Source organism: Phoca vitulina, unplaced genomic scaffold (assembly GCF_004348235.1).
Source record: "Phoca vitulina isolate PV1807 unplaced genomic scaffold, GSC_HSeal_1.0 scaffold2, whole genome shotgun sequence".
NCBI lineage: Eukaryota > Metazoa > Chordata > Mammalia > Carnivora > Phocidae > Phoca > Phoca vitulina.
In genome coordinates this window covers 16,341,649-16,413,737 of record NW_022589705.1, presented here as the reverse complement: position 1 = coordinate 16,413,737, position 72,089 = coordinate 16,341,649, and positions in this window count along the sequence as shown.

Here is a 72,089-nt window from a genome sequence, read left to right as displayed (position 1 = left end):
ACTCTATGGTCAACTAATCTTTGACAAATCAGAAAAAAAATATCCAATGGAAAAAAGACAGTCTCTTCAATAAATGGTGCTGGGAAAATTGGACAGCTACATACAGAAGAATGAAACTGGACATTCTCTTACACCATACACAAAGATAAACTCAAAATGGATGAAAGGCCTCAATGTGAGACAGGAATCCGTCAAAATCCTAGAGGAGAACATAGGCAGTAACCTCTTTGACATCGGCCACAGCAACTTCCTTCAAGACACGTCTCCAAAGGCAAGGGAAACAAAAGCAAAAATGAACTTTTGGGACTTCATAAAGATAAATACTTTTAAACTGACTGATATCCTTCCTTCACACTGTTGAAGTACCCAAAGGGGTAGCCCACTTTTAGTTATTTGTTTTAATTTGAGCTTGACTATTAAGCTATATGGAATTATGTCAGTTCTGACCTCCCTGAGGGGACTGTTATTTCCCATCACAAAATATCTTTTTTATTCAAAGCTTAGTGAGTGATTCCCCTACAAATTCACTGTTTATCTTGTGGTTTTAAAGCTTTTAAATGCAAATATTTCTCACAAAGTTAAGATAGTAAGCTTATATTAGTCATTTCTATTGTCTGATATTGATTTTTAATTCTTGAATTGAGAATATGGTTGGACAAAAAGAAAGGACAAGAACTAAACCACAACACAAGTTGCTTAGGTATAAATCAGGGATCACTAATGGATAGGAACGGGAAGTAAATTAGAAGCTAGAGACTTTATAAGAAAACAGAAAACTCCCTTATCTAATGATTTTGCTCAAGGCTTACCCAGTTTAAGATTCTGTAAAGATGACTCATAGGAACATCTGAAACAGCTGCACAGATTCTCAAGCAGAGAAAATAGAGATAAAGGTGTGTGTGTGTGTGTGTGTGTGTGTGTGTGTGTGTGTGTGTATTTGGCACTGTGGAGATTTACTAGCATACCCTTAGCTGTTCTTTTATGAAAGATAGAGAATTGGTTTGGGAATTAGTTCTGAATTCCATTTTTGCCATTTACTTTCTTTGTGACCTTGGATGAGTAACTTAAGCCTTGGTTTCCATCTTTTTTTTTAATGTTCAATTATCTAGCATATAGTACATCATTAGTTTTTGATGTAGTGTTCAACGATTCATTAGTTGTGTATAATACCCAGTGCTCATCACCACACGTGCCCTCCTTAATACCCATCACCAGATCACCCCATCCCCCTACCCCCCTCCCTTTTGTAACTCTCAGTTTGGTTCAGTTTGGTTCCAGAGTCTCTCATGGTTTGTCTCCCTCTCTGATTTCTTCCCATTCAGTTTTAGGTGAATACCCACCATTTGCATTGACATGGATGGAACTGGAGGAGATTATGCTAAGTGAAATAAGTCAAGCAGAGAAAGACAGTTATCATATGGTTTCACTCATATGTGGAACATAAGGAATAGTGAGGAGAACCACAGGGGAAGGGAGGGAAAAAGGAATGGTTTCCATCTTTATAAAATAGGAGAATAATACTTATAAAATAGGATTGTCTTGTGAGAATGTAAGTAAAGAGCCTGGAACATGCCTGGGGGAGAACAAACCTAAAGGACATGGAAGCAGGTGGCAAGACAAGGCATAGATTCTTTGCTCCAGCTTTGGGGTTGGATATACTAGGATGAAGTGCAGCTTAGTGGAACACCTGAGTGAGTGCTCTTTTCCTGTTGCTTATGTATATAGCAGAGTCCCATATGGGACACTGGCTTGATGGAATAGATTCTTCTGGCAATACTGGCTCTAGAACAAGATCTCTGCCTCTTTGCCTCACATTATTCTCAGATATGGGCATTTGGACACATGCCTAGACTTTCTTTTATATCAACAATTTAACTCTTTCTACATAACAATTTATCTTTGTCATATTGTCTTCTGAAGGGGTGTTAGAAGCCCAATAAATTTGCTGTCCAAATATCAAGTAATATATTATGCTATTTCCTACAAACTTAATGAAAAACAAGCTTAAAAACATTACATGAAATTTAATTCATATCATTTTCAAAATCTAAGTTGGTTCCACTTTTGACTTTTTATTTAAGACATAAATATTACATATGATATAGATATAAATATTACATATTTAAAGCTTTAGCATAAAAATTATACCCTGCAATAATTTTTAAAGTATGATTCTGGGACTCAGTTGACAAAATAACTTTTAATCTTATAAAATGACCACTTTCGCCATCTTCTTTCCTAGTGTTAACTTACATAACTGGCTTTAGTTCTAAAGCCAGTTCACTAATCTCTGTTAGGATCGTATTCAAGTCCTCTGCTTATTGTTTTTGAATTCCAAGTGTAATTCTTTTAAGATATTATTACCAAGTGCAGTATCTAATAGAAACACATACACACGTGCTGAGAGTTTAGCAGAAATACTGCATAATAGTGCTGCCTTGGCATTCGTTTTGTGTGGCCAAGCAGTCTGCAGGGGCCTTGACTGGACATGAGCCCCCACCATGCACTCAGGCTCTAGATAACATCTCCCAGAGCCATAAATTTAAGTTCCTAATTGCTCCTGTCATAACATTGTCCCCTTGCTCCCAGGGCCTTCCCCCATACCTTCCTTAGATAAGACCGTCTCAGAACTTACAAAACCCTGCTTTTTGTGGTTTGAATTGACCAACTCAGCCTTAGCCTGAGAACCCCAAAGCACTCTACCCACGGACCCTAATAAAAGCACGTGATCCAGGTCCTGCTCTGTTTCTGCCTTCATCCTGCCTTGACCTCCCCAAGTGGCCCTTTGAGACCTTCTATGTACTTCCTCCAGCACCTTCTCTATTTCAATTCCCTGTGTTCTTTTGTTGAACCAAGGCTCACCATCCCACACCCCAGGGCTCTACTTAACAAATATTTTAGCAGTCACAACAACACAGAATTACTAAGTGATAAAATAATTGTTAGTTGTAATCCAATGATATGTTATCAAAATTAAGTAAACACATTCAAATAAGGTTTTAAAAGTTTTTTTTTTAATTAATAGTATTGATAATACATTTCTCTTTCCTAATATCTTTTTACTTTTGTTTTTTAATATGCTTTCCAAACTAAAAACTAGAATGCATGGTCTCAGCTCTCATGGTTCTGGAGAAGGGAGGTAACCTACTTCCTGGCTCTAAATTCCCTGATTTATTCATGACCATTGCTAAGCTACCAATGAACCTGAAAATCCACTTTTAAATGTGTGGGAATTAACTGGCATCTTATTCTTACTGAGAGCCAATTTTATTCAAAACTTGATCTCCACAAACTTGACTGAGTGTCTTAAACAACAGAATTTTTTTCTCTTACATCCAGTCCATAAATTTCAGCTCAAAACAACATTTGGTCTGTAACAATAGTTCCTAAATGTCAGTTAGTAATAGTAGTCATGATATTTTAAAGGTAGTTTTCCATAAACTATTTAGTTGGTATAAGAAGCTTTTTTATAGAAACTGATTTATTGGCGAACTGAAAATTAATTTTAAATAAATGAAAGTTTGCATGGCATTCTTGTAAAATATGAATGAATGAAGTCCAGGGTTTGCTAAAGTTCACTCATATCAAAACAACCTTTATGAATTTGTCACATTTACATATTTCATTTACCATTTTATGCTTCACATTTTCTTTATATAAACTTTTACTGAAGTTTGACTTAGGTTCGTTCTAAACGATAATATACATGATATCAAGAATTTGTTTTGATGTATATATATTTTGTACTTTAAAGTTAAACTTCTCAGTTACTAAAATTAAACAACAACAACAACAAAACCTATGAATGTATCAGTCAGGGTCCAGTCAGGAAAGAGAAATCATAGCAGTAATAGGAACTGAAAATATTTAGTATGAAGAACTGTAAATTAGTACATTTGGTTAACTTCTAAAGGGAGTAAAAGTGCTCTAGGGTATGAAGAAATAGCAAATGCAAAAATTGGGCCAATGAAAAGGAAATAAAGACAGAAGAATGAACTTAGAAGAGGAATTTTCCACTAAGGCTGAGCTTCCAACTTCGTTGAAGAGGGTGTGACTGCGTAGAAACAGGCACCAGCTATTAGCAAAGAAAATTGACCAATGCCTGGGTGATAATCAGTAGGCAGTAATGTCCCACTTGGCAATCGAGAAACACACAGGAGGACGCAAGCAGACTGATCCATTGGCAGCTGTGCCAAAAAAATGAAAGCAACAAAAGATGGCTGAATCAGGACATGAAGTCCTTTCCTCCTGGTCTGGCCTTAGTGTCCCTCCATCACCCTCTATGAAAAAACCAAACATTAAACCAGCTGACAGAGGAAAAAATACAAATATAATATAAACATAAATACAAACAAGTGTAAGATGTGTGACACATTAACACAGCTTTTTAATACAGCTCTTACTTACAGCTCTAGATTACCACAAGGTGACTGTATTTTTCTTTTTTTCTCCGCTTCCAACTTTGTATTCCTATAGTGAGCTTTGTCACTGATACCTGCAGATGCCAAGAACCCTTGTAAAGTTGTTTTATTGTTGCTACAGATAATAGGCTAGGCTCTGGCATCAGATCCTCCATATTTATATTAATGTTTCAGTGAGGTGAGCTACTAATATTGGTAGTACTAATAATGAGTCATTAGATACTCTTCTGAGATCAATGGAGGAAATCCATTTACTCTCTCTTGTAGTTTATTCTAGTGTATATATTGCATGTAGACTATTTAAATATACTTATAGCTTTAATTTTCCTTGCCATCACGCAAAAACCTGGGGCTGGCCAGACAAGTGAACTGTTGGGTGCAAATTCAACACATAATCTACTAACTAGAGCTTAGTTTTTAGATACATCTCATTTTCTTCAACTCTTTCATGTGTCACCTTAAGCACTAAGCCAGGAATCATTTTCTTCTACATTAGAATAGACTCCTGAATGGTGTGCCCCAATCAGTTGTTGAGAATTGTCTAGAAATATCTTAATCTTATAGAGAATATAGCTTTGGCTTCAACTCAAAACACAGTTACATTAATAATTTAGTGCACACCTATTATATACCAAGCACCAAAGTTGTAAAGATAACATCAGATAATACCTCCTTTCTAAAGTCTTAAGATCCGGTAATGAAGAAGTCATATAAATAAGCACATACAATAAAACAGCATGTGATATGATTGAGATACTATAGAGTATAGCAAAAACACAAAAGAATCACTGGTCATTTCTTTTTGGTGAGAAAGGGATCCAGAAAGTTTAATAAATATAGTGATTGGATAAGATAGGAAAGGAAGGAAGGAGATTCCACACACGAGGAGCAGATGAGCAATTTATGAAGGTGCAAAACAGCTGATTGCCTTTAATAGAAGCCTAGGTAACATGTTTGATTTGGGGGATTTGAGGCAAGCGAAATGAGGAATGAATGCAATGATACAGGTAAGGGTTGGATAAGGAAGATCATTTGAGCAGAATTACTTTAAAACTAGCTTGTGTAATTATATATATATTTTTAATTTTCTTTTGTCTACTCAAATGTTGTAACTGAATAAAGCACGAAAAAAACAGTACTCATAAATGAAAAAAAAGCCCTATATATTTAGATATGTAGACTCTAAAGAAAATTTTAAAATTGCCTTTGCCCCAAGATTTTATTGCTGGTCTAATATAAGTTAATGTCACAATCTTGATTTTCATCCCTAGGATATAAATAGATGGCAGTGGATTTGTCTCAGTGATCACATTGTGGCCTCGTTTGGGTTTCCTGACTTGCTCGTATATGAACATTTCTTGAAGAGGGACCCTAATTTTTATTTGTTTTTGGCAGGTCCATTCAATTGCCCAGGTTCAGGCCTATTAAATTATTATTTTCTCCCCGGTCTCTTTGTATTAAAAGCACACTTGCATGTGGCTGATAATTCCCCAAGTATGGAACATTCAAAGCAGGAATTTATCTTTCAAATATTGTCTGTTAATATACTTTTAGAGAGCTGTGAAAATATTTAAAAAGTTGACAGATCCAAGGATTCTCCTCACAAGCTTATGTTGATCAATACAAAGCTCTTTTGATCCACCTTGAGCAAAAATATTATCATTGTATAAACCCTAAACATTAATAGGGGGCATTTTTGATAGCATGTCAAAAATAGATTGGCCTATAACTGAGAGATGCTCAAGTAAGTTCAGGCAATCTGGTCTTTAATGTGAGAACAGTTTATTTTGATACATCTATCTAATAAGGGGAAGATTATTCAGAACACATAAATACCTCACATATCAGTAAGAAAAAGACAGACAACCCAATAGAAATATAAAGTTTTAATAGGCACTTCTCCAGAAAGGAAACAAAAATGTCCATTATATATCTGAGAAAGTGTTTTTCCTTATTAATTATCAAAAAATACAGATTAAAACCACATAAGATAATCATCAGAATGGCTAAAATGGAGACAGTAGACAATACCAAGTGTGGATGATGATGTAAAGCAGCTGGTACTTTCAGCACCATTAGTAGGGGTATAAACTGTTATAACCACTTTTTTTTTTAATAATTTCAATCTTTTTAAAATTTTTTAATTTTATTTATTATTTTTTAAAATTTAATTTAATTTTATTATGTTATGTTAATCACCATACAATACATCATTAGTTTTTGATGTAGTCATCCATGACTCATTGTTTTTATATAACACCCAGTGCTCCATGCAATCTTTTTTTAAAAGATTTATTTATTTATTTTAGAGAGAGAGAGTCGAAGGAGGGGCACAGGGAGAGAATCTTCAAGCAGACTTCACACTGAGCATGGACACCAGTTTAGGGTTCAATCCCATGACCCATGAGATCATGACCTGAGCTGAAACCAAGAGTCAGATGCTCAACCGACTGAGCCACCCAGGCACCCCTGTTATAACCACTTTCAAAAACAGTTGAGCATTCTTCACTCTTACTTGCATAGTCACAGAATTTCATACATGTGTTCCCCAAAATAAATGTGCAGTAGTATTCACAAAAACTATTTATATAGGCCAAATATCAAATCACACCCAGTGTCCATCAGCAGATTTTTAAAATTGTAGTATATTCATGTAATAGAATATTTTATAGCAATGTGAAAGATAGAATATAGCACCAAAAGAATGTTGAGCAAAAGAAACCAGGCACAGAAGTAAATATGCTGTATAATTCTATCCTATAGAGAATACAAAAATATGCAAAACTGATCTATACTATTAAAATTCAGGGTGAAGGTTACCTTTAACAGTGATAATGTGGGGTCTCCTGGGGTAATGTATTATTTTATATCTTGGTGTGCTACAATGAGTGTATTTACATTGTGAAAATTCATCAAACAACAGATTTACGTGAACCTTTATTATTTTATACTTCAATAAAAGTTTTACAAAGAATATAGAATTTTTCTTAGAAATTGGTAGGCAGATACTAAAACTTACATAGAAGAATACAAAGCCCAGGAAGACATTCCTCAAGGAGTACTGACACAAGATAGTTGTTGTCGTCTTAGACTCTGCCCATGATTATTATCTAGTTGTTATTACTTAACCAGCTATTAGTAAAAAGAGTTGCAAAATACGAAAATAAAAATAATATTAAATTCTGGATTCACCTCCTATCCCAGATCAAGTCCAGGCTGATTAAGGTTTAATCAATAAAGCAAAACTTAAAATATTCTAAGAAAATATTTGAGAAAATCTCTGTTAAATTAGAATAGGGAAGAATTTCCTAAACAAGATGAAAAAACCTGAATTAAAAGGGAAATCACTGATATTTTCCACAACATTAAAACTAATAATTTATTTTTGCTTATCAAAAGATACATTAAAAACACTCATAAAAGTGTCAAATTTGACAAGATATCCCAATAAAACAAGCAACAAAATTTAGTGTTCTGCATACATAAAGAACTCCTCTAATTCTGTAGGTAAAAAGCCATAAGCCATGATAAATGATAGAAAATACATGCAGAGTACTTTCACAAAAAATGAAATGTAATTGTCTACTTTTACATAAAAAAATGTACAGTTTCATTTGTAATTTGACATTATATGTTGGCTAACTGGGGAAATTAAAACAATGCTATTTTTTTAGGATAAAACATTGCTATTGAAATCAAATTAATACACATATATTCAACATAATTTGATATTATCTAATAGGCCCATGACATAAAATTATATCCCCTCTAAAGTCAAGGAATGTTTTTCTGGACCTGCATAATTTCATGAGCTTCTCCTCCTACTCTTTGACATGCTTTTATCTGACCAGTAGATATGAGGTACCTGATATCATTACTATGTCATTCTTCTTGTGGACTAGCATGATGAACTCTGAGGTGGTGAAAAAAACCAAAGTCCCTATGGACTCAATTTTGGCACAGGACCAGCAAGCTGACTCAACTCTATGGCAAGAAGGTTAAAAAGTACAGTGTCTTTGCTTGGTGGACAAAGTACTCACCTTCCTTGTTTATTGACTTACAGAAAAATAACATTTAGCAGTTATACTTAACTGCAGTTATATTCCTCGTGCCAGGGATTGATTGAGCTGACTTGCTTTCCTAAAAATGACCAAACCTAGAAGAGCAGCTGTAATTGGAGTCACCACTTGATTAAGGTTTCAATAATTCATTATCATTGTGCTACATCAATCTGTCTTTAATAATTGCAAAACTGGCAAGTTAATGGAGATTTGATAAGAATCATCAACCTTGATTCTCTGAAGTCTTTGATGGTGGTAGTTAACTTCATAATTTTTTTCAGAGATGTGGTGTTGTTTTTTGTTTCTTTCTTTGACAGGGAAAAATAATTCTATGACCTTCTACTTAGACTTTGTTGCAAAAATATAGTCCTTACTTTAGGGGCCCAGTTACTGCTGTAATTATTCTGCCATTACACTCTGGAACTGAAGAAACTTTTCTTCCCATGGACCTACCATGAAGCAAATTTGGGGTAAAATAAACATCTCCATTTATTTCTTGGCTACTCTATTTCTTATTTTGATCAGTGGGGGGGATGTCATATTTTCTCAGGAAACAATATAAACATAGAGCCAGTGCATGTTAACCTCTATGTTGTCTGAAGCTTTTCCTTTTCTATTGCACAGTTATCTTGGCGAATGATACCAAGAAGAAACATTTAGAAAAAGCTAGAATGGAAATTTACACTGTGCACTTACAATGTTTGTAGGACTTTTCTTCAAGAGAAAAATCTCTTTCCTTGAAGGGTTTTGATGTATGAACTGACTCTGGTCAGATTGAATGACTGGCATTGGCCCTGTATCCTGGGACTCACATCAGACTTCTCTTTCCCTAGAAATTTTTTTTAACTTTAGTGTGCTGCTTATCTGGCATTTCATGAATATTTAGCTGCAACCAATCTTCCTGCTGATGAGCCCATTGATTGTTGTATCTCCTACCCAAGGTAATAATATCAAACTTGACTTTAGAATAGTTCTGCCCCTTTGCCCATCACAACATTCAGATGTGTATTTTGGAACCTTGGGTCCATTTCAATTGCAACACCCTACTAGCATTCTCAGACTACCAAGAACATCCAGTGCAAGGCTTTTCAAAACACAAGTGCTCACTTCAGTGATTTATTTTTCAAGCCCTTGATAATAGAAATATCTCCTGTGTCCTTCCAGGGAAAATAGGAGCAAGAATTATTTGAATTACATCTGATAATATCAGTCCATATTCTTATCTCCCTATATTAGACTTTTTCCCATGTATTACAACAAATTATTTCTGATCTCTTACCTTCATTTATTATGGGCCATATTAAGTGCAGATATCTATCAACCAACTAGGCAAGCAATTACAACTTCTCCCAGCTACTCAACCTGGTAAATTGAGTTGAGAGTCTCTGATATCTTGCATCTATATTTAGAACTTGAGTCCAGTTAAACTTTTGTTCTTCTTTCACTTATCTATTAAGGACATCTTTTCTCCATATATGTTCACCAATTTTTTTTTTAAGATATAAATTGCTACTTCTATCATTCATTTTTTTTGTTGGTTGTTTTCCCTCCTGGGGTTTGCTAATGTAATTTTATAATAAAACAGATTTGGACTCTAGATAAATTTCTGGGGAAAAGGAGGAGTATCAGGGTGGACAATAGGATGACATGATTTTCCTCACAAAGTGACTCTCTCAGATGAGTATTTAGGGAGTCTTTAAACAATGAAGGATAGACATACATGGAAAGGACTCCTTCAACCTCAAAGAGTCATTCAGTGGTTGGGACTTCAGTAGATTCTGATTCATCTTCCACATTTTCTCATAAATACCATCCAAATTGTCAGTATTCCACTCTCCCAGTTGCTACCTAAACACTCATATAAAAGGCATGGCAGGGCAATCAGTTCAATAGACTTTGTAATTCGGCCACCTAAAAGAATAAAAATTACGATTGGTTTTGAAAACAAAGTTTTTGTGTTTTTTTTTTTTTTTAATTTAGCAGAAGACCCAGAATTTTAGTCTATACCTTGAGTTGTTAAGCTACTTATGTTCCCCATTTCATCTCTTCTACAATCTTTGAGTTATTCATGCAAACCTTTCTTGGGTCTTTTATGTTTCCAGTATAAACTTAGGCTTCATAAATGACCACAAGAACAGTAGAATATTTGATTCTTACAATTATACTTTAAGTAAAGAGGCTTACTCCTCTTTTCTCAAATTGACTTTTTGATCAATCAATAATTATGTAAATAAATGCAATGTTTTATTTTAGAAACAATGAGAATTTTTTCTTTCCATTTTTTTCTTTATAAGTCTGAGCAAGAAAGACATAGAGAAGACAGTGTCGTTTTTGACTTATATAAAGGGTGTAGGGTATTTCTATTTATGATATTCATGCCTAAGCATATCTGGAAAACCAATAGGATGGATCATACAGAAACCTATTTCTATTTATGGAGAAATGGGCATGGGAGGGTAGTGTGAAGTTCTCTGTATATGAGACTCTTAAGATAAAAAGTAAGCTATACTGAGTTTGAAAAAACATAAAATATAATCAAAAAGCAAGGGTAAATCTGAGTAAAATATAAGAGCCATCCCCTTGACTAGTGTTTTTATCTAGCTTTAATTTCAGAGTTCAATTGAGAGGCATATGATTAAAATTTAAAAGGCAAAAATTTAAAGAGTTACTTCAATAAAGAGCTAGTTCAAGAATTTAGGGCAAAAGGACTATACTTTTGAAAACCCTGTAAGAGCATTTTTATTTTATTTTATGTTATTTTATGTATTTTATTTTATTTTATATTTTTTGGTGACATATGTTGGATGCAATAGAATTGATTCTTCTTGGATCTTTTGTTTCCACTATTTGGTAGTTCTCAGAGCACAGCAACAAACTCCAGGGCTCAATCACCTTCTAGTGTCTTTATCATGTCACCATCAGCCAGTCAAAGTTCTTGTCCCTTCCTAACTCATCTCACCCAAGTTTGCCATATCAGAAATTTGTCATTGTGTATGGGTGTATGTGCACATGGAGGTGCTTATTTTTAAAGCTTTTTCTTTATTTCTTATTATATAAATATAATATCCCAGGAGATTGCAAAAAAATACTTGAGCACTTGAAGAGGGGTTGATACCAGGATCAATAGTGAGGGGAACAGCTAGTGGAGGTTCCCTCCCACCAGCTGAGGTCTGGGACATTTAGATTACGTCTATGTATATTTCCATCTCTGCCACAAGCTCACATAACACCGTTGTGCAGATTAGAAAAAGATGCCCTTTATATGAGTGAAAGCATATGGTATTTATCTTTCTGAATCTTATTTATTTTATTTAGCATAATAATCTCTAGCCCCATTCATGTCATCACAAATAGCATGATCTCATCTTTTTTATGGCTGTGTAATATTATGTTATATATAGTATATATTATATATACCAATATATTATAGATATGCCAATTATATAATATATATCAATTATTACATATGCCAGTATTTTATATATATACACCACATTTTCTTTATCCATTCATCTATCAATGGACCCATAGGTTTCTTCCATATCTTGGCTATTATAAATAATGCTGCAATAAACATAGGGGTGCATATATCTTTTAGAATTAGTGTTTTTGTTTTCTTTGGGTAAATATCCAGAAACGGAATTATTGGATCATATGATGTTTCTGTTTTTAATTTTTTGAGGACTCTCCATGCTGTTTTCCATGGTGGCTGTACGAATGTATGTTCCCACCAACAGTACACAAAGGATCTTTTTTCCTCCATATCCTTGTCCATATGTGAAATCTAAAGAACAAAACATCTCATGTACAATTGCACCAAAAATAATAAGATACCTAGGAATAAACCTAATCAAAGAGGTGAAAGACCTGTACTCTGAAAATTATAAAACACTGATGAAAGAAATTGAAGATGACACAAAGAAATGGAAAGACACTCCATTCTAATGGGTTGGAAGAAAAAATATTTTTAAAAAGTCTATACTACCCAAAGCAATCCACAGATTTAATGCAATCCCTATCAAAATACCAATAACGTTTTTCACAGAACTATAACAAACAATTCTAAAATTTGTATGGAACTACAAAAGACCTTGAATAGCCAAAGCAAACTTGAAAAAGAAAGGCAAAGCTGGGGGCATCACAATTCCAGACTTCAAGTTACATTACAAAACTGTAGTGATCAAAAGAGTATGGTACTGGAACAAAAAGAGACACATAGATCAATGGGACGGAATAAAAACCCAGAAGTAAACTCACAACTATATGGTCAATTAATCTTTGAAAAAGCAGAAAAAAACATCCAATGGGAAAAAGACAGTCTCTTCAACCAATAGTGTTGGGAAAACTGGACAGCAACATGCAAAAGAATGAAACTGGACCACTTTATTACACCAAACACAAAAATAAATTCAAAATGGATGAAAGACCTAAATGTGATACCTGAAACCATAAAAATCCTAGAGGAGAACACAGGCAGTAACCTCTTTGACATCAGCTGTAGCCAACTTTTTTCTAGATATGTCTCCTGGGGCAAAGGAAACAAAAGCAAAAATAAACTATAGGAACACATCAAAATAAAAAGTTCTGCACTGCAAAGGAAACAATCATAAAACTAAAAGGTAAACAACAAAACAGGAGAAAATATTTGCAAATGACATATCTGATAAAGGATTACTATCCAAAATCTATAAGGAACTTATCAAACTCAACATCCAAAAAACAAGTAATCTAGTTAAGAAATGGACAGAAGACATGAATAGACATTTTTCCAAAGAAGACATCCAGATGGCTAACAGACACATGAAAAGATGGTCAATATCACTCATCATCAGGGAACTACAAATCAAAACCATGATAAGATACCACCTCACACCTGTCAGGATGACAGGAATAACACGGGAAACAACAGATTTTGGTGAGGATGTGGAGAAAGAGGAACCCTCTTACACTGTTGGTAGGAATGCAAACTGGTGCAACCACTGTGGGAAACAGTATGGAGGTTCCTAAGAAAGTTAAAAATAGAACTACTCTAGGAAGTTACACTACTAGGTATTTACCCAAAGGATACAAAAATACTAATTTAAAGGGATACATGCACCCTGATGTTTATAGCAGCATTACCAACAATAGCCAAACTATGGAAAGAGCCCAAATGTCCATCGACTAATGAATGGATAAAGAAGAAATATATATATAATGGAATATTACTCAGTTATCAAAAAGAAAGAAATATATATATAAGAAATTATATTATTCTGTTCCATTGATCTATGTGTTTCATTTTGTGTCCTGATATAACATACCTGTATTATATAACATATATATAATATATATATCTGAATGAAACCTTGCCATTCTCAATGACCTGGATAGAACTAGAGAGTATAATGCTAAATGAAGTAAGTCAGCCAGAGAAACACAAATACCATATGGTTTTACTTGTATGTGGAATTTAAGAAACAAAGCAAATGAGTAAAGGGAAAAAAAAGAGAGAGAGAGAGAAGCTAAGAAAGAGACTCTTAATTATAGAGAACAAATTGATGGTTGCCAGAGAGAAGGGAAGTGGAGGAATGGACAAAATGGGTGAAGGGGAGTGGGAGATACAGGCTTCCAGTTATGGAATGAGTAAGTCAGAGGAATAAAAGGTACAACATAGGGAATATAGTCAGTGATATTCAATAGTGTCACATGGTGACAGGTTGTAGCTATACCGTGAGCATAGCATAACATATAGAGAAGTCGAATCACTATGTTGTACACCTGAAAATAATGTAATATAGTTTGTCAATGATACTCAAAAATATAATAAATAAAAAATAATAAAAAATGAACTAAAATTTTGATTAAAAAAAGAAAATACCCTTCCTCAAGCAACAATTTTGAAGCTAGAAATTCCTCATTTTCTCTATAATAATTAAAATAAGCATAAAGTTATTATGTATAGATTATAAAATCTATTAAACATAAGATAATAAAAAATTAAATTTTAACTGCGATATTTAAGAATTCATTTTTAATAATAATTTGTTATAAAAAAGTTTTACATCTTACTTGCATCATAAAATAAAATTTTATGACTGTTTCAATGTTACTTAATGAATATATCATTTTCTATAGGACTAGTTTCTGTATTTAATACAATATCTCATATACCTAACTCACCAAAAATTAGAATAATGGATATTGTACATTTGACATTACTATAATAACTGTTTTCTCAATTTCATATGCACTCTGTTCTGCAGCACCATTAGTCATACATAATTTAAATTTGTATTTCAATTTTAAATTAAAACGTTATTGTTGATATGCTAAGCATTTACTTTCTTTGTGCTTGCTATGGATATGTGATAAATGTTGCCAAACTTTGTAACTTCTTTTTTTTTTTTTTTTTTAAAGATTTTATTTATTTTTTTGACAGAGAGAGACATAGCGAGAGCAGGAACACAAGCAGGGGGAGTGGGAGAGGGAGAAGCAGGCTTCCGCAGAGCAGGGAGCCCGATGCGGGACTCGATCCCAGGACCCTGGGATCATGACCTGAGCCGAAGGCAGACGCTTAACGACTGAGCCACCCAGGCGCCCAAAACTTTGTAACTTCTGATACTTCTTCATTTTTACTTTCCATCCCCAGTAAATTTATGATCTAGAAATAAAGCCAAATTACTAAAGTTAGAATAAATAATTAACATCTACCTTTTTTCACCATTTCAAATAATTGGTGAACTAAATAAGTGTTAGACCACCTCCTACTTGTACTGTTCTTTGGAAAGTTAAAATGTCTTGATGGAAAATTTCCAACAAGAGTGTATAGTGTTCAATATTCAAATTATAAGGCAAAGTATCGAAATTGCCATAAAATTCACTTGATTAAACTAATTCCTCCAGGTTTCTTTCTTATGTGTGCTTTTTAAACAAATTTAGGCTGACCTGAAAGTAGAACTGAAGTTCATATTCAGCACCACAAGTGCTTCCTTCCACTGAAACAAATAGAACTGAAACATTTTTCTTTATTTATGGTTTTTCTGGTGACTTTTTCATTTTCTAAAAGAATATGCAATGACAAAATATTTTTCTCTTATTTTTCTCTATTTTCCAATTTTCTATTTTCTAATATTGGTAATCTTTTTTTAAAAGATTTTATTTATTTATTTGAGAGAGAGAGTGCAGAGCAAAAGAGAGTGCACGAGGGTGGGGTGGGGGGAAGGGACCAAAGGAGTGTGAGAAACAGGCTCCCCCCTGAGCAGGGAACCCTACGCAAGACTCCATCCCAGGATGCTAGGATCATGACCTGAGCTGAAGGCAGATGCTTAACCGACTGAGCCACCCCAGGCATGCCCCTATTGATAATCTTTTTTAAACGTTTTTCTAACACTTGGGAGAGCTCTATAAAACACTATATTAGAATCTGTAACATTTTAACTAATATGTAATAAGCCTTTGAAATGTAAAGAATGAATACATTTAATCACAAAATCCATTAAAAAATGAAATAATCATGGTATAATTGGCAGATAATAACATGGAAATCTCAATTTCTGTTTTTAAAATTGTTTATGGTAAATGTCTATTAGCCACTGTGTTTTGTGTCATAATGAAACTTTTGGTACATTGAAATAGGAAGTAAACCATATTATTTTGGTATATAAACATCAAAACAAAATAAATTATAAATGTGATATAGCAAAATAATTCAGTAACTAATGTACTCAGTGATCTGCATGGTTAGGAAAGTAGCTCCTTGTGTATTTTATTTTTGATGGTGCTTAATCAATATTGGAATTTTGATTATTAAGCTCACTCTTTCAATGATCTTGAACTACAATAACAACACTTTCCAATTTCATAAAATTATTTCAATATATTGATTTCATTGATACAAGACAGCTCATTCCCATCTGCTGAAAGTTTTTGTTATAAATTTATAAATTGCTCATGCCTGGGCATAATTTTTTACTGAAACATAAGAACATTTAAACAATACAAATCTGTATTATGAGAATTGTGCCTCTTTGGGTGCAGCACTCTTTGTAGTGCACAGTATGAAAAATTATCAGCCACATCTTTAATACATTAATCATCACAAAAATTCATTTAAATAATTATTAAATAGAGACACAGAGAGGGTAGATATTCCAACTTAGAATTAATAAGAAACAAATATAAAGGACTTTTTAAAAATTTTAATTCCAGTTTTAAAGGACTTTTAATCTAAAGAAAAAATTGAAATGTTAGCTATCAAACTAAGAGAAAAACAGTAATATAATTTTTAGTGGAAGTTTCATAAAAATTAAATTATAAGTATATTCTGTCTAATTAATTATCCTAATATATTTTGGTAATTTTTTTTAAACACACACATACATACACAGCGTAGACCTATATTATGGCCCACAAGGAACAATAATCCCTGGCATTCACTCCTTCCACACTGATTCTGGGCTTGACCAAGAGACCTGTTTGGCTAATGAGGGATGAGCAAGTGTGATGAAAGCAACATATAATGTAAACATACATGGAAGCTTACCCTCTTGGAAAACTGTCCTTGGAGTTCAGTTGCCATGCTATAAAGAAGTTCAGATGCAATTACTAAATGTGGGAGGCTCTGTGGAGGAAGAGGGCTCATCTTGGATGCCCCAGCCCTCAATGAGCTCCCATCTGAGTGCAGCTGCACAAGTGACCTCAGATGGGACATGTGGAGGAGAACTGCCCAACTGACTGATCAGCCACAGCACTGTGAGAAATAATAAATCATCCCTGTCTTAAGCCACTAAATTTTTGAGTGCTTTGTTACCCAGCAATAGATAACTGAAATACATATATGGAAAAATATTTTTCCCAGTCAAATTCTGCATGTGCTTATTTTAGGGCATTTTCTTGCGCAAACTTGTTCCATGGAAGATGCGAAAATGTGTTGTTCTTCTACAATATTCATCTAGTATGCCTCATAATGGATTTTGTATCTAATATATAACATTTTATTGCTCCTTGGAGACTTGTTTAGAAATGAGAAGTCCTGCAGGGGTTCCATAGTTAATTTTTTTAAAGCATGTGGCTATAAATAGCAGGGATGAGTGTGATGAGACTCCTAAGGCAATTTTAAACAATCCTTAAGTAATTTCCCACAGAGACACAACTGAAATCCAGGTTTTCAGAGATGTTAAACTGATTAAAACTTCATCAAATTCTTAAAGGAATAAACAGACTATAGATCTAAAGAAATTGAGAGTTTATTCATGGATCAAATGTACTTATTGACTTAAGTAGGTTGAAAGTTATTTTCTTTTTAAGAAAGAAAACCACATTTTTGGAGTTTTGGTCTATGAAGACATAGATTTATATTTTATGAAATTCACAACAAATGTAGGAATTGTATTTGTGTGCATTCATGCAATTTATACATATTTTTTAAAGCCTTAGAAATCTGCATTGATTCACATATCTTTGAATGGAATATAAAAAACAAATGAATGTGAACTAAGCATACAGAAAACACCATAGCTTATTTCTAGGAATCTTGCATGTGATATCTTAATATTTGTGATATGCTTGTTTTCTATATGAGGCCACAGTGTGATGTTTTCATCTCACAAGGTAGAATCCCCTGTGACCAATTCCTAAAGGTTGCTATTTTCTTCCCTTTGGGAAAGAGGAGAATCTTTTTCCTAATTTGAAACACGTTATTCTGCAATCAATGGAATTTAGGTAAAACTTCAGAGACTAGAAATTGCTTGAAGACTAGGAAGTTGTTTAAAAAGTCTTTGGCCTCTTTCTGAAGGATCTAACCTACTTCTTTCAAAGAATTTCTCTACTAATCTGAGGGACACTGAAACAAATCCACACTAATGCAAGACCCACTACTCCAATCTATAATGTTATTATGATTTAGGTATGGTATATATTGAGTGCTCTGTATTGATCAAAGAGAGAATATGTGGTTTAAAGAAATAGCAAATGGCTAAAATCTAGTAGAAATAGAAACACACAATTAGTAAATCTAGGAAAAACTATGAAGGAATAAGAAAAAGGCACTTTAGATGGAAAGAAACAAAGCACTAAATGTAAGCATAACTGAATTTGCTTGAATTATATAAACCTAAAGAGTGATGATAGTCAATAGCACAGGATGTCAGAATCATATGCTTAATATTGCACTCCTATTGACCCAGCAATAATGTTTTGTTACAGAGATAATGACATTGAAATGAAAAATTCTACATGTAAACAAAATATAACAATATTGTCTAATTAGGTCCATTTGTCTATGGAAATGCTTAAAATAGGTTAATGCTACAGACAGAGAATAGGTTACCAGAAGGTATATGATATGTATAAAATAATTAACTTGAGGTTTTGAGTACTTCTGGTGTATGTGTTCTCCCACAAAATTGGTTAAATTCAGTAATAAATACTAAAATAGGTATTAGTGTAGCTATAATAAATTGCCTGATCTTACATTATCATTGATGTTTGGAAGGAAACACCATATATTGGGATATCCAATTTGGAAAGAAAAAAAAAAGGTTACTCACCAGATGTCCTGTGCAAGGATATAAGATTTATAGTAATCTAGGCACTCTGCTCTTACCATTACTTCCAAAATTGAAGTTTTCCAGAGATAATTTGGAGTAATAGAAGAGGGAAGTCAATATTATGTTTTAAAGAACAATAGTTTTATAATGACACAACTTCATGATTATAAGATATTGGATGCATGAAATTTTCCATCCCAAAGAAAGAGGATAAAAATACCTAATTTAAACAGATGTTTAAAAAATAAATGAAAGGGTTCTGGAAGGATGGCTGTGGGGACAGCATTGTTTACCTGTCTCTCTAAAACCCACCACAAAAATGGACAGAACCTCTAGAAAGCAAAACCAAGAAGCCCATGGAACGCATTTACAAAAAAAACTAAGTAACAAGATATCCCCATAAAACCCCAAATATAAGAAGGTAAGGACAGACTTCCAACAGCTACAAGACTACATGATGTCATTTTCTATATGGAAGAATGAAAGAAGCAATATGGTGGCATGTGTTGGGCTGAGAAAAGGAAATCTTCAAAATAGCCAACAAGTATTCACTCGGAAAGCATAGGAGGCCAATTTGAGAAAAGAACCTGAAATCAGGAAGCATTTCCCCCCACGTTCCCTAATATGGACAAGGCAAGAAGCCTATCATAAGGAAAAATGAGCAGTCTAGCCCCATATGCTTACAATTTTGACCCACCAGAATTCTTTCTAAGATAGAGACACACACTGGCAACAACCTTTAACAGTGAAAAGAATCTGCTGGAAGTGAAATTAAAATGAACTAGGGGCACCTGGGTGGCTCAGTTGGTTAAGCGACTGCCTTCGGCTCAGGTCATGATCCTGGAGTCCCAGGATCAAGTCCCGCATCGGGCTCCCTGCTCGGCAGGGAGTCTGCTTCTCCCTCTGACCCTCCCCCCTCTCATGTGCTCTCTCTCATTCTCTCTCTCTCAAATAAATAAATAAAAATCTTTAAAAAAAAAAAAAAAAAAAAAAAAAAAAAAAGAAATTAAAATGAACTGGCAGAGACCACAGAGGCAAGGAAAGAGAACATCTAGACCAAAGTGGTGGAGGTGAATACTGCCAGAGAAATCTCAAGCAGTTATATTTTTGAGCACTACACAAAACACAAAAGAAAGAGTTCTGTGAAGTTGAAAATGCTAGCCTAAAAAATCACTGAAACCAACTTCACATAATAAATAAGCAAAAAAAATCAAGACCAAGTCCCATATAAAATTATTATAAGAACAAGAAAAAACAATAAGAGAACAGAATAATATCCATTCAGACTAAAATTTTGCCATCAAAAGTGTTAGATCAAAACTGTAACTATTTCAAAATAAGCTAAAAGACATTATCAAAATGATATAAGACATGAAAATACAGTATCGATCAGAATTAGATAAACTCAGAAGTAAAGTGACAGAACTGAGGAAAAAAATAGAAATAAAAACAAAAACATTTGAGAATGATTAAAATAGAAGAAACACTGAAACACATAAATGCTGTACTTAATACAATAAAAGAAGCAGAAAGTACAAAGAAAAATACAAGGAAAAATTTGAAAAGCAAAAAGAAATGAAAAAAAAGATGGATTAGAAAGAAAGTGGCATGGAGTACCTGGCTGGCTCAGTTGGTGGAGTGCATGACTCTTGACCTTGGGCTCATGAGTTTGAGCCCCATGTTGACTGTAGAGATTACTTAAAATCTTTTAAAAAATAAAATAAAAGGGAAAGTGGCATGTATTGAAGATAGGCAAAGAAGACTCACAGATAATAGGAAATATCACTGGTGACATAGATAACACTGAAATAATACAATACAGATAACACTGAAAAAGAAAATCAAAGCAAGAGAACAAAACAAATATTAAAAACTACAATTAAAATATACTTGTCTAAAAACAAAAACTTACATTAAGAGAGCACACTGAAGTTTTGATACTGACCCTTAACAACCAATATCAGAATATATTCTAATAAAATTCCTTGACCTTGGAGGAAAAAAAATCTTTAGGGCACCTAGAAATAAAAAAGCATAAAACTTATAAGGAAATAAAATTATCAGTAGACTTTTTGACAGCAATGCTTCACGACAGAAAAAAATGTAATAATATATTCACAATACCAAAGAAAAGTGAGATCCAAGTATTTTTTATTCAGAAAAACAAACATTTAGCAAATAGCCACCCACAAGGCAGAACTCAGGACATATTGTTCTCATGGACATTTTTTGAGGAAACTATTAGAGTACAATATTAAGATTCCTACTGGACCAAAAAGGGACACATTGAACTGTAATAATACTAATAATTGCAATAGACTGAAACCTATTAAACATGTATATATCTATGGGTTCACAATGATATTAGTATAAGATTGACATTCTAATTCACAATCACTATGGAATGGCTTTGTTGTGGTTATTGAATTGATTTTGAGAAGGAAGCATTCTAAGATTGGGAAACACCCATAAATAACTTTCCCAGGTAAAAATTAAAAATAAAATATCCATAGAACTAGCTACTATAGATTATATACTTAATTTAGCAAACTGTATTAAATCATATGACTCAGATACTTTTAAGGGCCCAATAATTGGTGATTTTGTCATATTTAATAATAGCAGCAATAATTACAACTCTTTGTGAAGATATAAATAATTTCTTCTCTTGGATCTGTTTGGGTTCTTATTTATTTATTTATTTATTTATTTTATTTTTAAAGATTTTATTTATTTGAGAGAAAGAGTACAAGAGCAGGGGACAGGGAAAGGTCAGCAGGAGAGGGAGAGAGAGAATCTCAAGCAGAACCCTGCTGAGCATGGAGCCTGATGTGGAGCTCAATCCTATGACCCTGAAATCCTGACCTGAGCTGAAATCAAGAGTCAGATGCTTAACCAACTGAGCAACCCAGGCGCCCCTCGGCTGGGGTTTTTAGAAAAGTCATGAATGCCTTCCACTGCACTAGACTACAGTTGGGAGAAAGTCCACAAAATAGCAAAGTAACTATGAAAATTAGACAATTAAAATTCTAAGGTGTATTTATTAACTAATAAATCATGAAACTTTTCCTTCCATACAGAGCTTTCTGGGTATAAATGGCCATAAGGCTATTTTGAAATATATATGTATATTTCAAAATAACATATATATATTTTATATATATATATATGTGTGTTTTTCACTTTATACTTGTATTTTCAATAGTAGTTTCTGAAAGCTAAAGTCTTCAGATTGAAGAGCCTCTAATAATCGATAATGTCAATAGCAATTGTGAAAACTGATAAGTAGTAAAAAGTATAAATTGCAGAAGCATTAATTTCCTTGTTTGTTTTGTTTTTTTGTGGATGAGGACTATAGATTCTCAAGAAATTGCTTGATTGTCATTCAAATATATGATATAGGGGAATCAATGGCCTCTGCTTTTAACTTAGCTAACTTCATGAAAATAGACCAAACTATATTATTCTACTTGGGTTGATTGAATTATTTGGATAGAGTCTAGGAAGAGACTCATACAAGACAATGACATAAAGAAGTAGCTTGCAAAGCTATCTTCTAATTTAATTACAGATGAAAAATAAGAAATCATTAAATGGTGTTTTCAAATTAACAGATACAAATTAATGCCAAATAAGACACCAAAATTATCTGCATGTGTAAATAATGCTATATTAAATCAAAAGATAATTTAAGTATGTACCAAAAGAAGTAAGAAACTCCCACTCTGTAACCTCCCAAGATAGAGCAACAATCCAATGACTAATATGCTCCTTTACTGTGTATATTTGGCCCAACTAATTCAGCAAAGCTTCAGAATATATTATTCAACATGTTAAAGAAAAAACTGACTCACTCTTCTAAGCCATTCAGTTAGAAATAACAGAACTGTACACCTCTCATTTTTTGAGAATTCCCCTAATGGAAGAGTTATAACAACAAACAAAATTAAAGAGGATCATAAAATCATATAAAGTGCCCTTATTTCCTCTCTCATATTAATGATTTGGATTGGTGCTAGTACTGGAGAAGGCAAGACCTGGAGATAATTGAAAATGTGTTATACCTTTCATACGTTCTTAAAAAATGTGGTAAAAAATTGATTTTGGCTAAGCAGAGCCCTTATGATATGGCCTCATAAAATGCCCTCTCTCTAGTCATATATATACTAAAGAATCTGTAAAAGGTAATGAGGTTTGCTGAATAAATGAAAATATGAGGTAGATGTTATTATTGATAAGAAATTGGGATATATTCAACAAGAGTGGCATAAACAATGGTAAATCAGAAATATACATTAAATGTAAGCCAAATAGATAAGAAATACAAATAAAATTTGATGTTAAAATATGAAAATATAAAGCCAATAGAATAAAGGGTAGAAAAATAAGATAAGTGGCTTAAAAACATTAGCTTAATTAATATTTATTTATGTCAAGCACTATTCTAAGCACTATTCTAAACACTGAAGATAGAGTGGTAGTCAAAGAAACCTCTGCTCTTTTAGAGCTCACATTCAATTGGATGAGATAGACAATATAAACATACATAGTTGGCTGGGGAAAATTTCTCTGAAAGGTGATATTTCAACAGAATGTTGAGTAAAATAAAGAGGAAAGTTTCACAAGTACTTGGAGAAAGAACACTTTAGATGGAGGGAATGTAAAAGCCAATTATTTAATCAGTTTCATGACTGGCATTTTCCAGTATTTGCAAGAAGGCCAGTGTGGCTGGAGTACAGTGAGCAAAGGAAACCCGAATGGTAGCAGAAGCCAGATCACATATGGCTTGGTAAGCTTTGGTTAAATATTTTGGTTTATATTCTTAAAAGCCATTTCATCAGGGAACATTTAACATTTAAGCAAGGAGTAACACAACTTGGTGTATATATATTTATTAATATAGAAATATTTAAGATTTATTTATTTATTTTAGAGAGAGAAAGAGAGAGTACAAGCAGGGGGGAAGGGCAGAGAGAAAGAATCTCAAGCAGATTCCTCGCTGAGCGCAGAGCCTGATGCAGAGCTTGATCTCACAACCCTGAGATCATGACCTGAGCCGAAATCAAGAGTCAAAGGCTTAACTGACTCAGTCACCCAGGCGCCCCACAACCTGGTTTATATTTTTTAAATGTCTCTTTGTTATGTGAAAAATTGATGTTGGGAGAAAAGGCAAGTTTAGAAACAAAGGAACTGATTATTGGACTACTGCAATGGTCTGGATGAGAGGAGCTGGTGGCTTAAACTAGGCAGATAAAATGGACGTAGTGAAAAGTCGAAAAGATTCTGGATTTATCTTGAAAGCAGACTCCACAGCATTTGCTATTGAACTGGCTGTGCAATATGAGAGAAAGAAGAGCCACACACAGTTCTGAAGACTTTTGCCCTGAATAATTCTATAAATGGCAGTGTAATGTACTGAGTTGAAAAATGCTAGAGTAAGGAGCACATTTTGGGGGAGAAATGAAAATGTCAGTTTAGGGTTGATTTTCTTCGAGGTGCCTGTTTGATATTCAAGTAGAATATGCGAAGAGCATATCTTCAGAAATTCAGAAATAAATGATAGTTGTAGATATGCTTTGAGGAATCATCAGTATATATTAACATTCAGAGACATGAGATGAGAACGTACGATCTAAACATTTAGAGAAGTGAAGTTGAGGAGTGAGCTAGTGGCAGAGGGACAAGTGGAGATCCAGAAGAAACAGGACAGCAGAAAAGACAGAAAACTTCGGAGTATAGAATACTGGGAATAAATGCTATCCAGGAAGCCAAGTGAAGAAAGTGTTTCACAAAAGGAATGACCATTGTTTCAAATGCAGCTGAGAAACCAGCAAGATAAGGCTAAGAAATAACCACTGGATTTTGAGGCCTGGAGGTTTCTGGTGACCCTCATGAGAACTTTTGTTAGAATAGTAGGAACAAAAGCCTACCAAGCATAGGTTTGAAAGACCAAGGAAACAAGGACATAGAGCAGCATAAAAATTCTCTTTGAGAAGGTAATTGCAAGGTGTTATGTCACAACAAAAAACACTTTTTTGAAGAAGTATTCTATGGCATGCTTTATGCTGATGTGGATGAAAAAGAGGAGAAAAATTGTGTGGCAGGAGCAGAGGCAGTTGTAAAAACAAAGCGCTTCACTAGGTGATAGTGGGTGGCCTGCTAAGCTGTTCCTTTATGACTTTTTTCTCATTCCTCTAACTTCTAAATATTCCAGGGCTTCAGGATTATATCCCTGGACTTCTCTAACCCACATCGTTAGCCAATTTATTTAATCTCATGATCTATAAGTATCACCTATGATAAGAACTCCAAGTTTATATATTTAAGTGGCCATGCAACATTGACACTTGGGTATTTACTGTGTGTGTTTAATGTAAATGTCTCAACGCTAACTGATGATTTTCTTAGAAGCCTGCTTGCTCCCCAGGCTTTCTCACCTCAGTCAAATGCAATTCTATCCTTCTAGTTTCTCAGATCTAAAACATTTACTATTCTCTCCCTTAAACATTTTAATTGCAGCTTTTCAACATGTGTTGATTCTACCATTAAAATATATTCAGATTCTGACAACTTATCACCAATTGTACAATATTTGATTCTCATGATTTGCAGTAGTTATGTTCTATAAAGTCACTGTGAACACTGAATTAGAGAATGCTGAACCATGGCTCCTAGGGAAAAAACAGTGTTAGGTCCCTTAGAACCTCTTCTGACAACATATCCATCAATTGATCAACGCATAATTTTGTTTTATGTGAGTTTCTGTTTAAAGACAACTCATTTACGATATATTACTGATTAATTAACCCTGAACCAGCAGTCACTAGCACTATAACTTAGCTTGAACAAGCTTATCTAACACTTGTATTTTCTCAGCCTTCCTGTTCTTAGAACACTAAACAGTACTTCAAGACTACATTTGGGGACCATTTTAAACAGTGAAATCACAAAAACGCACAAAATGTGAAAAATATGGCACTAAATAAACCATGAAAAGACTCTTGTTTACAATATGAAAGCTGAAACAAGAAGATATAACACTACCTTATTGACTTCAACTGGGAATGTGTATGTCGGGGGGTTCCAGTTTTTTGCCACTCTACACATGCCTGAGAATGACCTTGAAAACATTGTGAGTATTGATTTTGGCCCTACAAATAAATTTTAGCAAGTAGGCAAACTTGCAAATATGGAATCTGCAAATAACGAGGATCTATCTATTATCATTTCCTATGCTCTTTCTCTACTTGAATTTTCTCCATAGCAATTATCACTACCAGGCATACTATATATTTTCCTTATTTTTTTGTATATTGTTTGTCTCACCATGAGGAAACAGAGCTTTAAAAATTCTGTTCATGCTGAATCCTGATGCCTTATAATAGGACTGGGCACATAATAGCCACTTAATAAATATTTATCAAATAAAAAGAATTAAATAGTCATAGACAGATGGTTTTAAAAGTGAGACAGTGATATACATATTTTTTGAAATTTAGTTGATTTTTTGATGAGTTAATAAATTCATATGACTTAAAATTTTTAAAATATAAAGGGGTCATGCCATGAAAAGTCTCCCTATACTATAAACGAAATTCCAAATTTACCATGTTTTACATTTCCACATAAAATAGAACCTATAAAAAGTAGATTAGAATATATGACCAAAAAAAAAGAATCTGAGGAAACCATATAAACTTGAAAATCAAAGTTACTTGTGAAAAATGTCCCCCCCAAAAATGAAAAATATCAATGAGATTCGAAGTGAGAATATCTTTGCAGTAGTCAGAAAAGGAGTGCAGGAGAAAAACAGAATAATTACAAAAAACTAAAAGCAACACAGTTCTGGAGGTAGCTAGTAAGAGCTGATGTTTAGATTTATAGGAATTATGTGAGCTAGTTTTTAAACACAGACTGTATTAAAAATTAAACCACATACTTACAATTAAATGAATTCTATTAAAATTACATGAAAACAAAGATAAGTACCTAAAATTCATCACTTGGTAATTGTTTTACTATACTATTTCTGTTATCTTGAGGTTATTTAAATTTATTGTATTTGCATGGTAATACCATGCAAATCACAGCGATGTCGATGAAGGATAGTTGGAAGGCAGGCAAGCAGGGACAAGGGGCCCCCACCCTAAGAGGAAACCACCCTTAAGACGATCTTACAGCACCCTGGAAGGAGCCCTCCACCCTTTCCCATGTAATAGGTAGATGACAAAAACCTGACTGGGTGACAGACACAGGGAGATTAATCATATTAAAACAGCCCACCAACAAGTCCATAAAAACCCCTAGACTTAGAAACTCTGTTGGCAACCCTCTTGGGTCCCCTCCGTCTTCGGGAGCTTTGTACTATCACTTTACCATCACTCAGTAAACTTTGTTTTGCTGCCACCACTGTCTGGTCTGCCTCTTCATTCTTCGAAGTGGTGTGACCAAGAACCATGGGCACCGAAGGAAAAAAAAATCTTGCAACAATGCAATACCACTTATCTCTCCCAAACTACACACTCAGTGATATCAGGTAATGGCTTCAGACAGGCATGGTGCAAGTATTTATATCACATAATTGGCAAATGCAATAAATCAGATTAATTTATTATTTTGTTCATTATCGTATCTAAATTTAAGAAAGTAATAGAAAGATACTGTTGATGCAATTAAGTTTAAAAAGTATATCATGCCTGTATCCATTATATTATGAAGAGCACCAAAAAATTCTCCCAATATTTGAAAATTATGATCTGATTCAGCAAAGAACTGCTAATGTCATTGACAAATAAATCAAGTTCTGAAATACATTTTTTTGTTCACTTTTGTCTTTCTTATCAACAAAACTGAAATATCATCCAATGTTCATGTCAGAATTCAACTTAGAGAGTCAGTTGTTGAACTTTACCAGCAGTCACTGACTAAAACCCACACTATTTGAAATTAAAGCTGAATAAACATGTCTGAAGACAGGAAGGTATATAAGTTTGAGACTGAGAAAAATCATGCTAAATTAAATGGAATAATTCCACAATATAAAAGTGATTAGATGGAAGTGATATTTATGGAAAGCAGAAGATGAAGATCTAGTAGATGAGGAACATGAATGGTGTTCCTCAAAAAGAGAACAAATAACACAAGTGAAAATATTATCTTTCTCAGGAATGATTTTTGAGGTACTTGACATCCTGTAAGCTGCTGACAGTCACTACTTCTGCTAACATTAGCTCTCAGGATCCCACATTGGACCAGGTGCTGATCATGGAAGCTGTGGGATCTGTAGGCTAGAGCACAGGGGCTGTGGAGGAAGGGGACACCGTGAGGCCACAGTTCATCAATGCTGTTCAGACATCACAACTGCATGCACAATGGCCTTGTCTTTATTTAGTATGTCTTAGAAAGTCTCAGATCTTAGCTTTGCTGCCATTTTCTTAACCACTCAAACAATTTCAATTGCTCTTACCATACACTAAAATAAACCCATGTATCTTGTTTAAAGGGCCCTTACCTCAGGTCTAATTTTACATTTATTTGCCTGACTAGAAAATAGGTTTTATTTTATCTCCTGCTGAGGTAGAGTGAAGGGAAGTAAAGTGTATCCTCAGAGACATCAATTTGACAATTGTCTCAAATATCCTTTTGTGTTTTCTAACATGAGGCACCTTTTATCTCAGGTTTTATTGTTCCTTTCTGGGTAGAAGATGATCAATATCCTGTACAAGGAACCCCGTTAAGGTAGAAGTACTCAATCTGATGATCTGCCGATTGCCTCTTCTTCTTCCTTCACCTGCCTTATGTCAGAGTTTTCTACCAGGGGAAAATAGGACTTATAAAAAAATGGGATCATTTTGTATTATTTATTAAGGTTCTGGGCAGGAAAGGGTTAAGTAGACAGGCCTGGATTACTCAAACCCTACCCATAGCAAAGAAATGTCTGTCTTCAGGATTGGCTGCTGAGTGGTCCCTGAGATTAAATCTCTGAACTCTTGAAATATTCCACCTAAGAAGAGTGTCTTTGTATGCCTAAAGTCTTGGAACAGGAGATACTGTACCAGTTTGGACTGCTGAGTTACCTTTCTTTAGACTAAGGAACACATTCTACAGTCCACAGTGTGGGACTTTAGTAAAGTGGGTCAGGCAGTTTCAACCAATATTGAGGGATAATGCTAGAGTGGAGCTTTGGGACAGGGCTTCGGGACAGGACCTCTTGACTATTTTAGTATAGACAGAGGCGCAGTATCCAAAGAAAACTAGTCTCAGTATAAGCTTGTAAACTAACACAGGGTGTCTGACTTTGTCCTTACCTTATTTGGAGTCAGAAATAACCAGATCGTGGTCATCTGTAATGATTCTTATCCTCAATATTTTATGGTATATGGACAAGGTCCAATTCTTTGGGAAGGCATAGCGAATATCTCTGTGATTCTTACTGATTTGTTCTGTCTCAAAACTGAATTGTACCATGACAATGCTGTAATATGGTATCACATTGGCACTGTTGGTAAGATTCAACTACCTTATGTAATTAAGTCATATGGTAATACTGATACTGCAATCAAATGTATTGGAAGATCAAGTTAAAGCCTCTTCAGGACATATTACCAATAGAGATATCTGGCCTGAGGAAAAACTGTGTTTTTCTAGCTATCAGCCAAATTCTGTGCTGAAAACTTTGGCCAAATTTATCATAAGGTAAATGTAACACTAGACTAGACCAAGTGAGGAAATGAGTGATCAAGTTAGTGCAAAATGTGAAAATGTATATAATGACTTTTCAGGATGCATTAGTTGTTTCTCTAAATCTATCTGGACCCTGCAGTGACTTCTCTCAATTTTAGGCTATTTATGCATATAATATTGATATATTTATTATATAAATGCTAAATTAAATGTACATGCTGAGAAAAATATGATCTTTTTTCTGTGAGAGCCTGGGCCAAGTCGGGGTAGAGTGAGCAGGAAAGGGTGAATTCAGCAGGCCAGGGCTGCACAAGTCCTACCCATTCCAAAGAAATGTCGGACTTTTAAGTACTGGATCTTCACTGGCTCACTGGATATAGCCTCTGAACCCTTGGAATACTCTGCCTGATACAGCATTTTTGTATGTCTGAAGTCTTAGGCCATGCCCAAGTTTGACCGGTTTGACCAGATTTATCCTAACAATGTAATTTATGAGACCAGCTTTCCTGGTTGGCAACATTTCAGTTTTGTCATACATTATTGCTGGGAGAATTCAGCATGTTTCCGGGCGACTCCACTGGGAGGGGACACCTGGAAACTTGAGTCTGGTTTTTCCTGGACCTCACACAACGTACTCTTTTCCTTTGCTAATTTTGATCTGTATCCATTGATTGTAATAAACTGGGACTGTGAGTACGGCAGCTTTTTTGAGTCCTGTAAGTCCTGAGAGCAAATCATCAAGCCTCAGGGAATGTGGGGGACTCTTGACATAGCTCCATTTCCTGCTTTCTTACCCTCTGTAAGCGGACTTTTAAAATGATGTCTTAACATCTTTCCAGACCTGGTCCCACTCTCTAGACACCTCTAACTAAAAGGTAGTTCCTTTAGGACTACTAAAACTACTTATGTAGAAGTCTGTATCCTATCAGCTAATATCTATATCCATATACATACCTAGCCATATTTATCTCTGTATCTATTTATCTTCACAAAAAGGGAAAATGAGAATGTAGAGAGATAGAGATAGATAGATAATAGAGATATGGATATAAACATGGGTATAAATATACAGTTAGAGATGTATATCAATTGTGGGTTTTTTCCCCCGTTTTGGACCAGATTTTGCTTTATTTTTTAGATAGTTTTGGTTAATTTCTGTTTTAAACTTTTAGTCCTTTTTTTGTTTCATTGAAGACTATATTTTTTGTGTGTGTATTTTCATCTCTGTTTTTCATTATTTTTGTTATTTTAAGTGGATTTCAAAAGAAATACAAAATGCCTTTATTCCTGGATTTTTAACTGGATATCCTTGACTACTTTATAATATAGAAGAGTGTAAAATGCTTTGGATTGAATCACTTTTAAAGAATAGTACCAAACATCAGTCAGGCACTAAGTAAATTGCAGCTATTACAACTATATCCATTTATTTTATTCAGCTATATATTTTCTTTTTTTTCAGCTATATATATATATTTATATTAAAAATTGTGAATTCTTTCAAGAAGATACTGAATAATTCACATAAAAATGGCACACAAATCATTATTTGCCTGACTTGGTAGAAGAATTCTCAGATCTTTTACTAAAAAGCACATCATGAGACAGTGTTCTATGAATTACTAATCTGATTAGTGAAGAGCAATAATCATGTATTTTTGTAGTATTACTGTCAACTTGAAACAAAGTAGTTCTGTTTCAAACAGAAGTAGTATAACTTAAATAACAAACAACAAGCATACAGATTATTTTAAACATGTTATGGAAATCAGAAGTATTAACTGTGAGTTCCTTCAGAGAACGTATTGTACCTGAAAACTTATTTTCTCTGTACTTAAAAATGTTAACACCTAATCCTCAGGTATGTTCCCTGAAAACTTATTTCATGCAAGTCCAATGCTTAAAGGGGGATTATTTTCTTTCTAGGGACTTTGCTTTTAATTTAGAGCAAGTTTCAATCAATGGGACAACTCTTAACTTGGCTCTGAATTGCTGATGTCTCTTATAGTTCTCTGTAAATTATGAATAAGAGAAAAATATAAGGTCCACATAACTCCTAGTCCTAGAGATTCAAATTTAGCAAGAAAATGTATTTCTCTATTAAAATATATGCAAATATATTACAAAATAGAAAGTTTTAAATGGTTTGAGAAAAATTATTATACATATTACTTGACTTGAAGAGAAAAGCATGTTTTTCCACTGCCCTAAATTGGATTCCCAGCTAGCAGACTCTGTGACAGAGATTAGTGTGCAGGAAATTTATTAGAGAGTGCTCAGTGGATCGGTGCCTATGGGAAAGGGAGGGAGGGATCAATATCTGCGTTACTAGAATGGGAGAAAACAGTATAGAACACCAGGTGAAGTTGAAGTGTGATGCAACTTCGTGGTAGCCTCGGCAACATTGTGGGAGTTCTGAAGTTAGGATGACTCTTCAGAGTTGCCTCAAATTGCTACCCCTGTATGAAATTTTATTTAAAAATTCAAGAGAGGAATAAATAAATAAATAAATAAATATATATATATATATATATATATATACCTTCAAAGGCAAAGAAAATGGGAGAGAAGGCAATAGCAGACAAGAGACATCAACAATGTTTTCAAAGATGGAAAGTGGACAAGGGAAGAGTATCAGAATTAGTAGAGAAGAAGAAAATGAAATTTAAATGTTTCCAAAGGGAGATAAGAAGAAGAAGTAAGCAATTTTCCTCAGAGAGCCTCATAAAGTCTTGATTGCCAGGAGTATAGAAACATCTTCAGAGCTCAGAATTGAAAGAAGGAAGTGTTTTTAACTCACAAATTTGTTTCCAGGCTGAGGAATGGGAGATGTTTTATCATTGACACAAGTCAAAATTTGACTTGAGTTTACCCACATTGAATAAAGTTTAAAGGAATGGTGCGAAGGGAATGTAGAATTACATTTTGAGGATAAATTTGATGCTTTTTACATTTTGGATTTATTTGCTATTGCAAGAAAGCAAAAATTGCAAACAATCCAAATGAATGATAAATAAATAAATTGTAGCACATTTATACAATTGTAATGTTATACAACAAGGAAAATGAATGAGCCACAAATACAGATACAAACAACACTGAGAAGAAAATGCTAATAGCAGAAGAATATATTCATATGTTACAATTTGTAAAATAGCCAAGACAGTGAAAAATTAAACAACATATTGTTTAGAAGTGCATAATACATATGAGGCCAAGCTATAAATGAAATAAGTAAAATTTCAAGATAGTGGTTTCATATGGCTGGAAAAAAGAAGATACAAAGAAGAAAAACAAGGCTTTCAAGAGTGTTGGTAATATTTAAATTCTCAAAATGGATGATGTGTTATGTACAATACTGTGTATATTGCACTTTAGTGTTTATTAGTCTTTAGCCTTACACACATGATACATATAATATATCAATATTCCATAAAATAAGAAGGAAATAGCAAGAAATAGAATGGAGAATTTGGCAATGTAATCAGTGATGTAGTTTTGGTCAGGTCCAACAAATGTGTTTATAAAAATAGAACAGGTAAGGAAGAATCTCATTAGTTCTTGACTATAGCTATGATTCATTTGATGAGATATTACATCTGTTACTTAACTGCACTCTTAATGCTTTTCAAAATTGAAAAATGTACTTTACAAAGGAAAAGATTACTTATAGTTATTTGGATAACTGGTTCAGTTGAAGAGACTCTCATTTTTGAAAAGATGACATTTCACAATTGAGAAGACGTATGTCACAACAACCTTCAGTTAAACTAGCTTGTAGATTACTTAGTTGTGCCTCTCATTATATCCTGCAGTGTTATTTTCCTATTTCATTGCTCTTTATAACTGTTTACAGGAGGATGTGGAAAAGAAGGTAAGGGACGTGAAACTGAATTCATCAGATTTAAAAATTAATAATGAGTCTATTATTAGCACTTCAATTCCAAACCAGAAAATGAGTTGGACTCTTCTTATCTGGAAAGAGAAAAAAGGAATATTTTATTTCTGGATGACTGCCAGGCATCTATTTGCAACTGCTAACCACTTGCAATGATTTCTATGCCATTGCAGTTTGAAAATCATTCCCACAGATGTTGATTCCTGCTTTTGCAGACATTTAAACCAAACTCTGTCTTCCTAATTTGCATATGTTGTCAACAAGCTGTGCTTTGGTGTAATCCCTGCCCGAGCTTTCCCTCCAATAAACGGAACAGTGGGGATGGGGTTTCATTTCGAGTGACTGTGTAACTCAAGAGCTTAACAAATTACGCTATAATTTAAAATAAATCTTTGATGCACTATCTTAAAGAATTAATACAGTATGAAGGAAAATCACTTTGAGCAAGATGGCTTCATTTCATTCGGCAAGCTCTGAAATCCAATGTGCAACAAGCTGGCGGACAAACCGTTAGAGACATTCAAAGCGAGGGATGACATTCAAAGTGAGCACTTCCACAGCCTCATACAAAATGTTCTGAAATGACAACAGTGAATATGTATTAGAAGTTTAGTCTCCTAAGTGACCTTGATCATTTGATTGGGTGGTATCTGAGATAGTGTTTTCAAGTATATTTATGAATGCCTAAAGCAGGAGATGGAAAAAAAAAAAATCCTTCAAACAGCTACCCTGAAGATTTCTTGGATTAGGAAAGAAAATGAAAAGACCAGTTTGGCTCATTAATAATTCAACATCTTTCTGATTTTAAAATCCCCTCCAGTCAAAATCTTGACTTTCAGAAAATTCTTATTAGTGAAAGCTCTAAGGCATTAGCGAAATGTTTATAAAGACTGTTTCTTTTATTTGCGTTCAAGTGGTGCCCTTCCATTATGCCTCTCCTAATCTGTCTGGAAAATCTGGACTGCCCAACACTTGCACGTACTAGATCCTTCTGTTGGTTTTTCTCTCACTTGCTGCTGCATTGCTGTTTTTCTGATGCACATTAAGTGGCTCAGCTAAAAACCATATGTATACTGTTAATTTTTAAAATATCCTTTTCTGGGGCGCCTGGGTGGCTCAGTTGTTAAGTGTCTGCCTTCGGCTCAGGTCATGTTCCCAGAGTCCTGGGATCCAGCCCCGCAACAGGCTCCCTGCTCGGCAGGAAGACTGCTTCTCCCTCTCTCACTCCCCCGTGCTTGTGTTCCCTCTCTCGCTGTCTCTATCTGTCAAATAAATAAATAAAATCTTTAGGAAAAAAACTAATAAAATATCCTTTTCTATTAATAAAACCATCACCTAAAATATCTTAAATAAAATTTTAGTTTCCTAAACTTGTGAGAATGAACCCCTATAGTAAAACCATCTCACAATACCACAAAGATTCTTATATTGAAAATCATGAGTACAACCCCTCATTTACACCGAGGTTCTGAACATGGATGTTATCCTCATTTTAATATACATATAATGTATATCATATGATAGTGCACACAAATATTTGAATAGTCTGGTGTTTGTATGTATTGTACACATGTCCTTATAAATAATTGGGAACTTCCTTTAAAAATTATTTATCGAGCACTTATTATGTGTCAGGAACTGTGCTATGCACTAAAGATTCTTTAATGAACAGAAAAGAGTTTCTGCCTAGAAGAAGCTTGCTATCTAGTGGTATTTCACAGAAAAATAAATAAGCAACTATGTTATTATATGGACAAATACAGGGTGTTATGTGAGCATAGGTGGATATTTAACCCAGTCTTGAGGAACGAGAACAGACCTCCCAGAAGATGCAATGTGTACACTGAATTCTGCAAAATAATTGAATTAGATCCAGCAGTATCATGTGGGTTTAGGCTTGGGAATAGATCCTGGGAAAAGACTTCTGAAAAGAAAATGTATAGTTTAGAAGGCTAAAGTGATAAGAGATCGTTTTGCAGTGAGGGCCTTCCTAGCATTAATAATATAAAATTTTATTTATGTAAATATGCAAGCCAACTAGATAAATAGTGGGTTACTAGAATTCAGTAAACATAAAGGGAGTTCAATATGTGGTAAAGGAGGAGAGGCTTTTAACCTGAAGCTCATACAACAGTTATCAAAGACTTCCTCTCACGCGAGGAAGTTCATCCAAAACTTGCTAGCCATTCTGGCTTTCAGTTTGTGCCTTGATTCTTCATGCGATTGTGCCTTCCCTCCCAGATTGCAAGCCTTCTGAGGATACAATCTGTATGTATTTCTCTTTTGCTGGTCTTCCTGCTCAGCCCAGAGTCCTATATGCAGCATAGGGAGAAATTTATGTAAGCGGGTGATTGCATATAGGCAAGTATTTACAACATGTATACAAATAAGGTATTTCATATTTTTAAAGACAGAGAATCTTATTATGAAACACATTTTCAAACGAAACTGCCATTTTTGCTTTAATTTCCAAAAGTTTCAGTAATAAATATTTGAAAGATATTCTTTCAATTTATTTTTCCCCTTTTCTATTACTTAACACTAAGTTCTACCTAATTCCAAAGGAAGAAGCATACATCAATAGCATGTTATTTCACAGTTTTCCTTCCACATTGGATATTATAATCTCTTTTACAGATACTCAATTCAGTATAATCCTCAGACAAGTCCAGACCTACAGCAATGGCAGATTATGATTTGTTTTCCTGAGCCAACTGGCCCTCCATCTGTGTTTATATTAGGGCATAGACCTTATATCTGAGAGGAAGTAATCTAAATCTTCTGAAATGCTCTCTTTATCTGTCAGCACTCAGGTAAACACACAAATGAAAAACCACAAATAATCACATATATCACAAAGTAATACATGAATGGACAGTTTTGTAAAAATTGGTATTTAAGGGACGCCTGGGTGGCTCAGTTGGTTAAGCAACTGCCTTCGGCTCAGGTCATGATCCTGGAGTCCCGGGATCGAGTCCCACATCGGGCTGCCTGCTCGGCAGGGAGTCTGCTTCTCCCTCTGACCCTCCCCCCTCTCATGCTCTCTCTCTCTCAAATAAATAAATAAAAATATTAAAAAAAAATTGGTATTTCAACAACCTTCAAATGGGTATCTTGATGATTCCATATTTCTAGATCAGTATACACTGTTGAACTACCTGACGAGGTGATATTTTTTCTTGCCTTGTAAATACTTGATTATGCAAAATAAAAATCACAATTCCTTTAAGTGTAGACTATATATATGACCCTTTTAAAGAAATTTTAATATGTTTTGAAATATTTTAATACGTAATTGGAAATGTCAAATCTAAAAACTTTTGGAAAAAAAAAAAACCCTAAAAGCGTGTAAAAACAAAAACAGTGCTAGATACGTTACAGGCATTTTAAAATGTTTTTATTTCATATTACTAGATAACACAACTGATTACAATTTTAAGTTGCTTGGGGTTTTCTACATTTCACTTAGATTTTAAAATCTCAAAAGATAAAAAGCTGACAGCAGAATTTTATAGAAAACAAATTTTTAGGGAATGCCCAGGGGATGGTAAAGATTCAGCCTAATTTCTCACACCTCCATCCACAACCTAGTGTAATAAATATTGATGTTATGGATGATAGCATGAAATTACCAAAACTCAGTCAATAAACACATATTGCTCATGAGTGTACCGTACATACTAAGGAGAACATTTCAGGTTCCAGTAGGAAGCAACTCCTGAACCTAACTAACTGGCTTAGTTAGGGACCTCTACAAACTCACAGAGCAGAAATTTGCAAACTCTTCTATCATAATGCCTACTACATTGCATTCAGTTATGCACTTGCTTACTCGTTTTCCTTTTGCTTGAAAGTTCCTTGTATTTTGAAGATTTTCCTCTACATTGCCTAGCATAGTGGTAGAGCATGAGTTCAGGAAATGCTTGTCATGTGCATGCCTGAATGAATGAATGAAAAAATGAAATGTTTAGACAGATTTAAATAAAAAAAAAATGCAGTTGACTAGAATATTCTCATCCTCCAAAGAAAGAGGTATTTTATTAATCTTATTCACCATTCACCTGGGAATATGTGATGTAATCTTATTTCCATCTTATTAGTGGACTTTTTTTTTTTGCACAAAAAATATAAAAAAAAAACCCTCTTTAATATAAAATTTAACTTTTTAAAGACTACCTCACCTTTCCACAGCAGCTGAGCTACTTTACATGCTTACCAGCAACATACAAGACTTGCAATTTCTCCACATCATTATCAATATTTGTTATTTTCTATTTTTTTTCTTATAGCCACACTGATGGGTGTGAAGTAATGCCTCATGGTAGTTTTGATTTGCATTTCCCTAATGACATTGAGCATCTTTTGATGTGACTAATGGCCATTTATTTATCTTCTTTGGAGAAATGTCTATTCAAGTTATTTGATTATTTCTTTTTCACTTTATTTTTTTATTTTATTATGTTATGTTAATCACCATACATTACATCATTAGTTTTTGATGTAGTGTTCCATGATTCATTGTTTGCATATTTGATTATTTTACATTAAGTTGTCTTTTGTTTTTTGTTATAACAGTTCTTTACATATTATAAATGTTAGAACCTTATCAGATATATGAATTGTAAATATTTTCTCCCATTCTGTAGGTTGCTTTTTCACTTTCTACATTATTTCCTTTGATGCACAAAAGTATTTAATTTTGATGAAGTCCAATTTGTCTATTTTTTTTCCTTTGTTGATCATGCTTTTGGTATCATTTCTAGGAATTCATTGCCAAATTCAAGGCTCTGAAAATTTAAGACTATGTTTTCTTTTAAAAGCTTTATTGTTTTAGTTTTTTGGTTACTGATCCACTTTGAGTTAAACTTTATATATGGTGTGAGATAATGGTCTACAAATATTCCCTCCCCACCTTTTTGTTTTGTTTTGTTTTGGGATTTCCAGTACACATATGTTGGTACGTTAATGGTGTCCACAGGTCTCTTAAGCTCTGTTCAGTTTTCTTCATTCTTTTTTTTTCCTTTCTGCTTCTCAGACTGGATAATTTAAATTGATCTATCTTCAGTATGATGGATTCTTCTGCCTGCTCCAATATACTTAATTTTTTTATTTTAGTTACTGTACTTCTTAGCTTGGTTCTGTTTGGTTCCTTTTATAATTTCAGTCTTTTTATTGGTATTCTCTATTTATTTATACATCATTCTTCTGGTTTCTTTCAGCTCCTTGTCAATAGTTTTCTTTAGTACTTTTAGCATATTCAAGATAGTTGAATTAAAGTTTTTGTCTAGTAAGTCCAATAATTGTGCTTCCTCAAGGACAGTTTCTTTTAATTACTTCTGTGAATGGATCACACTTTTGTTCCTTTACATGCTTTATAATTTTGTTGTTGTTGAAAACTAGCTATTTTGAATAGCATAATGTGGTAACTCTGGAAATTAGTATCTTGCCTCCATGGCTCCCAGGCTTGTTTTTGTTGCTTAATGTGGGCTGTAGATGTTTGTTTACTGAACTTTCTGAACTATTTTTGTAAAGTCTGTATTCTTTGTCATGTGTGTTTTCTGAAGCCTATAGTCCAACTTGTATTCAGCTAGTGTCTTAACAGATTTTCTTGAATGCCAGCAGCCAAAAGATGATAGATGATAGATGATGATAGCTAGCTAGCTAGCTAGCTAGATAATAGGGGCCTGACTATCTACAACTCTGACTTAGCCTTCTCTTTCTACTCACACTGAGCCTAGAGATCAGCCAAAGGTGAAAGCTTGGGGTATTCTTGGGGCTTTTCTGTTCATGTGTCCTTATCTGGGCATGTGTGTGGCTTTCTAAATTCCTCAGTATATAACATACACAGGTACTTTGGAATGCCCTAATTTTTCAAATAATTTCTCTCCCTCACCTTCCCTCCCAAGCTTTCATTGCTCTGTTGTATGCCTCAACCACACCCTTTGTGCCTAGTTACTGGATATTTTTTATCCACCTTACAAAATTTTCAAGGGTTGTCCTTTGCTTTTCTGCCATGAGTGAGTTCTGACTTAGGTGAAACAAAGATAAGCACCTGTGTCAATACTGTAGGTAGACCTATACTAGAACAGACATGCACACTTATTTGCAATTAAGTTCTGCTCTTCTCCTTTCAGAATGAGGACCAGAATCCCACATTGGGAACATAGGCTGCCATCTTCAAGACCACCATTGATCTTGGGAGGGGGTGGGGAAAAAGCATGTAAAAATGCCACAAGGTTTTGCTACCATTTTTAAGTTGCTTTTTTCTTGATTGAGTGTATGCTTGATTTTTTGCCATTTCTCTGGAGGGATGTGCCCATGGAGCTGCCAACTCTGCTGTTTTCCCAGCCATTTATCTGCTTCTATTTTTTTTTTCAGTTATATGCAAGTAATTTCATTAATTTTTTAGTTAGATACAAGTTGAAAAAAATATGTGAGATAAAGTTTTGGAGGTTTGTGGTTGTGGTATCAAGTGTGAAGTGGAATCTTGAAGGCCAAGAGAGTCAATATAATGGAAAGCAATACAATTGTCTGAAACCATTACAATCCTGTTAAGTTCACTGTCTAATGTTTAGAGAGAAACCAATTAGTATAATAGTGTATTGTTCTTAAGTTGCAGATATTATGTGCGGTGTAGACAGATAAATTTGTTTTTTATTTTTTTTATTTTTTTTTATTTTTAAAGATTTTATTTATTTATTTGAGAGAGAGAATGAGAGACAGAGAGCATGAGAGGGAGGAGGGTCAGAGGGAGAAGCAGACTCCCTGCCGAGCAGGGAGCCCGATGCGGGACTCGATCCCGGGACTCCAGGATCATGACCTGAGCCGAAGGCAGTCGCTTAACCAACTGAGCCACCCAGGCGCCCTAGACAGATAAATTTGAGTCACGATTGGAGTTTTGATAGAAAGAGTATGATGAAGCAAGTGAGAGATAAGGAATTTGATGTTGCATCCAAGAAGATAACTGTAATGAATGACTAATCATGGAGTTTAAGTTGGGCAAGGAAGAAAGTAAGCACATGAGAGGTCAGAGAGAAAGAGTAAAAAGGTTAAGGATCAATTAATTTAATATTCCAGTGGGACAATAGGATTTGTGGGTTCAGGTTTCAAGAAAGAACATGGTAGATTGGAGGGTAGTTGGAAAGTGTGATATTTGCAACAAGATTATGGAGGGACTACAGTTATTCATAACACCATCACTTGTTATTTGGACAATAGGTCACTGCCTATACACACTATTTCAACTTCATCAAGTATCATTCTTCCTCCCATCTGCTTACTATGCTTCAGCCATACTGGCTAATTATTCTCTTCTTTGAATTACACTACATTCTTATCTCTGATAGGTGTGACCTTACTTTCTCTTTAACATGGAGCATACTGTGCCCAAATCTTTAAATAACTAGCTCAAAGAAAATCACAGACAAGTTTTCTCTGACCGTCCAACCTAAAGCTGTCTCCACCCAATTCTCCTTATGTTTGTGTGTGTATGCATACACACATGCACACACGCACACACACACACACACGTGGGGTTTTTTTTCATGTCTTTCTGTTTTATTTGAACCACTTATAATGATCAAAGTTTATCTGGGATATTTATTTACTTCTGATTTTCTATCTTTCTTTCTATAAACTTCTGTAAACAAAATATTAGCCTCTGATTGGCAAAAGCCCTGTCTAGTTGGTTTTTTTCTGTGCAAGGTAAATAGAGCAGATAGAAATGAATAAAAACATGAAAGAATGTAAATTTTGAAAAAAAATTTACACTCTTGCCCACAGTGGTGGAGTATGCCCATTCATCACATCTTTGATATAGTTTTCCATTTTTGTTTAAAAAATTGTTCCTAACTTAGTAGCAGTTAAATGCTATCATATTGTATCTACATTTAATATACTATTTATGTTTGCAAAATTTGAGCTACCACCAAAAATCCAGTTGCAGTCTGAATTATCTGAAATGTTCTTTCATATATGCATATATATTTTTGTATTGCATACAGTGAGAAGTTAAGCTTATTGCATGATTCTTCTACAAATATTTTGTATTACTTATAGAATTGCTATCTTTCAGATGTGCTATAAGTTATATAATTGAGCTAATAACTAGGATACATTTGTAGTTTTTTTTTCTTTAAAACAGAAGTATTATATAATAGAATCTGGTTGAATTCATAAACTTCTTTTTCTTGTAAGAAGAAAATGTTTGTTTAAAAAATATCATTTTGCTTGTTGCCTTTTGATGCACTTGTTTTATGGGGAAGAAAAAGAGTCTTTTACAGTCATTATTCACAATGATAGATGAGTTTGAAAGTAGGATTTTATTGCCCACTTGAACTTAATGGATTCTAGCACATAGAATGAAATAGAGTTTACACTGTGTCATTTACATTGGCATTAAATTGGTAAGACTCACAGAACTCTCATCTGATGGCTTTGCTTGCCAATATAAAATATGATCTTTGGATTATGTCTGGCCTGTTACTGATCATGCCTAGATGGAAAATCAGCCTTTCAAACTAATAAAATCTTGTGGTCTGGACCTTAATGTCTCATGTCAAACTGATAATGAGGGATCTGAAGTACCTTCTAGAAAATCCTTAGTTTTCATTCAGACCTGGTAAATGTTGGGTCAGATTGTCTACTACTGAAAGTTATTTTACTTGCTTCTGATGCAGACTCTTATTCTGCTATAATTTTGGTCAGATGATTGTATGATCATAAACTATATTTATATGAAATTAAAAGTATTTTTATCAATATAGAAATTATTTTACAGTGCCACCATAATTATCAGTACCAGTCTGTGACCACATAGTTTCAGATTTATTATGAAAAAACTTGTCCAATAAAAATTACAGAGTCAAAATCTTAGAATACAAGAATATTTGGGGTAGGATCTCTAACATCATCTCAAGTTCATGAAGTGATAGATCATTGTGAAGCAAACCAATTTGTCATCATAAACTTATTTCAAAAACTTGTTGAATATATTTAAAAGGTGATTCTAATGCTGTTGCTTTATATTAGACTCTATTTTATTTTATTTTTTTTGCTACATGTTATTATAGAAATAGACTATTTCAAGAGGAAATTCTATAACTCAAGAGCATTTTTCAAAAGAAACTGTTTATGAGGTTATGTGAAGAATGATAACAATAGGTTTTTAATGAATTAAAGATAAGAAGCTATACAAGATATAAGACTGTGTTGAAGGAGTCACAGGTTTCAAATGAATGGATTGAAAAAGGTTTAGTACACAGTATATTACATAAAATAATCAAAATTCAATAAAGTCATAGGCATTGAGCAGTCCCTATTAATACAAAGATAAATTAGATTTGCTTTTTTTTTTTTTTTTTTTTTTCTCCAGAACTCAGTCTAGTAGGAGAGAAAGGAAGGTGACTAGATAATTAAAATGCAATGTTAAACTTCTGGTACAAGATGGCAGACTGGCCACTTGAAAGTATTTACCCTATGTCCTGAGTCCACATTCAAATGATAGCAATAGAATCGTGTTTTAAAGCATAAACACTTTATTGTGAGGACAATGGGAAACACTATGGGATGAAATATATCTACGCAATTTGGCTGGGGGGAAGAGAAGCAATATGGTTCAATAACAAACTTAACAGACAGAATTCTTTTGTTACTATTATGGAAATATCACTTATCTGATTTACATACCTTTATACATTCATTGTTAATATTTTTAATTGCTCTAATAAATCTGTCAATAAGAACAACTATCGTTCCAAACATCCAAACTTAATTTGGCAAGTCTTTTTTAAGTTTTCCTGGAGATCTCCCTCTCATTGCCTTCTTTCTCCTAACACCCATATCATTGTAAATAAATTGGTAAACAACCCAAAGACTGACAGAACAGACATGCCACAGCTAAATGTAGAGAAAAGTCCACATGGAAGTGGGTAGGAAGGGTAGAGTTGCAGTCTGGAGGAGCCAAATTGACCTATGTGACTATCCACAGGAGGGAGAGATGCTGCAGTCAAGGAGAGGGAAGAGGAGCAGATCTCACCCTTGTCACCCAAAGATGGGGGATCCACATCATAAAGATGAATCTCCATAATACTTGGCTTTGAAAACCAGAAGGGCTTAACTTCATGAGTTCTTACAATCAGTGGGGATTAATACCTGGAACTTTAAAAATTAGTGGGCTTGGTTCTGGAAGAGTTAGACAGTGATAGGAAACTGATTTCCCACCCTAAAAGAGACAGCATAACAAAGAGCCCTTCTGAGATACAGCATAGGAGCAGCAGTTTGAAAAACGCCTGGGATAAATGGGAAGGAGCATGTGTTGGAGGGGCGGGACTCTTTGGCAGATTACTCCAAGAACAAAAGAGCTAGCATGTGCCATTCCCACCTCCCCCCAGCCTAGGTACACAAACTTCTGTAGGAACCAGCACAGCATGAACACTCTCCACCTAGCTTGCTTATAGTGTACCCCAACTCCACATTCTCCTTTGGACCTGGCCTAGGCAGGGGTTGATCCAAAGAGGCACCACAACCATGGCTGTGTGCAAGCAACCCCAACAAGGGGCAGCACCACCCCAATATGACTCCTGCCCTGGGGAGAGGGGAAGAAACCACACACACCAGTTTGACAGTGGCCCCACCAGTGGGCTAAAGCAGACATCTGGACTGACTGTAGGACTTGCCCACCAATGAAAATTTTTCAGGGGAGAGAGCCCTGCAGTTCAGTGCTACTGAAACTCTGGAAAATGCTGGTCTGACCCAACTCAAGCCCAAGATGTCCCCAGACTGGCCCACTAATAACACAGGGACCAACCCCTGCCTACAACAGGCAAAGACAGCCATTCCAAATGACTGTACTAAAGGCAAACACAGCTCAGTCACAAGAGAAGTGTTCATGAAACACACATAGGAAACACCCCTGAAGAGCCAGGTTCTGGTGAACAGGGAACATTGCACTACAGGGCACCACAGGACCTCTTCCTTATAAGGCCACTACTTTCGAGAGCAGGAGACGTAACTGACTTTCCTAACACATAGAAACAGACACAGAGAGTTAGACAAAATGAGGAAGCAGAGTAATATATCCCAAATGAAAGAACAACAAAATCCCAGCAAGAAAGCTAAATGAAACAGAGATAATATGTCTGACAGAGAATTTAAAGTAATGGTCATAAAGGTACTAATTGGACTTGAGAAAAGAATGGAGGATCTCAATGACCCTCAACAAAGACAAAACATAAAAAAGAAATGATCAGAGATGAAAAATGCAAATACTAAAATTAAAAATACTCCAGAGGGAATAAATAATAAGCTAGAGGAAGCAGAAGAATGGGTCAGTGACCTGAAGGACAGAGTAATGGAAAGCAATCAAGCTGAACAGGAGAAATAAAAAGAAAAATGAAAAATGAAAATAGATTAAGGAAACTAAGCAACACTATCAAGCATAATTACATTCACATTACAGGGATCCCAGAAAGAGAAGAGAGAGAAAAGGGGGCAGAAAATGTATTTGAAAAAAATACTAGCTGAAAACGTCCCTAATCTGGGGAAGGAAACAGAAATCTAGATCCAAGAGGCAGAGAGCCCCCAACATAATCAACCCAAGGGGGTCCACACCAAGACACATAGTAATTAACATGACAAAAAGTAGTGATAAAGAGAGAATTTTTTAAAAGTAGGAAGAGAAAAAAAGAGTTACATGCAAGGGAAACTCAATAAGGCTATCAGCTGATTTTTCAGCAGAAACTTTGCAGGTAAAAAGAAAGTGGCATGATATATTCAAAGTGCTGAAAGAAAAAAACTTGCAACCAAGAATACTTTGCAGCAAGGCTATCATTCAGAGTAGAAGGAAACATAGAGTTTCCCAGACAAACAAAAATTAAAGGAATTCATCATCACTAAACCAGCCCAACAAGAAATGTTAAAGGGATTCTTTGAGTGGAAAAGAAAGACCATAAGCAGGACTAAGAAAGGTAGGAAGCACAAAAGCAATACAATTAGGTATATCTATAAAAATCAGTCAAAGGATTCACAAAATAAAAGGATGTAAAGTATGACTTTATATACTTAAAACATTGGGGAGATGAGTAAAAATTTAGTGCTTTTAGAATAGGTTCAAATTTAAGCAAACATCAACTTAATATAGACTGTAATATGCATAAGATGTTATATATAAACCTAATGGAAACTACATCATACACACACACACACACACACACACACACACACACACACACACACTGGAATATTACCCAACCATAAAAAATGAACTCTTGCCATTTACAACAATATAGATGGATCCAGAGGGTATAAGGCTAAGTTAAATAATTCAGAGAAAGATAAATACCATATGATATCACTCATATGTGGAATTTAAGAGACCAAAGGAACAAAGACAAAAGAGACCAAAAAACAGACTCTTTAGTATAGAGAACAAACTGATGGTTACCAGAGGGGAGCTGGGTGGGAGGATGGGTGAAATAGGTGAAGGGGATTAAGAGTACACTAATGGTGATGAACACTGAGTAATCTACAGAATTGTTGAATCCCTCTATTGTACAGCTGAAATGAATATAACAGTGTGTATTAATTATACTGGAATTAAAATTAAAAAGCAAGTATTTCTCATTAAAAAGTAAAAATTATTAACTTTTGAAAAATAAGTGGGATGATTAATTCCTTTGAAAACATGAGGACATTGTGAATTGAAAATAAAAAAATTCATTCAGCCATGACTATGATAATATTCTGTTTGAGTTATGCATGGTCCTGATATTTTCTCTATAGTGAAGGAAATATATACCATTTTAGTGTTCACTAAAAAAAAAGTATGTAGATTGAATCAATTTATATGAGTTATAGTTATAAGGATTAACACTGATGACATAGTGGAATGTAAATCTGGTCAACAGAGACAAATACAAATTGTAGGTATAAATTACAGAGGTTGAGAGATATAGTTGATTAAGGAGGATGAAGAAGACATGTGGGATCACTGGTGTCCTCATCACATAAAACTGGAAGAAATATGGTCTATGGTTGGTGGAATGAAATACTGTTCTAGCAGGTTATTTGAATTTCCTGGGGAAATAAGTGTACTTGCCAGGAGTAATGTTATAAATAGTTGTCTAAAACAATACTATCCAATTAGCACTCTTTCTCACCCCCAGTAGTGTACAGAGTAAAACAATACACAATATGATACTTTGGTTATAAATAAGCTCAAATAAATAAATGAATAAATGGCAAAATTTTTGATATAAACATTATTAGTTATAGGAGAGATTTATGCACCAGAAAACTGACATCAAAAGCATGGAGAGCATAAACAATGTGAGTAATTGTTGGAATGGATGCTTTTTATTGCATTATAAAATATAATTTTTTGCCTTTCTTTTGCTATTTTTGCTATCTTTTTTTGCTACTTCACTTTTTATCCATTATAATTTTTAGTTTGATAAAAAATGTCTTAGGGTAATTGTCAAGGATATGAAGCAAATAGAACTCTCAGATATTGTCAATGGAAGTATAAAATGGTAGAGTCAGTCTGGAAAATGTTTGTTTCGTTTCTGCCAAAGGGGACTATAAATAGATGTTATTCTCCAGAAATTCCATTCCTAGATAAGGAAGTCAGCTGAAATAATATGGGACATGGACCAAAAGACTTATGGAAGCAATTTTTTAATTGTCCAGAACTTGGAAGAATCAAAAGTCCATCAACTTCAGAATAGAAAATAAATTGGGATTTATCCATTTTATCAAACATCATCAGGCAAGAAAAGGATCAGGTTATAACTACAGTTAACAGTATGGATGAATATGGAAAACATAATGTTTAATGAAAAAAGCTAGACACAAAAGATTACATAATTTATTATTCCATTTCATAGTTCAAATAGGCAAAACTAATGGTGTTAGACATCAAGGATATGGTTACTTTCAGGGAGAAGGTAGTAATTACTGGAAAGGGACCAGAAAGGGGGTGCTCTTACAGTGCTGATAGTATTTTATTTCTTTATTTGAATAGAATTTACATGGATATTTTTATGATGTGATAACCATACACTGATGATTTGCATACTTTATGCATGTTAAATTTTAATAAGGTATTTATCAAAAATATAGTAATTTATACATAGAAGGATGAACAGACTTTTGAAACAGAATAATAAATAGCTGTCTAGAAGAATGAGTGAATGAAAAGTAGAAGTGTTCAAGAAGAGCAAGAGAATAAAGGATGAGAAATTAAATAGAGGGAATCATGTTTAAAGAGGGGTCATTGAGAAGAAATTACTTTTAAGTTCATCAGGGTATCAGTAGCTAAATTCTGATCAGAAAACAGATGGTCTGCAAAGCAACCTTAAGAAGTATCTTAACTGGGAATCTTAAAGTATTTGATAGTTTGATATGTTTTATTTTTTAATTTAATTTAATTTTATTTTTAGGGCACCTGGGTGGCTCAGTCGGTTAAGTGTCTGCGTTAGACTCAGGTTATGATCTTAGGGTCCTGGGATCAAGCCCCATGTTGGGCTCCCTGCTCAGTGGGGAGCCTGCTTCTCCCTCTCCTCCTGCCCCTCCCCCAGTCATGCTCCCCCCCACTGTCTCTCTTTCTCTTTCTCTCAAATAAATAAATAAAATCTTTTTAAAAATTTTTATTTTTGGCTATAAAGAAAAACCAGAGACTTGGGCCTTCAAACTCTTCTGCAGTGTATCATCCCTAGCCTGAAATGTATTACTGTCAAATCAGAATTAGTGTTCTTCACGATTAGCCTTTCAATGGGTCAGAAGTCTGTGGGGAATGAAGTTCTGAGAGTTTGGGGGCTCCATTTTTCACTCGCCTAATGAGGTGAATGATAGACTCTGAAAGAGACCAGTTGACTGATTTCTTGGCAAGCAGCCATTATGAACTCCTCATTAGAGTATCTCCCTCAGGCTTTCCTAAAGTCAGATGATCTGAATTTTCAGTCTGACCACTTACAAGTAACTAGTCATGGCTTGCTCACAACTAACGTGTCTCTACGTCTTCTCTTCCTGGTGGATTACTATAATTATGAGGTACAGATGTTTATATTTTCTAAAAAGAACAGTTTTCTCCCAGGTAAGTTAAATATGCAATATTTGTATCAGCAAAATAAAGACCCAAGAGCATTCTCTTTGCAGATCTTTTCTGAATTTTTGGACGCTAGAAAAGAAATCCATCCAATGGTGAGGCATGTGAACTGAGATATTGGAAAGGTATAATTCTTACCTCCTCTTAATTAGTAGTGTTCAGCTTGTTTATTCCCTACATGGTGCTGCAATCCTATCCAGTCTGACAAGTGAGATTTAAAGGTACATAAAGGATTATTTTAGTGAGCATTTCTTATAGAATTGATGTGGTACCTTAAGACTCATCATTTAAAACCATCTAACCAATGCCTTCTTACTTCTGATTAAATCTTTTGACCAAAAACTCTTTCAAATTCATGTCCTAACAATAGCAAAATTATTTTTAATGTAGTATCTTTTTAAAAAAAGATTTATTTGGGGCGCCTGGGTGGCTCAGTCGTTAAGCGTCTGCCTTCGGCTCAGGTCATGATCCCAGGGTCCTGGGATCGAGTCCCGCATCGGGCTCCCTGCTCTGCGGAAGCCTGCTTCTCCCTCTCCCACTCCCCCTGCTTGTGTTCCTGCTCTCGCTATGTCTCTCTCTGTCAAAAAAATAAATAAAATCTTAACAAAAAAAAAAAAAAAAAGATTTATTTGTTTATTTACTTGAGAGAGAGAGCTAGAGAGCACAAGCGGGGGAGGGGCAGAGGGAGAAGCAGGCTCCCTGCTGAGCAAGGAGCCTGATGTGGGACTTGATCCCAGGACTCTGGGATCATGACCTGAGCCGAAGGCAGACACTTAACGACTGAGCCACCCAGGCACCCCATTAATGTAATCTCTTATTTTTCTGACAGAATAGTTTCTTTTAACAACTCTCCCTCCCCCTCACCCAAAATGGCTAAGACGGTGGGAAGGAGAGAGGTCGAGATGCATTTACCCAAGGTATGGATGTTTTCATTTTACTGGCCTGGTTCCTCTATATCTACTTCCTTGTTACTGAGAGAATGGACGATTTATTTATTTATTTATTTACTTATTTACTTATTTATTTTAGTACAATCTCCTCTCTCAAATAATGCAGTTTCACTCTGGTTGGAATCAATTCTTCCCCAAGATTCACCAGCCCTGTGGTAACTTCTAGAAGTTTTAATGAAGTTTGACCTTCTCTTTTATTTTCTGTACTAAACTATTGTGTAGTGCTGCCAGAGCAGTTTAATAACAGGTGAGTTTCACCCCTAGGCTGATTGTATTTCAGTAGAGGTTGAAGTGATCTCTGTATGTCAGGTTGTTAAATCTGTAAAAAGCTATGTGATCTTTCAAAATGAAAGTCAGTACATCAAGGCAATATAGTTCTCCTTTTTCTTTTTATAGACCTTTTTAAATCTTTCTTCAGGATGGCTCTGAAATACCAAAAATGACTGCTTTTCTCCCCCTCACTCATGTATGGTCATCAAATATGCAAGTACAGAAATTGTCAAAATAAAATATTCTTGTCCTAAGCTTTGCAACCTTTCCAAGGAACTTCATAATTTAGTGCCTCCATATGGACCTATGGGAGATTATTAAACTGTGATTTCAGTACTTTAATATATATTCAGTTAGCAATGTTCTTGAGGTCTTACTCTAATTTCTTTCTTCAACATTCACCACAATTCAAGGTACTTTTATATGCTAGCAGATATATATATATATATATATATAATATATATATATATATAAATATAAGCAGATTATATGTTAGCTGATAATGTATGCATATTATGTATGTTAGCAGATATATATAGCAACTTTATATATTTGTGTATGTGTATATATAATATTCAGACTCTTTTCCTAAATCTGACTCATTTAAGACTTCCTTCCTCCCTCAGAACCCTACTTAATATAACTGAGCTCTTCAAGAAAATTTGTACTTATTTGGTTATATTTTATATTTAAGTGTATAATATCATTTTGCTCAATTATGTGATATTTCTTAAATACAAACTATATGCCTACTATGTAGTCAGTTAAAAATTGAAAAAAAACGAATTATAAAATTACCTTGGACTGTACAGTTTCTGTTTTATTGAATTGTGTTTATATTTTCTAATTGCACCATTCTTGGAATGTCTGAGATCACTACACCATTATATTATATATTTGATAAGGTTTTTGATTCCTAAAGTCTATGAATATCAACTGATTATCTGACTTTGTAAATTATGATTCTGTACTTCAGAATAGCTTAAAAACTTCTCATATTATTAAAAGTTACATCTGTTTCCAGACTGCATAACTCTTCACCATATCATAGGTTAGTTCTTAATTATCTTATAACTGAATTATTGCAGTAGTCCCTTAAAATATTTTGCTAATTCCATTTTTTTGCATACTGGTGCAATGAGCAACATTAGGTTGGTGGACCAGATTGCATTATTCTGACAACTTCCTCCCTCACCCATAGAGCTGGACCCTTAAGGAGCCACACTTCTGCTTAACAGCCCTGTCCATGGTCCTGCAGTGGACACATGACATAAGATTGGCCTATCAGATTTTCTTTCCCCAGCATTTTGATTGTTAAGTACAGAAACTTGGTTTCTAATATACTGTATATTAGAAAGTCATATGCATTAGCACTCACAGTTGAGTTCTTCACAAATGTTTTAATTTCTGTACTTCCCAAGGCTTAGTTTTTTCACATCATCCTTTGATCACATAAGATACCCCAATAGTTGGCCAATGTGTCCTTTTGCTTGACCTAATGGGTTAATTTCTGTTAGATACAAAAGATAAAATAAAATAAAAATAAAAACGCTTGACTCAAATGTATTCTACTGATACTGCCATCAACGTGATATATTGAAATAGTATTTCTCAACCAAGACTGCACTTCAAATATGTTTGGATAACTTTTTTCAAAGTAGTATACCTTGATTCTATCTTTAGAGATTCTGATTAAGTAGGTGAAGAGTGAGATACAATTATTCTAATGTGCACCTGAGGCTACCAACCACAACCTAAAATATAATTCTGATCATGTCACTCACTGCTTGTAGCTGATTTCAGTAATGGACACAAATTTTTGCAATCCCTCCCTTCAAGAGATGGATCCACTTTCCCACCCCCAAACCCATATCTTGTTTGTCATTGAGATTTATTTTGACCAAGATATAACAGTGTGCCAATACACGTACATCATATACAGTGGTAAAAATCTAATTTCTTTAACATAATATAAAATGAAGATTACTCATTATTTGCCTCCTAATTTTTTTCTTTAACTTTATTGCTCAAATTGCTTGATTCTTACTATATTTCCTAGTAATATCAGATTGCTTATAATGAAGCATGATGTCTATATCTTATGTTGTTTCCTTTAAACTTTCCTTCCAACATTAAAGTAGCTAAATGTTACACATTCTTTAGACTCCTTGTTATTTCATTCAGAATGCTTTCTTTGAAACAGATTATCATGTTCCTTATCAGTTCTCACATATTTGTCTATTTCCAGGTTAACACAATGCATTATATTATAATTATTTTTTAGGGATTGGAATCTCCAATGAGATTGGAGCTTCGGGGCATATTTATGCATCTTCATGCCTGGCACCAATTTATGAAATCAAACTATTATGCAATTTGGTAATCTGTAACATAGTAAAGACTGAGGGGAAATGGAGGAAAACATTTATACTTAACTGAGCCATTGCTATAATCCAGGAAGTATCATGGGGATTTTTCATTATACCACATGAAGAATGAATACCCAAGCATTATCTATACGCTATATGGCAGAACTACCTAGCTTCTATTTCCCCTACATGTTTCTCATACACATAAACTATTATTTCCCACAACTCTGCTGACCGGTAGCCTAGCGGCTCAGGGCATCTTAACATGCCAAGGATCAAGGCATGTTAAGGTATATTCGGTTAATAAACCAAGGGGCTGGCAGAAGTGCAGCACTGAATATTTCTCTATCTTACCAGAGTCCTGGAAAAGTTAGCTCTCTCTGGCTACTTGAATCCCAGAGACTTCATCAAGGGCCTACATGCTATCCTCAAAAAGATGATGAAAGTTACCTTGAATTTGGAAAGGATGGCAAAAAAACAAACCATTTATTGATGATCATATTTCAGCTACCTGTTAAAGTGAGGATAAAAGTTCCTGTATATTTGTCATACACACCAGTAAATGAGACCTTATTAAATTCTGCAAGTACCAATTAGAAGTCTACTAAACTCTTTTTGGCTTATTTTACAACAGCTGCTATTACCACTACTACTAACAATAATAAATGATAAAGCTGGGATAAAAGCTAACCTGGAAGACATGCTGAGAAAAAAAACTTTATGCTAGGGCTACTCCAGGCAGAGTGTGTGTGGCTTAAAACATTTTCAATAATCAATTTCTAACAACAGTATTAGTAAATAGAGGAAATGGTTTAAAATACAAAATTCACTGGTTTTTCAAAGTCTATTTCTCATATATCCTGTCATAAATTCTGAAGGTATAAAAATCCCTAGAAAAGTAGTTCAGATAAACATATTGGCACCAATTACTTTAAAAATAAATATTCATTCACTTCCTAGGGCTCAGATATGGACAAGACATCAAACTGGGTCAAGGGCAATATTACTACTAATCTTACAAATGTATGGTCCTATAAATTACAATTCTATAAACATTTAATAAAATCTCACCATTAAAATATTATTTTATCCACAACTCATGTTACTTTTTACTCAGCTGCTTTGGTAAATTACAAAATCTTATATTCTTTGAGGGATGAAAACTTGAGAATATTTTTCTTAAGAAATTGAATGTTATTTTTAAGCTATATGTATTTCCTCAGTGGTTATTTTGTTACAATTTCCTTTCTGAATTAAATGCTATTATTAGATGTTTTGAATCTAAATGCTCCTGTTTGCTTTGGTTTATAAAATCACCTTGTCAATGCTACCAATGTCTTTATGTGGCATCAGCATTTTGTTTGGCCAGCCAATGAGTATTTAATAATCTGTAACATACTGAATCTTGTTTTCTCCAATTCTGAAATTAAAACAAAAGTGAATGAAAGTACTTTGTAATCTTACTTTTATGAAGATTATGTAAACTATTTTTGTAACTTAGTAACTTGAATTGCCTAATTAATGACAATCTAAATACATATATTTGCCAAATTATTACTGGGAATATGAACTCTGTTTATATACATCAATTAAATTGATATATGTATAATTTTTGTCTTTCAAGATGAAATATCATCAATTCTGACAATGGTTTAAAGTAACTTTAAATTTGTTCTTTCAAGTATAATCTTTTAGTTTTTACAGAAGAGTTTCAAGTATATGATGGGTGCAGTTTGTTACAGTAAAATCATTAGTGTATTAATTTGTAAAAACAGAGATGATGTCTTTTGAAAGGGAAACCTTTTTAATGTTTTCATAACTCATAAAAGCCTAACTAAATACGCAACCATCCTTTGGAGAGAATCTAATTGAGAATTCATGAACACTCTTTGTTGGTTAAGGTCCCTATATCTCCTCCCTCTCTTATTGTAGACAAAAGGTCATGGGTCCTATTTTTCAAACTGAAAGGCAATAATGATCAAAATAACTGTCTAATAACCAAGAAGTTTGGAAATATGTAGCTATCTCCTTTTGAAAAGAAATATTTGCAACTTGCCTGTAAATATTAATGCTCTCTAAATTGCTTTTCAAGTCTGTATATGTGATTAAAATCATTGGGCTTCATGTTCTACAGCATGATCTTGCTTATAAATTTATTTGTAGGGCACTAGAAAAGAGGGTCCTACAAAAATTTAACTGACTTTCAGGAAGCTTGGAAGGGAATCTTGTTGGTCAAGGAACTAAATCCTAGGCAGATCTTAGGCGGAAAGAGAGAAGGGGCTTGGAGAACATATTTTTCAAGAGGGTAAGCAAGAATGATGAATCTATCACTTATTTAATGAAAATAGAACAATGTATGAAAATGCAAACAAATAATAAATGGGATCTGGATTCAAGTACTGGCTCCACAACTAATTGGCTGTGTAATCTGAAATATGTATTTCAAGGTTCCAGAAGTCAGTTTCCTAATACCTTCTATGGAAAATGAAGTGGCACTTGACTTATATCTCTAAACTCCCTTCTAACATTAATATTGTCAGATCTGTGAGACAAATATCAGTTTTTACTACATAATCTTTGAAATTTTCTACATTTTTAGTAGAGATTTATTGACTATCCTTTTTGTTAACTTATCTGAACAGATTCATAATGATAGTGATTATCTGTTAGATTAAATATATATTTCAACTAAACACCATGAGAACATTTTAAACCGCCCTCCTAGTTTTATCAAAAAGAAAGTTGCTATCAAATCTTCATGTCATAAGTCTTCTGTTGAATAAAATTTTGTTTCTATCTCTTTAAAAAACCTTCTTATGTTTCCCGTTCTCCAGTATGCTTCTCTGTCTTTAGATTCCAGACTCAAGTTAGCTGGTCTCAGGAGTAGCAAAAGGAGCCTTAGTGGGAGAACCACATTATCATTCATCTGAATTCATCATCTTCCTTCTATGCTCCACTTATACTTCTTCCCCATCTTCTTCTCTCCATCTCTCCTCATCCCTCCCAGGGTCTGTGCTGTTTCTATTCCTTGACTGGACTTAGAGGGAAACAAATCAGAGACAATATAGCTTGAATACCCAAACTAATGAGATAAAAAGAAAATGCTAATTGTTGAAATGAATAAGCTGGGATTTTTTTTAAATGAAATAAAATATTTAATTTCCTAAGATTTCCATTCTCAATGAAGATAGTTTTCAAACTAGCCAATATCAGGCCTACCCTTTTTTTCAAAACATATTTGTAACTAGATGGATAATGATTATTCATTTTTTATTATATGGTGATTTTATTTCCACTATAAGAATCCAATGCCTGTTGAGTCTGGATTTTATTTTAATTGATTATTTAGTTAATGAATTGTTTATTAATGATAAATAACAGCTTCCAACAAAGTACACTGTTCTCGTATTCCTTCTGGGATCCCAACATTTTATTTTTAAATTGATGGATTCTGCGTTAAGGAATGCAAGGCCTTAAAAATCTTTGTACAGAGAATAAATGTGATGATGGTGATGTGGCATAGCTAAACTTCTTTGTGGGGAAGACATGCACAGAAATAAATACTTGTAATACAAAGTTCTAAATGTTCTAAGGGGTGTGGATCAGAAGAAGAGTGCTGGAGGGGAGAAGGCTTCACAACAGGGTTGATATTTGGCTGAATCTCAAAGCATGGTATTATCAAGTGTTCTTTAGGAGAATATGTGGAAAAAGGATATTTCCCCCCCAAAAGGAAATAGAAATATCTAAAGGTACAATGGCATCAAAGAACATGATACATTAGGACACTGCTATTTTGGCAATGTTTAAAATAATGGATCTAAACAGCCAGAGGTAAATGTAGCTGGGATGAGAATATGAAGGGCCTAAGCTATCACACTGAGAAATTTGGACTCGATCCAGACATCTGAAAGCCTTTGAATGTTTTTAAGCTGAGTTGCTATATAATTTAATCTTCACTTTAGAAATAAAACTCTGGCAGTATGGAAAATAGACTGATTGAAGAAGAGAATGAAGAAGAGTCTAGCCGACTAAAAATTGGTGACAGTAATACCAGGTGAGAGATGATGATGGTCTCAGGCGGTGGTGAGGAGAAGAACGATTAGGGAAGCATTTTACAAACTAGAATTTAGGAACTAGTTCACTTCAGTCCTGGGAAGTTGTGGATTTCATAATTTAATATTACCTAGAATTCTGAGCTTTGTTATGACACATGGACGCCATTGCCTGATTTCAGTAGAAAGGAAGGAAGGGAAGGTCAGAACTCTAAGCAAGGTTTTCATATACTGAACTCCATAATGAAGATTAAAATGTGCTTTAAGTCAGCACATAATTCTGTTTTTGTAATTGAACTATAGCCGTAGTTTTAATTCACTAATGTATCATGATTTCTCTCTATTTTCCAATACAAGTTGTCATTACAGACATGTGTATGCTGAAGAACACTAGCATGTCAAGTGGTAGGAAGGGAGGAAGTAGGTTTCTGTGTCTTAGTATGGCAGGTCTAGAATACAGACTTGTATGCTTTATTATTTTTTTTAAGATTTTATTTATTTATTTATTTGTCAGAGAGAGAGAGAGAGGGAGAAAGAGAATGAGCAGGGGGAGAGGCAGAGGGAGAAGCAGTCTTTCCACTGAGCAAGGAGCTCAGTGTGGGGCTCGATCCCAGGACCCTGGGATCATGACCTGAGCTGAAGGCAGATGATTAACTGACTGAGCCACCCAGGTGTCCCTGTACTCTTTATTCTTAAGGACTGAATGTAGGAGCATTTTTCAAGTCCTGCTAAGCATTATTGGAGAATAAAGAATTGCATTCCTGTCTTTTAAAAAGAGTATTTTCTTTGATATTTAAGGACAGTGGAATGGGCTTCAAGTGTCACAGCTCATTAACAGAAACTCAATTTCTGGGATGGGAGAAACTTTTTTTACATTTTCCTGCTGGGCACCCAGATTCTTTTCAATAATATTTCCAAAAGAAAAGAAAAAGAAAAAGGAGGTGGAGAGAGAGAAAGCTGAAAAGGAAAAGAGTGAGGGAGGGCAAGAGAAAGAAAAGAAGGTACTGATTGGGGCAGAGGAGCTAAATGGAAGCTGTCATTTGGACATGTTAGCCCCATGGAATGAAGAATAATTATGCCTCAATAATTTTTACAAGCCAGGGGCCTGGGTGGCTCAGTCAGTTAGGCATCTGCTTTTGGCTCAGGGTCCTGGGATCGAGCCCCACATGGGGCTCCCTGCTCAGCGGGGATCCTGCTTCTCCACCTCCCCCCTGCTTGTGCTCTCTCTCTCGCTATCTCTCTCTCAAATAAATAAATAAATAAATAAAATCTTTAATAATAATAATAATTTTTACAAGCAATAATTATCATGTTGGAATTAAAAGGAGAAATTTAAGGGGCGCCTGGGTGGCTCAGTCAGTTAAGTGGCCCACTCTTGATTTTGGCTGAGGTCATGATCTCGAGATTGTGAGATCCAGTCTCCCGTCAGGAGCCTCATGTCGGGCTTCATGTGGGGTACAATGCAGATTCTCTCTCCCTTCTCCTCCCCTCAGCAGGCTGCCTCCCCACTCCCCCCCATGCACTCTTTCTTTGTCTCTAAAATAAATAAATAAAATCTTAAAAAAAAAACAAAAAGGAGAAATTTGAAAACCCTAATTATTAACTTAAAATTAATAAATGCAAACACATTTTAACATACATCATATGTTTTTATAAAAAATAACTGTATTTTTCAAAATAAAAAAAATAGTGAAAAAAGAAGAATTGTTAAACAGGGTACTTCCTATCTACTCAATTTTCTCATACATCATTACAAGCTGTATTTTTGTATCTGGCTCCATTTGAGCACCTACTTTAGCTCGGTAATTTTTGAAGAGTAAGTTTAATTCAATAGATTTTGAAAGCATTCACTTACTAATGTCTGCAAATCTTATTAGAATTTTACTATATTGCAGCATTTCAATTTTAAATCCTTTTATAGAAATAAATACAAAAAGCAATAATCTATTTTAATTATTTCCTTAGGGTATATTTGTTACATTGTAAAATATGGGAAATTTTCTTATGGGAGTTGGTTAAACAGAATTGAAGCAAAGCTAAATAGTTTCATTATGATCTTTCCATTCCGGCTAATACTCTGCTAAGAAAATGCATAGCCTTCACTGACTTCAGGCTGGAAATTTCTCTTAAATTTTGTCTCTACTAAACTGAGAGCCCCTGAATGGCAAAGTGGCAGAATGAGTTGGGATATCTACGTTCACCATCAAGTGACCTTTAGAATACCCTCAATGAGATTATCCTACTCATCCATATCCACCTCACATCACACTGACAAGATTCAGTTAGATCTGTCTTAAGAAAGGTGTTCAAATAGAATAGCAGTTTATGATTGAGGAGCATTAGAGGGAAAACTTATGATTATGATGTGAGGTTTGCTCTGCTTCACCTAAGTCCAAAAATGTATTTATCTAGATGGGTTGAGAAAAAAGAAGGCAGCTTTCATTTGCCAGAAGAAACCAACACGTATTTTGAGTAAATATCAAACCCTGAGAAACTAAAGTTCTTGTTTCAGCTCTTCATCTAATGGACTGTAGTTCACAAAACTCTGAATTTCTTTTTTTTTTTTTTTTTTGCCACTGCTTTTAAAGTTTTCTAAGATGATAGCTTTAACAAATGGTATCTATTAAGGGTGAGATGTAGATGCTTTGCCTCACATGGACGGTCTTGTTTGGAATTAATTTCCTTTGATGTAATTCCAAAGGAAGACTTGTCTTTAATGGGAATGCTAGATCTATTTTTTGATGCAGAAGTTTTTTTTCTCTTATAAGGAGAACAACAATCTGCAGTGTGAAGAGTTGAAATTTGAAGCTTACCACTTTTTCGAAAGAAGGAGACTTTGATTTATAGATAAAAATTTTAGAGAAGTTTTAAAAGTAATTTCATGAATTATTTTAGGCAATATAGTGGATGTTCATTGTAGTGGGACAGTTTATATGTGTGTTGCCCATCCTCACATAAATATTGGAAGTGTTTTCAATATAGAAAATTAATTATTTTACATTTGAATATTTACACACAGTATAGAATTATGTATAGTACATTAGTGCATAGATATATTACATTGCCATATATATAATGTAGAATATGCATGTAGGTGTATATAGTACAGTATGCTGTACATAGCTAAGGCCATATTTCTCTAATACTTCCCTGATATTCTTTCTCCAAGCTTGGAAACCTTCTCTTTGTATTTTTTAATAATAGCTCCTATGACTTTTAGGATCTTTATTTATTTTTATGTAGAGTGATTTTAAGGGCCAATGTCTAGTTTCCTTTACCTTTGTTGACCCAGAACCCCTCACAATGCTTTGTCTTTTACCAGGTCCTTAATAATAGCTACTTGAATATATGAATACATAATGAATGAATGTACAGACTTGCAGTTATAAAATACGTAAGTCGTGGGGAGGCAATATAGCATAGAGAATGTAGTTAATAATATTATAATAACATTGTTTAGTGACAGATGGTAGCTAGACTTGTGGAGATTGTTCCATAATGTATAAAAATATTGAATCACTATGATGTACGTCTGATATTATATGTCAATTATACTTCAACTTAAAAATGAATGAATGGATAAATACAGGAGTTTGAATAGTCATATCTTTGAGTATGTGTGTGTCTAATGAAACCGATTCTTGTACCTCTTATGCTCAAATATATAGAAATATGTGAAAATGAAGAGAAATGAACTTGTGTGTAAAAATAGTTTACATTGGTTTATAAAATGGCTGTAATCAGAGACTAAATTGTATTATTTAATTGTTATATTTTTAGTCATTGATGCTTTTGCATCTAAGATACTCTCATTATAGTGTCTTGCCAAGTTTTTAAAAATCCATTAAGGGTTATCAAGAAAGAAAAGCTCTTTATATTAAAGCTGACCCATTATAGATCATCTTATTCTACAATGAAGTTAAGCTACATAAAGAGACTATAGCATAGATTTTCAACAAGTGTGCCAAGACCATTCAATAGGTAAAGAACAGTCTTTTCAATAAATTATGTTGAAAAAGTGGATATCCATATAAAAAATGAATTTGGGAATTTGATGCCTTACCTAACACCTTATACAAAAAGTAGCTCAAAATGGATCAAAGATGTAAACATAAGAGCTAAAATCTATAAAACTCTTGGAAAACAACATAGCGCAACAGTTTCACAACATTGGAATGGGCAATTATTTCTTGGATGTGACACCAAAAACACAAGCAACAACAACAAAAAATAAACAAATTGGACTTCATGAAATTTAAAAACTTTTGTGCATTAAAACACTGTCAACATAATAAATTATAACCCACAGAATGGGAGAGAATACTTGAAAATTATATATCTGATAAGTGATTAATATCCAAAATATACAGAACTCCTAAAACTCAACAACAAAAATTACTAATTCAAAAATAGGCAATGGACTTGAATAGACATTTCTTCCAAAGAAGATATACAAATGGCCATAAGCTCATGAAAACATGTTCAATATGACTAATCATTAGGGAAATGCAAATCAAAATCACAATGAGATATCACCTAAATGCAAATCCAAATCACAATGATATATCACCTAACACCCATTAGGATGGCTACTATTAAAAATAAAACTAAGTAACAAATATTGACAGGATGTGGAGAAATTGGAACACTTACTCTCTGTTGGCAGAAATGTAAAATGATGCAGCCACTGTTGAAAGCAGTATGGCACTTTCTCAAAAAATTAAAAATAGTATTACCATATAATCCAGTAATTCCATGTCTGGGTACATACTTCAAAGTATTGAAAATGGTCTTGAAGAGATATTTGTACACACAGCAGCATTATTCATAATAGCTAAAAGGCAGAAGCAACACAATTGTCTGTTGACAGCTGAATAGATAAGAAAAATACAATATATGCATACCACAGACAATTACTCAACCTTAAAAAGGAAGGAAATTCGAACAGATGCTACAACATGGATGAATCTTGAGTACATTATGCTAAGTAAAATAAGCCAAACATGAAAAGACAAAACTCTATGATTCTACCTGTATGAGGAAAATAGAATAGTCAATTTCACAGAGATAGAAAATAAAATAGTTTTTGCTAGGGGAAGAATGGAATGAGGAGTTATTGTTTCATGGGTATAGAGTTTTAGTTCTGCAAGATGAGAAGATTTCTAGAGTTGAAAGGTGGTGAAGATTGCACAGTATCATGGATGTACTTAATATCATTGAACTGTATACTTAAAAATGGTTTAGGTAGTAAATTTTATGTTATATGTATTTTACCATAATTTTAAAAATTGGAAGAGGAGCTGTACTATATTTTTGTAAAATAGTGCTATGATTTTGAAGGCTGGTTTTCATTTTTGGAATAAATTTGTTTATTAGGTTTTTTTTAAGATTTATTTATTTATTTTAGAGAGAGAGGAAGAGCAGAGTGGGAGGGGCAGATGGAGAAGGAGAGAGAATCTCAAGCAGACTCCATACTGAGCATGGAGCCCATTGTGAGGCTTGATCCCTTGACCCTGAGATCATGACCTGCACCAAAATCAAGAGTTAGACGCTCAACTGACTGTGCAACCCAGGTGCTCCTGTCTTATTTAAGCATGATTGTGTCCAATAATTTCTTTCTTGATATAATAAAGAATATAGTTTCTTGTCAAGAATAACATATCATGGTGGGAAAAGTACGGGATTAGAAGTCAGAAAATGTGTCCTTTCTGAATGACTCTACCTGGTCATTTAGTACCTCTGACTCCATTGAGGGAATAATGATAAGTTTAGACTTGAATGAACTTTACTACCCTCTTTCAGAGCTATATTACTAAGTCAAATATAAATTTTTTGGCTAGACTGGGTTGAATCTGAGATGATGAAGAGATTTATTCAGAAGAAAATAAATCTTAGCAATACAAACAGGAAGCAATGAGCAGAATGGTTCCCTTATGCACATTTCCCATTCAATCCACTTGCAACTTATACCCATATACAAGAGGTGCTCTCACATGTGAAAGTCTAGCTGCAACAAAAGGAAAAGGGGAGACCTGAATTCCTTCTGTACTTTTTAGTCCAGTCGTTCCCACCCTTAACTATAATGCCTGCCTGTCATAAATATTTTTCTGCCCCAGGTTTTATACCAGTGAGTTGAAATCAACTAGATAGAGAAAGATAGAATTTTATCTTCACATCTAACTAGAATAGACTTTATTTGGCAGTACTTACCACCTTCTGCTTGATTTAAAATTTAAAAACAAAAAGGCTCCTTAGGTTAACAGTATAATATGTTCATCTGTGATTCACTGTACACCGAATCATTGTGCAATTTCTTTCATTTGTTTAACCATTACATTATCTTTTCAGTAAATTAGCCTTTACATTCTCAAATTCACACATGAATACTCCTTCAAGGTTTATTAAGTTGACTCATTGTCTCTGTGATCTTGATAATCACTGCAAATTAAGGCTTTACAAACTCTCTCTCTGACGTTACCTTTCTCTCTGAAGCTAAAGAAAGGAACAGCCATTGTATGATCCACATGCAACTTTGGGGCCTTTACATTTTTTTTTTTTCTGCAATAGTACCCATTTCCCAATTCTTTTGTAGCTTAAACTTTTGTTTGAAACTTAGGCATTTATCTAGAAATTGCATAGATGTAATTTATATATACACATATCTGTATGTATGCCTAAATATGTTTATACACATATATATAGATATATTTTACATACATACATATGATAAATGATGTTGGCTTGTGATTAGATGGTGAAGATAACTCATTTTTATTTCATTTTTATAGTACTTTTGTCTATAGTCTGATCACACAAGACAGCCTTCAGAGCTCTTGTCCCAAACCCTTCTGCCCTATCCTGGTTTGCCTCCCCTCCATATATGTTTACATGATCTTATCTGGAACCTTGTTCTGTCTGTGTTTAATGAATATTTAGTAGAAGTTAGTCAAAACATGACACAGTATCAAAAACATTTGTTTGAGTTTTTTTTTTTTAGGATTTATTTATTTGAGAGAAAGAGAGAGAGACAGACTCTCCACTGAGTGGGGAGCCTGACATGGGGCTCAATCTCATGACCAGAGCCAAAATCAAGAATTGGATGCTCAACCAACTGAGCCACTTAGCCGCTCCAAAACCATTTGTATTTATCTTATTAAAATTCATGCTTTCTCTTCTCTTTGAACATCTTTAATTCAAAACAGTCTCACTGTAGCAACCATGTGCAGAGCTAAGAACTGAGACAATTACATTGAAAAGGAAAGCCAACAATGTAAAGACTTATTTCAGAATGTGATAAGTGCTATAAAAATTATGATAGAAGGTATTTACAGAAAAGATAAAATAACAAATTCTGGGCAAATACAAAAAACTAAAAGGAAATTATATGAAAAAGTTGTTTTACTTTGAAAATTTGTTCAAAAATGTAACACAGTTGGGCCACCTGGGTGGTGTAGTCAGTTAAGCATCCCACTCTTGGTTCTGGCCCAGGTCATGACCTCAGGGTTGTGAGATCAAGCCCCACCTCAGGCTCTGCGCTCAACATGGAGTCTGCTCGAGATTCTCTCTTCCTCTGCCTCTGCCCCTCCCACTCATGCTCACTGTCTCTCTGTCTCTAAAATAAAATAAATAAATCTTAAAAAAAAAGTAACACATTAAATTGACTCTTAAAACCATACAAGGAATTCCTTGAGGTACTTCTCAAGGAAATACTTTAAAAGAGAGAGAAAGAGAGAAAGGGAACAAGGCATAATAGTTTCTAATATACCAATGATTGTGCACAATGTTTTACATGAAGTTAATGAGAATATAAATTAGTAATTGCATTTATATAGTCTCTGCTATTATCCACAGATAAAATTCAAGGAAATAAAAATTATATATGAAACCTACAGTGATGCTATCAAATGTAAATTTATCTCTAAGATAATTTATAAGGAGAAATAAAATATTTCAATTAATATAGTTTATTAAAATTCTCAGCAGTTTCTACTACATTTTTCTTACTTAATAGTAAATAAAATTTATCATTGAATTTTAATGCTAAACTGTTCACGTTGAGGTGATCATTTTAATTGCTGTTTTTCAGACTCAATATTTAAGAATAAAGTACATAGTCCAAAATCTGTTGTATATCATATTCTGTCAGGGGGGAATGCTTTTGGAGAACATTTTTGTACTTCTGAAATACAGTAATAATTTCTCCTGATAATAATTTCAGATTTTGCAATGTCTAAAATTTTTCTCTAAACTATCAGAAATTGAATTATGTTTGCTATTGTTTAGCATTAAGCACATTTTATTACTTTGTAATTCCTGAAAACTTATGATCACATAAATGGAAAATCTTTATGAGTATATTAGTTTCCTGGGTCTACCATAACAAAATACCACAGACTGAGTGGCTTAAACAACAAAAATCTACTTCTTACAGTTTAAGATTTCAGTCTGAGGACCCTCTCTTTGCCTTGTGGTTGGCTGCTTTCTCTCTCTGCCCTTACATGTTTATTCTGTGCACACAGCCCCCCAGGTCTTTTCATGTGTACTAATCTCTCCTTATAAGGATACCAGTCAGATTGGATTGGGCCCCATGCTAAAGACCTCATTTTTAACTTAATTACCTCTTTAAAGATCCTGTCTTCAAAGTCAGTCATATGCTGAGGTCCTGGGGGTTAGGCCTTCAACACATAAATTTGGGGGCAACACAATTCAGCTCATAACAATTAGGCAGAGTATTTTATTTATAGATCATTCTATTCCATCATTAAGATAGATAAAACTATTTTTCTTGTCATGCTATAGCCATAATTTGAGGCATTTAAGAAATGTTTCTAGGGCACCTGGGTGGCTCAATTGATTGAGTGACTGCCTTCGGCTCAGGTCATGATCCTGGAGTCCCGGGATCGAGTCCCGCATCGGGCTCCCTGCTCACCGGGGAGTCTGCTTCTCCCTCCTCCGCTCCCCGCTCTCGTGCTCTCTCTCTCTCTCTCATTCTCTCTCTCATATAAATAAATAAAATCTTAAAAAAAAAGAAATGTTTCTATCATTAGAGTTTAAACCTATAGTTTTTTTTTTATTTGAATAATAGAACTACTTGTTTTCTAGTATGCATACTTAACCCTTAATTTTGTGTCTGCAAATTATATGGGCCCAACATAAAATATAAACAAAAAATGCTGGTCATATCATTCTATTGTTTTTTCCAGCATCAATTTTTAATGTATCATTTCAAAAGCTTAAGCTTTGGTAGTATTTTCAAGCCACATAAAAGAAAATTTTATTGACTGCATTGGACTATTGTTATATTACTATGCATAAGTTCCATTCAGTGTTTAGGATAAACATGTCTTCAGGTCTTGCTGATAGCTTCCAATCATTTAGTACCTTGAATGAGTTCCAAATGAAATGTTTGATGCTGGAATGAGCTAAGGCATATGGAAGTGTTGAGATAGGGCGAATGCATGTTTCATATATTATAAATGTGAATTACTAGAGGTCAGATAGCAGATGGTTGTGAGTTGTATTGTATTCCTAACATTTATGCACTCCTGGAACTATTAGAATGTGACTATTAAAGAGAGAATGGCAATCCCACTCCAAAAATATATATGTTAAAATTACCCCTGCTACCCCTGAATATGAATTTATTGGGAGATTAGGTCTTTACAGATAAAAATGGTTAAAAAAAGGTCATACTGGATTATGGTGGGCTCTGATCCATGACTGGTATCCTTATAAGAAAATAAAACAGAGATACAGTGAAATACACAGGGACAGGACAGCCACGTGAAAGCACAGGCAGCAGTTGGGAGTATTGCTACCATAGAGCAAGGGATGCCGGAGATTGCTGGCAGAAACCAGAAGATGGCAAGAGGCAAGAAAAGCTGCAGGGGAAGATTGGAGAGGGTGTGGCCCTGATAATACCTTGATTTCACATTTCCTAAATTATGAGACCATAACTTTTTTATAGCAGCCCTGGGAAACTTAAGACACCATAGTTCTGCTTTCTCGTATACTAGCCTCTACGTCATTCACTTTGTTACAACAACCACCTAAATACAACCTCCATCTCTCAGATCCTCATCTCTCTTCTAATCTTTTCTAAAACGCTTATAACTATCTCACATATATCTCATTTATCTTATAACTTGTCAGTTTCCACACCTAAAGTGTAATCGGTTTGAAGACAAGGAAATTCTTGTTTCTGTTTTGTTCAGATGTTTGCCATATAATAGTTTCTCAGTGGATATTTACCTAACAAATGAATTATTCTGCAAAACTGTATTAGCTACTTAAAATAGAGCTTGCTGATATAAAGGCATTCATTTTGAAGATATAAGTGAAAAGCTTTAACTATTGCATTGGGTTACTGAATGATTTAAATAACAGAGTATGTGTAAAGTCTGGAACAGTCACTCAAAATAGGGTAGTCATTTTCACTAAAATGTACATTTGAATGTAGTAGCTTTTGTTTTTTTATGTTTGGTTCACTCAGCAATGCTTAGAACTTGACCTGCTTCATAGAAGATCCTCCAAAAACATTTGTTTAATCAATATTGGCTCTGAAGTAAATGAAAAGAAACCTTGGCATGCCAAAGTGAACTACATTTTAAACAAGTATTTCAAATTCATTCAAAAGTTTTAGGCAGGAAAGTGATATAATACACTTTAAGTTCTAGAAACAGGTTTTTATGACTACTGTGTAGCTATGGACTGCAGGAGGTCATGAATGAAACAGGAAAATAAATTAGAAAATTGTTAGAGTGGCCCAAGTAAAGATTATGGGTTTCAACTGAGGAAATATATATGGAGAGAGGCAGAAAAAATTAAGATTTCAAGGGCATAATAAAAACGATTGCATACAGAGTAAAGAAGACAAAGGTTTCTCTTCAAGGAGGTACCCCATTTTTCTGGCTTGAGAAACTGGTTTGATGATGGTGTGATGCATTGCTGTGGAAGACTGGGATATGTATACATTTGATATAGAAAATTGATTTTAATTTTGGACATCTTAAGTTTCAGATGCCTGTGAGATATCTAAGTGAAGGTATAAAGTGAACAGCTAGGTAGTCAAGTCTAGAAGTCAGAAGTAAGTTTTTTACTGAAGATAAAAATTTGTGAGTCTGTGATAGATAGATAATTCCCAAGGTCAAGACAATAAAGAGAGATGAGATGAAAGCTCAGGAATTCAATATGTCAGAAAAATATGGAATTACTAACAAAAGTAATGGGGAAGAAGCAGCTGCTGCAGGTGTGGGGAAAAAACCAGAATATATACTGTTACGGAAGTCAGGAGTCTTAAAAGAATAGTATCAAGAGTCAACTAATTTTTCAACTCCTTTTTTATTCTGGGGCTCAGAAATGACATCACCATAGAGCCTTACTGAATTGCTTATGGCTTATTTATTACCTGCTTTATCACTCTTTGTCCACAAATACTATGTTGGTTTTCTTGGCCACCCTGCTCTAGTCTACATTCTCAGTCTAGCCATAATGATAGTTTAAGGGCCATGTCTGATTCTACCAAAGCACCCATTTTTATTTAATCTTTTCTCTCCTATACCCATCCACTCCAACTTTTTAGTTGTTCCCATCAAAGCTTCCTATTTATATTCTAATCATCCTATTATTTCTTTGTGCTGCATGCACTTAAATTTAAACAAAAAATAAGAGGCAGTGAGTACAAAGAAAATAAACAGAGATTCAAATTGCAAAATAAGGCAGTTTGATCTACCTTATGATTTTCATTGCGTGGTTGCTTATTGCACATGACAACTCACATGCTAACAACACAGCCTAAACTGTGTTAGACTTGTTATTTTATGACACTTTATAGAAAATAAAGAATAACATTTGATTGAAATGGAAAGTTGCCATATAAATACCTTGCAATTGTTAATATGTAGACCATTGATTTTGTGCAAGGACTCCAAAAAATTTAATACATATATTTTAGAGAATTTTCACAGAGCACAATGGTTCTTATTCATGAAACTCAGACTGATTTAATTGATTGACTGATTAAAACTGAGGAATAACTATCTGCCTTAGAGACAGCCCTAGAGATTCTTTGTAATAGGTTTCAGAGAAACATTGTTTTCAAACCAGTTGTTGAACTCTGCTTTTCTCATGTAAACAATGAATGTTCTGAAAGGTGAATTTCCTCTGAGATTATTATTTGCAGTGAAAGATTTTGTGACTCTGGGAAGGCCCAGTTCTAACAATCATTTTAGTTCCTCCAGCAGAGTTTCTCAAAACTCTCTCTTCAAGTGCCTGAGGGCAGAGAAATGAGAGTTCATATGTCTAGAGATTCTGAGAACCAGGACAATCACAAATGTCCTTTGAAGGTTTTGTATTTCTTTAGAAAATGTAAGTAAATTTTTAATTTTATTATATAATACATGTTTATTTTATTATAAAGTGGTGTTCTTCCTTTCCTACCCTATTGCGGTAAAATCTATGCTCCTAGATGTTTAGTGCTTATCACAGAGGGACCTCAATATATTCCTGGAATATCCTCTTGCAGGCCCAGAAACATCAGTTTGTGAAAATTAGAGAAATATGGTAAAGGATAACTGAAGAAAGTGGAGGGGAAAAAAATAGCAAGAAGGAAGAATATTCCAAAAGAGATTGCAGTAAAAACAGGACAAAAGTGTTTGATTTAGGACCTCCTGCTCTTTTTTGGTATATTCTCTGTGATTTTCTTTAAAGCTCTATTCCTCAGTTTTTCACTTTCCTTTAAGTGTATCTATGATGTAAGATAAATAAATGTTACATCGATGATGTAAGCCCTTGTGTTTGACTTTTGTTGGCTTAAAATATATAACTATCTATTACAAATTTAACCTTTATGAACATGTCTCCTGAAATCACATTAAAATTAAAGGAATTAAAAAAAATGGTATAAAATTGCATGAGGCAAAGCACAACAAAAAGAAAATGTGTAGAGGAAGCTAATACCTAACCACATACAGAAGGAGATGCTGAAAAGAAAGCAGGCTGGGTTGCAGAATCTTGTCTAGCATTGTAGGAGCTGATGAGGGACAAGAACCTGAAGTTCCATTCTTGAGAATGTAAAATTTTTCTTACTGTCCCCTCTCTTCAATAGACCTGATGGAAAAAATCTAAGTCTTCTCTGGTTCCATTTCTCCATCTCCTAATATTGTGAGAAAGGGGTAGTTATGAGTATTCATCAGAGAGAGGTGGGAACTTGAGTGGTCTAATTGTTCTTTTTACAACGTTTAACAAATTCTTCTATTGGTTTTTCCCTATCCTTCACTCTCATTCCAAGTCCAATGACTTTCAGGATTTTTCAAGAATAAACCAATAATTAGAAGGAAGTTTTACACTAGGAATTCAAGAAAGAGAAAATAAAGAAAGAGGAAAAAAGAAATTGTAAAACAATAATGATGATGATAATGATAATTAATAATAATATAGGGAAACTCCATTTTTGAAGAGCATGAAACAGCCCAAACCACTCAAGTTTAAAAAAATCATCAAGGCATGCCATGGGAAAGTTTTTAAATATTAGAAGTAAAGAAAAGATATTAAAGGCTTTCCAAGGGGAAAAACAATAGATAATATAATGGGATTAGAAACAAAAAGGGACTAGACTTTGCAAAAACAACATTAGAAGCTGAAAGAAAAAATTAAACAATGTCATAAAATTTCCTGAGAAAAAAATAATTTATAACAATTTATTCTTCAGTTGGTCAAATTTTCAAACAAGTATGAGGATAAAACAGACATTTTCAGAGAAACAGTATCTCCAAATTTACTTCTCAGGTATCCTTCTTCAGAAATACATTTGAAAAGAAATTCCAGGAAAAAAGAGTGGAGTAAGCCAACAAAGAGGAGGGCACAGAATTGGGAAAACAACAATATAACCTTACAGAGGAGAGAAATCAAAAGGCATCCCAGGATAATACTGAAAAGTATTCCAGAATGAAAGGCATGGCAGCCTAAAGCACAATATGTCCAGATAAGAGGAGAACAGAGACACTATGAGGGATGTCTCCAAGGGGGTGGGGGCTGACAAATTCCTTGATAAGATTTATCCACGTGTGAGAACAAGCTTTATAAGAAAAGAGTTTTGTTTAAGTCTTGCATTTCATTTATTTTGTAATTATACACATGCATTAATTTGAGAAAAATGAATGTTACCATCAACATGATGTTACTTTTAAAAAAACAGAAATACAAGGTAGTAAAACTACTGTGTATGATACTATAATGGTGGCCATGTGTCATCATAAATTTGTTCAAACTCATAGAATGTACACCACCGGTGAACTCTAATGTAAACTCTAGACTTCAGATGATAATGATGTATCAATGTAGGTTCATCAATTGTAACAAATGTACCACTCTGGTAAGGCTATAGATAATAGGAGGGACTATGCATGGGTGGGGGAAGGAAATATATGGTAAATCTCTGGCAAACCATAAAGCTGACTCTTAACTGTAGAGAACAAACTGAGGGCTGTCAGAGGGGATGGGTTAAGTGGGTGATGGGTATTAAGGAGTGCACTTGTGATGAGCGTGGGTGTTGTATCTAAGTGATGAAACACTAAATCCTACACATGAAACTGTTATTACACTGTATGTTAACTAACTGGGATTTGAATAAAAACTTGGGGGGGGAGAAAAAAAATCTCTCTCAAAAAAAAAAAAAATAATGTAGTATATAAGGGAAATCTCTGTACTTTCTGCTCAATTTTGCTGTGAACCTAAAACTGCTCTAAAAAATAAAACTTCTCCAAAACTGCTCTTAGAAAACCTCCAGAATTTATTTAAATTGAGAACTGAAAAATCAGAAATAAAGTGAGGAACCACAAGCAATTCACATTTGTCTTTTTTAGAATAAACTTTTAAAAAAAATTTTAAATTTAATTTTATTTTTTAAAAGATTTTATTTATTCATTTGACAGAGAGAGAGAGAGAGCACAAGCAGAGGGAGTGGCAGAGGGAGAGGGAGAAGCAGGCTCCCTGCTGAGTAAGGAGCCAGATATGAGGCTTGATCCCAGGAGCCCTGAGATCACGACCTGAGCCAAGGCAGACACTTAACCAACTGAGCCACCCAGGCACTGCATAAAATAAACTTAAAAAAAAAAAAAAAAGTTTAGATTTATAGAAAAATTCAACAAATAATAAAGTTCTCACATACTCCACACCCAGATTCCCCTATTAATATCTTGCAATAGTATGGCACATTTGTCACAATGAACCAATATTGATACATTATGTTAACTAAAGTTCATACTTCATTTAGATTTCCTTAGTTTTTACCCAATGTTCTTTTTCCGTTCTCAGATCTCATCCAGGATACCAGGTTGCATTGATTCACAATGTTTCCTTAGGCTCCTCTTAACCATGACTTCCCTTGCTTTTGATGACCTTGACAATTTTGAGAAGTATTTTGTAGCCAGTCCCTTAATTTTGGTTTGTTTCATGTTCTTCTCATGACGGCCCTAGGATCCTGGGGAAGAAGACAACAGAGGGAAGATGCCATATTAGCACATCACAGCAAGGCTACATACTTACGTATTACTATTGATGTTCACCTTGACCACCCAGGTTGAGGTAGTGGTTTTCAGATTTCTTGAACATAAAATGACTCTTTTTTTGTCCCTGTCTTCACTCTTACTCACTGGAAGGAGGTCACTAGGCACACCCTACACTTTAGGGTAGAAAGTTATGCTCTATTCCTTGTTTCATTTCAATGGAACACTTTTGCTAGTTGTTCTCCTTTAT